Raw genomic sequence first — 72,089 nt, 5'->3', positions numbered from 1 at the left:
CTAATCATCAAGGGAAAGGCGAATCAAAACCACAATAGCACAATGAGATATCATTTCAGATCCCGAACACTGTTAGGACGGCTACTTTCGAAAAAACAGAAAATAAGTGTTGGTGAGGAAACACCTGCACACTGTTGATGGGATTATAAAACGGGCAGCCACTATGGAAAATAGTAGGGAGGTTCCTAAAAAACTGAAATTAGAATTCCCATATGATCCAATCATCTCCTACTGCATATATATCCAAAAGAATTGAAAGCAGGATCTTGAAAAGATATCTGCTCTCCTTTGTTCATGCAGCATTGTTCACAACAGCCAAGATGTAGAGGTGATTCAAATGTCCATCAGTGAATGAATAGATAAAGAAATGTGGTATATACATACAATGGAATCTTAGCCTAAAAAGGAAAGAATTCCTGTCATATGCTATAGCATGGATGAACCTTGAGGACCTTATGGTAAGTGAAATGAGACAATCACAAAAAATGAGTACTGGATGATCCTACTTATGTGAGGTATCTGAAGTAATCAAACTCATGGAAATAAAAGTAGAATAGTGGTTACCAGGGGCTGGGGGAGGGGAAAACACCATGTTGTTCAATGGGTACAGAGTTTCAGTCATGTATGCTGGAAACATTCTAGAGATCTGTTGTACAACAATGTGCATATCATTAACATTACTGAACTGTACACTAAAAAATGTTAAGAGGGCCAGGCACGGTGGCTCACCCCTGTAATCCCAGCACTTTGGGAGGCCAAGGCAGGAGGATCGCTTCAGCCCAGGAGTTGGAGACCAGTCTGGGCAACACAGCAAGACTTCATTTCTACTAAAAATAAAATAAGTAAATAAAAAATAGCCAAGCATGGTGGCAAATGCCTGTAGTTCCAGCTACTTGAGAGGCTAAGTTCGGAGGATCCCTTGAGCCCAGTAGTTCAGGTTACCGTGAGCTATGATCTCACCACTGCACTTCAGCCTGGGCAACAGAGCAAGACTCTCAGAAGAAAACACAAAATGTTAAGAAGATAAAGTTATGTTATGTGTTTTTACCACATTAAGTAACAATAACAAAAAAGAATGAGCATCTGGCCTAATTCTGACCAGTAAAATTGGAAGGGAAGTCAGTTGGGGGCTAGGAAATCATTGCTTGCTCTTAAGAAAGTGATTTTAGAAATGATTGTCTGGAACTGTTACATCTATTTTCCTACCAATCCAAGGATGAACACACAAGAGACTCACAGGAACGAACCAGACTACTGACTTGCTGCCCCGAAGCTGCAATACTTCTGAGAAGTAGATCTCTTTATTAATCTCGCTGAGTGTTTTGTTACCTGCAGCACAGAAACACTTTCCCTGAAAAACAAATAAAACTCTTAAAGCATAATTCTTATTCTTTAGGTATTCTGGTAAGTGATCTGAATTATATGTCTATTTTAAAAAATAAACCTACGTTAGACCTAGGATTAATTAATGAATTGTGATTACTTATTTTAAAGTGGGGGACTGTTATTTTAAAAATATAGGGAGAACATTTAAAGTCAGGTTTATTGAGGTATAATTTATATTCAGCAACCTCCCTCCTTTAAATATACAGTTTGATTTTGGCAAATGCATACTTCTTTATGGATAAGTCTTTATGTTCATTCACCAAGTAAATAATTATGAAGAAACTATCGTTAACTGCAGTTTTAATTTAAGAAAAGTTCTCTCCAAATGGGGTAAACTCTTTTAAAACAGGTGGCACCACTTTAATTTTTAAAGGAGCTGTGAAGCCATCTGTAGGCATAGAGATAAGAGTTCTATTTAGATCAGTATTTTTTGTTTTTTGGAGACAGAGTCTTGCTCTGTTGCCCAGGGTGGAGTGCAGTGGCTGAGATTACAGGCACCAGCCAGCATGCCGGGGCAATTTTTGTATTTTTAGTAGAGACAGGGTTTCACCATGTTGGCCAGGCTGGTCTTGAACTCCTAACCTCAAGTGATCCGCCCACCCTGGCCTCCCAAAGTGCTGGGATTACAGGCGTGAGCCACCGCACACAGCTTAGGTTGGTATCTTGAGTGCCAGAAAGTGCTCTGTGCACAACCATATTTTTTTGTTTATCATTTTTATTTGCAATAACCCAGAACTGTCCTGTTTTTTGTGCTGAAAGTCTCCAGTCCCAGGAAACCCTGCAGTCCTGGGCAAACCAGGATGGTTGGTCACCCTAGCAAGATTTCTCAACCTAGGAACTATTGACATTCTTTGTTGTGGGGAACTGTTATGTGCATTGTAGGATGATTGCATCATTTGTGACCTCTACCCACTAGGTGCCAGTAACATCCTCCACTCCCAGTTGTCACAATCAAAAGTGTCTCCAGATAGTGTCAAATGTCCCTGGGGGGCAAAATCACCCAGGGGGGCAAAATCACCAAAATCAGCCATCTGCCCTAGATGTAAGTGCCCTCAAAACTCACACATTTGAAATTCGTAATCTTATTTTCTGTTGCTGTTGTAAAGCGAAAGCAAGTTGATGCTCCTATTTTTATAGCAGATGACTTAAAATGCTGAGGAATTGCTTCCAGACTCTCCCTTTTTGTAGATCCCCCTTCTTCACCCCTCACCTCTGCCCCTTTTACTTAACATTGCAAATGACCTGAGCAATGATTCTAGGTACATCTTTCCTGTAGGTTCTGGGAAACTGTCCTTGTGAGCTGTGTCCAATCTAACTGTCTAGACTTGAAATTCTTTTTCTGTTTGCTACTTCTGATTCTCCCATACATACATAGCCATTTCATACAATGATATTCTTAAGACACATGTATAGGATTGAATGTGCATGTGTTTTAATGGGATGGTATTTTGTGTACTTTTCTGTTTTTGCATTTCTCAACTAACAATACTACCTGGAAATATCTTCAACAAAATAGTACAGCTCTAATTTGTTCTTTTTAATAATGGTGTAATATTGCCTGTTATATATAGTGAATATACTGTATTTTATATACCATTTCCCTATTACCTTTCTTTGCCTCAACATGCTCTGTTGCAATAAACATCTGTGTACTTATATCCTTACCTTCTAGAGTTCTTTTTCCTGTGGGAGACGTTCCAAGAAGCAGGATTACTGAATCAAAGGATATTTCTAATTCTAACAGATTTGCCACACAGTTTTCTAGAAAAACTATGATGGTTTCCATTTCTATTTATATTATTGTTTAAATGACAATGACACAAAACCCCTTTTTATGTATCCCCAATAGAAATAAGTGTTATTGCTCCATTTAATGTTTGCCAGTCTGATGAGAGTAAATTCATGTCTCATTGGTAGTTTAATTTGTATTTCCCCAACTAGTGGAGCCTGTACATTGTTTAATGATGGTAGCCTATTTCCATTTTCTTCTCTGTGAAATTTTCTGCTTCTGCTCTTTGACATTTTTCTACAAGAAATTTGTTCTTACAATTTGTAAAAGCTTATCTATATTTACCCTGCATGCATATTGCCACCACTCTGTCACTTTTTTTAGATTTAATTTTTCCTTCTCTTGTTTTGATGACATTTGTATTTTCTGGCATCTTTTGGTCCATTCTTTCATTTCTTGATCTTCCTTTGCTCCTTTTCCTGTTTTACTTGTAGACAGCATGTACCTGGGTTTTGTTTCAGTTGATTCTGAAAGTGAGTGTTTCGTGAACGTACTTATAGGAGTATTATATACCGACCATATTCTTGATATTCCTTCCATAGAACTATATTATTCATTTTTACTTGGTTGTTCACAATTTCCTTCCCACTGATTAATTTGTAAGTCCCACGATATTTTTCAATTTTCAGCACTTAGACGGCTGTTTCTCAAAAACATGGTGCCCAATCTTTCTCCCTTCTGAATGCTTAATTTCCTCACTCTTTCTTCCCAATAAGATAAGATCTTTAAAATATTTTTTCATCCTTGCTCCTCTCCTAGCCTCCTCTCATTGCCTTTGAAATGCTTTTACTTTGTTCTTATCCTCAACCCCCTGCTCCTAGGAATTGCTAAGCACCTTTAGTGCTTTTAGTTCAGGACTGTCATTTGAGTATCTCTGGCATTATGTCTCTTCTATTTCGATGTTCCTTATATTTACTTATTTTCCATAGCCCCAGACATTTTGTCATTATTAATTTAAATGTAAATACATTTACCTTTCAAAGTTAATTGCTCATTACTCTTCTCCTCTTTTCTTCATAGACCCTTATTTTGAGTAATCAGTTCACATTCATTTATTGTTGGGTATCTTTCCTTGAGTTTTTCCTTAAATCAGACATATTTTCTGAATTCATGCATATGCACAAATCTATGGTTGGTTTAGGAGAATTGGGCTGCAGGTCTTTTCTCTCGCTCATCCGTGGATGCTGCTCTATCTTCTACTATTGCAGATGAGACATTCGTTGCCAATCTAATAGGCAACTTGTGTCTTCTTCTGTCTGAAGCTTGTAAGGTTTTCCCTTTATCCTTGGAGTTCAGGAATTTCTAGGATGTTACTTTGGAGTTTATTGTGTGTGTATATATGTGTTTATCTTCGAATTCTCTAATATTTTTTCCTCATGAATTGTATCTTTTTTTCTCTGTGCTTAGAAAGGTTTCTTCCACTTGATTTTCCAGGCCACTATTTGTCATCTCCTAGTGTTCCTTATCCTTCCTGTAGAGCTTTCAATTCAATGCTCATGGACACTTATTTCCCAAAGTAAAAGAAATTTCATATTGAAAATAAATAGATTATCAAGAAGTCATAATAGTCATTAGCTTTTATGCCAAAATAGCACAGTCTCAAACTTTATGAAAAGTGATAGAAATATGAGGAAAAATGGATTAATCTGCAATCTTTCTGGAGGACTTTTACACATCTCTTTTAGATACCAAAAGATCAATTAGGCAGAAAACAAGAATACAGAAGACGAATATGGCACAATTAGTAAGTAGGATCTAACATACATATACAACTGTGCACCCAACAAAAAAGCAAATGCACATTCTTTCATATAGAATATCTCTGAAAATTGACCATGCAGTAGACCACAAAGGAAGTTGCTCACAAATCCTGGAAAACAAATACATATGTACATGACATACTTTGTTCACTGAACACTGAACATACCTGTTGAATTCCACATTAGAATTGAAAAAGATTCAATAACAACAAAATTTTTAAGTGTTCTACAGATAGCTGAAAAATTTTAAATATGGGTTTAAATAACTTTTTCATTAAACAAGGCATATAAAACTAAACTATAAAAATTTGGAAATAGGCTGGGCATGGTGGCTCACGCTTATAATCCCAGCAATTTAGGAAGTCAATGTGGGCAGATAACCTGAAGTCAGGAGTTCAAGACCAACCTGGCCAACATAGTGAAACCCCGTCTTTACTAAATATACAAAAATTAAACAGGTGTGGTGGCGGGCACCTGCAATCCCAGCTACTTGGAAGGCTGAGGCAGCGAGAATTGCGTGAACCCGGGAGGCAGAGGTTGCAGTGAGCCAAGATCACACCACTGCACTCTAGCCTGGGTTACAGAGTGAGACTCTGTCTTGAAAAAAAAAAATTGGAAATAAGATAATGAAAGTAGTATATTATTATGCATCCAAAGTAGTATTCAGTGGAAAATTTACATTTTTCTTTTCTTTTCTTTCTATTTTTTTTTTTTTTGAGACAGAGTTTCGCTTGTCACCCAAGCTGGACTGCAAAGGTGCAATCTTGGCTAACTGCAAACTCCTCCTCCCAGGTTCCAGCAATTCTCCTGCCTCAGCCTCCCGGGTAGGGTAGCTGGGATTATAGGCATGTGCCACCATGCCCAGTTAATTTTTGTATTTTTAGTAGAGAAAGGATTTCACCATATTGGCCAGACTGGTCACGAACTCCTGACCTCAGGTGATCCACCCGCCTTGGCCTCCCAAAGTGCTGGAATTTCAGGCATAAGCCAACATGCCCAGCCTACATTTTTCTTAAATGTTTGCTTTAGAAAAGAAAGATTGAGTATAAATGAGCAAAGAAGCTGGAGAAATAAACAACATAATAAACCCAAATAAACTAGAATGAAGGGATTTAAGAAATAAATATTGAAGAAAAATAAAACAAAAAAAATCAATTTGAGCTTATTAACAAAATTCAAAGCTAGTTCTTTAAGATATCTAATACTACAGAAATATCTTTGGCCTGATGTATGGAGAAGAGAGCAAAAGGAACAAAGAAAGGATACAGGAAATTTAAAAGTATGTTTTAATACAATACAATCTATGGTAGAATGCATAATTGTTCACAATACTTTGCATCTCCCTATATTCATGCCCTTTGTTATGTAAATTTGCAGTTCCTCCTGGTAATGGTAAAATATATCCACCTTCATTCATGATATTGTGCTGGACAATTGATCCAAAAAGGATCTGACATTTTCAGATGTGGAACCAAGACCAGCCGAGCCCAGCCAAGCCCAGCATAGATCTGCCAATGCCCAACTGTCTTGCAGATGTATAAACTGGATTAAATGTTGCTTTACACTTAGTTTGGGGTGGTTTACTACACAGCATTATTGCGGCTACACTGACTAGCACACTATGTTACCAATACATTGGAAAAAACAGAATATACACATAATTTTTCTAGAAAAATATTCTGGCAAAATAGACCCAGGACGAAGTAGAAAATCTGAACAACGAAGTTAACATAAAAGAAAAATTAATGATATTGCCAAGTTCTGCCACTACCAAATGATATGTTCTACTATGTCTTCAAAAAGACAGATTAGTCTTGTCCTGTATAAACTATTACAGAACAGGAAAAATGGTGAGAAATGATCCAATTCATTTTTTTTTTAAAAGGTAGTATAACATTGGTAGCAATCCCAGACTAGAACAGGAAGAGAAAAGAAAATCATTGATCAAGCTTAATGTACCTACACCCAGAAATCCCAAATAGTAACAAATCAAATCCAGCAGTGAACTGAAAGAACGACCATGACAAGTGCAAGGATGACACTTTTCTCTGGCAGATGATGCCATGAACAAAATTAAACAAAAATGCCAAACTGTGAAAAATATTTTCAATATATATAATAGTGTCTAGAATATATTTTTAAAAACTTGTATAAACCATTGACAGAGAAACTAACCTAATAAAATGTGTACAACATCTAAGTAGGGATTTTCACAGTGTAGGGACTATAAATGGACAATAATACAAAATATTTAATCTTATTAGAAATCAAAGAAACACTAGTTCAAAAAATTAGTTATTTCATGCCATCAGATTAGTCAAAAATAATAAATCGGGTAATACCAAGTGTTGGAGAGATGTGGGGAAACAATTTTTTTTTTGAGGCAGAGTCTCGCTCTGTCACCCAGGCTGGAGTGCAGTGGCATAATCTTGACTCACTGCAACCTCCGCTACCTGGGTTCAAGCAGTTCTCCTGCCTCAGCCTCCTGAGTAGCTGGGATTACAGGCGCCCACCACCACACCCGGCTAATTTTTGTATTTTTGGTAGAGATGTGCTTTTGCCATGTTGACCAGGCTGGCCTCAGGTGATCTGCCTGCCTCGCCTCCTAAAGTGCTGGAATTACAGGCGTGAGCCACTGCGCTTGGCTTACAACTTCCATTTGACACTGCTTAGATTATAGTTTGTTACAACCTCTTTGTAAAGCAATTTGCCCATATTTGATAAAGCTGAAAATGAGTGTACTTTATGAAGTAACGGTTTGTCTATAAGTTTATACTGGGAATAAGTTTAAGTTATACTGGGAGGTGGGGGAAGAAAAGATAATTAGTGGGGCCCTGAGGTCTTGAAGGAAAACTGGGCCTCAATTATGTGTCATAGAAATATAAATCCCATAAGAATATTTTTTAGCTGGTCCACTTTGTGGGAGGCCCATGTCTTGTTTTGTGATCACACACATACCTAGAAGCCACAGAGGAAGACGTTCATTAAAGTATTGTTTATATAAGCAAAAATCAAAAACAATCTAATGCTAACTATTAAGAGTATGATTAGATAAATGGTATTAAATGCACTGTACATTTATTTAGTGGAATATTAGGCAACCACTAGTACATGGTTATGAAACCTAGGTAGTACCATAAGAACTTGTTAGAATACTTAAAAGCAAAAAAAGCAGTATACAAAATAATATTCATACTATGATTACACTTGTGTGAAAAATACATGCATAGGCAGAAAAAAATTGAAAAGAAATATGTCAAAAACATAATGACTGAGTGAAGTTCATGCAATTAAGAGTTTTTGGTTGTTTTGTTTTAACTTCCTAAATAAACTATAATGTAGCAATATTAGCTTGCATTTCAAAGAAAAATTTAAAAATCTTATGGAGATGTGAATAGAAGACCCATGAACCTTACAAGAATTATAGGGAGAAAAACTACTTACAATTAATTTTTACAGGTGAAAAAATACTAACCTTAACATTTATTAAGAGAGAAGTCAAGATAATACATAAGATGTGAACCACGAATTGCACCCCATCTCTAACAGTTATAATATTATCAGGAAATTACAAAAAATAAGATGCTCTACCTAATTTGGTTAACGATATCTATGAAATTGTAATGTACTTTATATTCTAATCTACTGAATACAACTTAGTCCACTTCAAAGTGTACACACATTATTAGAGCCTAAGGTACCACTACTAGCAGCCAAAAGAAAAATAAAAAACATCACATAGAACCCCTTCTTTACTAAAAACACACAAAAAGTTAGCCAGGCGTGGTGGTGGGTGCCTGTAATTCCAGCTACTCAGGAGACTGAGGTAGGAAAATCTCTTGAATCTGGGAAATGAAGGCTGCAGTGAGCCGATGAGTCAAGAGCGCCTCACTGCACTCCAGCCTGGGCAACAGAGTGGGACTCCCTGTCAAAACAAAACAAAACAAAACAAACAAACAAAAGGACGTAAATTGCACATAGTGTTGGTTTTATGAATGTTACCTTTCTTCAAGAGTACAGTCATTTAATCTGAAATAACATTGCTCCATGGAATCAAATACTTAGATCTTTTACAAAATGAAGCAGTTGTTACCAGTTTAAAAAAAAACCACGTGACAACATCCCTGGTAAATTGAAGTCTTCCTTTCAAAAGTGAAAGTTCCATAAGTGACCTAGTAATTGGGATTATTTGTTGCCTAAACTACTCCCATCCATCCATCCATCCATCCATCCATCCATCCATCCATCTATCCATCCATGCACTAATTAATTAAAACAAATACACACTGGCTGTCTTTTCCATGTCAGACACAGTGCTGGGCTGTTAAAAAGTTAAATTCCATGAGGGATAGTTCTTTGGAATCATGTACAGTTTTCACTTCTTGTTTCCCCTGAAGTACATAAAAGTGAGTTGTGTTTACCATAGACTTTGAAGAACTTCAAGTCTAATCCTTTTTTTTTTTTTTCTTTGAGATGAATTCTGCTCTGTTGCGCAGGCTGGAGTGCAGTGGCATGATCTTGGCTCACTGCAACCTCTGCCTCCTAGATTCAAGCCATGCTCATGCCTCAGCTTCCTGAGTAGCTGGGATTACAGGCACACACCACCATGTCCAGCTCTTTTTTTTTTTTTTCTGTATTTTTACTAGGGACCGGATTTCGCCGTGTTGTCCAGGCTGGCCTTGAACTCTAGCCTCAAGTGATCTGCCCTCCTGGGCCTCCCAAAATGCTGGGATTACAGGCGTGAGCCACTGTGGCTGGCCCAAGTCTAATCTTTTTCATCCAAGATACCATGTTTCCAAAAATTGGGCACCAATTCACTTTCCCACTTTTTTCCTTCCAACAAATCTGGGTAATTCCCTTGGGATTGTTAGCCTGTTCTTGTCTGCATTTTTTGTTTGTTCATTAGTTCATCTGTTTATTAACGTTTTGAGTACCTATTATGAAGCTAATATAAAACTTGGTGCTCTGGGATGATATGAACAAAATGCAAAAATTTGTGCTTGGCCGGGCGTGGTGGCTCATGCCTGTAATTCTAGCACTTTGGGAGGCCAAGGCGGGCAGATCACGAGGTCAGGAGATCGAGACCATCCTGGCTAACACGGTGAAACCCCGTCTCTGGCTAAAAAATTAGCCAGGCGTGGTGGTGGGCGCCTATAGTTCCAGCTACTCGGGAGGCTGAGGCAGGAGAACGGTGTGAACCCGGGAGGGTTGTAAAAATTTCTCCGAAATTATGTGATGATTTTGTTTGCCAGATGCATGGAATGAGTTACTTTAAATTTCACACAAAATTCTAAAGTAGACTCTTATGAATAAAACATTGTAATGCATACGTGCTACTTTAACTACTTGTATCTGTGTAATGCTTTACAGTATTTAAATGTTTTATATACATTTTACTGCTGGATATTTTAAAATTTGTTAGTCATGTTTGTAATCTTTGTTTTGCAGATGATTATACTCAGGTTATTTAAGTCAAAGTAACTTGCCCCTGCTTTCACTAATAGCCAAGTTAGATTTGAATTTAGGTCTTCTCAAACCAAATCTCTTGTTTTCTAATAATATTATATAGCGTACTAAATTTCCACATTAATTTAATTATAAAACACGAAAGCAATTAGATTCTGCTTAAGTGGTAACTGACATAAACATCATAAGAAGTAATAGGTTGTTATTAAAAAACAAGTTATTAGCAAAAGGCAAAATTTACAAAAATTAGAAGAAGTCATGAATACACTGTGATTATATCAGGGCTAATTTCATTACCTCACACAAAAACAGTTAATTTACAAAGACAGGTTGCTAAAACCTCAGGTTGTGTTTTTTTTTTTTTTTTTTGACAAATTGAAATTTTTAATGTAGACCTCTGCAAGACACTACAGAAAAAATATATAATGAACATTAAAAAATTTAATTCTCAGAAAAGGATGAAAAGCACTGATTTATAAGAAAAGATAAAGGAGGTGTTAAACTCAGGAAAATTAAAATGGCAGTAAATTGAATGGAAGAGAACAAGTGATCTTAAGGAGTGATCTAGTGCTGTGTCTCACATGAATATGGAAAATATATCACCAACTTGTAGTTTCTATTACTCTATGTTTGTTATTCATTTTTTTCTAAGTTATGTAGCTTTTTTTTTAGTTTCAAAATGTGTAGTATTTTATGTTTGGTGATTTTACAGCTAATGTTGCATTTCACTTAAGTTTGGTCAGTGGTATACTCTCAATATCCACAAGGTGTCATTATAACATTATATTTGGTTTGAAACCTTGCTTGCATTTTTCACTCATTCATTTTCCCATTTACAGTAAGCTTCAACTTGGACATTTCACAGGGGGTGCCACTGGAGGATGCTAGTTGCTCTGAGGGAAATTGCCAAGGCTAGTGGGGTTTTGAAAAAAGTGAAGGCTGGACCAATGAAGCTACTATGGGCAACGCTGACCAGAACTGGAACAATTGGAAGGAATGTTGTTTTCCTCTTTTCTCACCTTTCACTCCCATTTTGTAACCCTAGTAACAAAACGCAATAGGCAGTTAGTGAGCAAGGGAGTCTGGGAAAGATATTCCGCAGAGTCCCAGCAGAGTTGAGATATAGTAAGTAAATAAGCAGCAGGAATATGTCAAGCAACAATACCCCATGTAAGTAGAAGAGGATGGTGGTTGGAATCCTTTCATTATTTAAAAGGAGAGTAAAAATGTTGATTCTCTTTAAACTTCAAAAAAGTTAAATATGCATATTACAATCTCTGGGGTACCTACTATAAAGACCAAAATAAACTTTCAAAGCAGAAACAGGAAGAAAAAATGGAATGAGGGCAAATAGTCCATTAATGTAAGAAAAGGCAAGAAAGGGGGAAAATTATTATTATAAAGCAACATAAAATGAACAAAATGAGATATGTGAAATAAATCCAAATACATTAGTAATCACAATCAATTTAAATGGTTTGAACTTTCCAGTCAAAATAGATTTGATTTAACAAAACAGCATAGTACAGGCATACAAAGACATACAAACCAATGGAACAAGATAGAGAACCTAGAATTAAATCCACACATTTACAGTTAGTTGATTTTCAACAAAGATGCCAAGAATATATAATGGGGAAAGGATAGTCTCTGTGTGAAATGATATGTAACCTTTAGTATCTTCTATCCTTGATGCACATGCTATTTAGAAATCTGGAAAGCAGTTGGAAATGGAATCATTTGTGTCAAGTATAAACATTGATATGATCTTTAGCTTAATTAAAACCACAGGAACGGATCTGAAAAAATAATAAAATTTCCAAGCAGATATTTGGAAAGTCTATCCTGAGATAGCTGATTGACTAGACATCCTGGAAGCAGCAATGCCTTTCTGTAGCTATCTCTCAGAAGCTAATGCTTTTATGTTAGTCATATATACAATTTCCTCCCACCGGCTATTTATGACTTTTTATTTTTATTTTCTAATGGAAAAAATTATTCAACTACATAAACATAGTCAGCATTAAAAATTATTTTAAATCATATATGAAGAATTTCATTTGTATATTTCTAATATTTGGGCAACCTGTTAGTATAGATTTTAATTCCTTTGTACCTTTCTCCCCCTAAATCAGAGAAACAACTTATTTTATCCTGTATTTCAAAGCAGATCAATGACTGAATTCTGTAAAGACTTCAGAATTACGTTATGTGTGTATTTGTTTATGTATGTATACTCTTATGTTTACACACATGCATATATCTACATTTATTGATTTATTCAACAAATATTTACTAAGCACGGACTATGTGTAGAACAGTCTCAGAGATACAGGGAGGGCATAGAATAGACAAGACAAAGTTATTGTTCACTGTGTGTACCTTCATTTATTTTGTATATTCTTCCATATATTTTTAGGTACCCTGTTAACTCTTTAGGCCCCTTTATAGCTCTAAATATTTCCATCTATTATACATACCTGTGTAGTTTGTTTTTCTATTCCTGTCATGAAGACATCCTATCATTTGGTACTTTTTAAAAAACAATTGATTTACACAAAATAATTGTATATATTTGTGTACATAAGGTACAAATATGTACATAAATATGTGCACATATTCACACATTTGGTACAATGTGATGTTTTGATACACATATATATTGTGTGATGATCAAATCAGGGTAATTAGTATATCCATCATCCCAAATATTTATCATTTTCTTGTAGTGAGAACATTCAAAATGTTCTTTCTAGCTATTTTGAAATATTCAATACATTATTGTTAACTGTATTCACTCTACTGTGCAATAAGACAACAGAACTCATCCTTCCTGTCTAATTGTAACTTTATACCCATTGATCAATCCTCCCTATTCCCCCTCCACTTTCTCCCTTCCCCAGTGGATGGTAACCACTGGTCTATTCACTCCTTTTATGAGATGACCTTTTTAGATTCTACTTATAAGTGAGATCATGCAGTATTTGTCTTTCAATGTCTGGTTTATTTCAAGTAACATAATATCTTTCATGTTGTCTTATACGACAGGATTTTATTCTTTTTTATAGATGAACAGTATTCCATTATGTTTATAAACCACATTTTCTTTATCCATTCATCCATGGATTAACACATAAATTGATTTTATATTTTGACTATTGTGAACAGTGCTGCAATGAACGTGGAAATGCAGATATCTCTTTGTTGTGTACTATTTGCCTTCTACTCCTAATATGGTAGCTCTATTTTTATTTTTTTGAAGAACCTCCATACTGTTTTCCATAATGGCCATAATAATTTACATTTCCACCAAAGGTCACAAGGGTTTTCTTTTCTCCACATCCTCTCCAAAACTTGTTATCTTTTGTTTTTGATAATAGCCATTCTAACAGACATGAAGTGATATCTTGTGGTTTTAGTTTGCATTTCACCTATGATTAGTAATTTGAACATCTTTTCCTATGCTTTCTGCCATGTGTATGCCTTTGTTTGAGAAATGTCTATTAGGGTCTTTTGTCCATTTTTAAATCATATTATTTGTTTCTTTTTCTATTGAGTCATTCGAATTTTTTAGATATTCTGGATATTAACCCCTTGTCATAGGTATAGTTTGCAAACATTTTTCTCCCATTCTGTAGATTATCTCTTCTCTCTTGATTGTTCCCTCTGTCCATTTTTTATATTGTTGCCAGCGTTTTTGGAGTCATATCCAGCAAATTATTTCCCAGGCCATTGTACTGCAATGTTTCTCCAAATTTTTCTTCCAGTAGTTTCATAATGTCAGGTCTCTTGTTTAAGTCTTTAATCCATTTGGAGGTGATTTTTGTACATGGTGAATGATAGGGGTCTACTTTCAATCTTCGATATATGGATATCTAATTTTCCCAGCACCATTTATTGAAGAGACTGTTCTTTTCCCCTATATGGGCATCTTTGTTGAAAATAAGCTGGCTGCAGTTACATGAATTTATTTCTGTGGTCTTTATTCCTTTTCATTGGTCTGTATGTCTGTTTTTAATCCCTATACCATGCTGTTTTGGTTGTGTTGTGTTTTGGTTGTGATAGGGTGATCCCTATGCCATACTGTTTTGTTGTGATGCCACCAGATCATTTTTTTTTTTTTCTGCTAAAGAAAAATTTGGTGTATTTTGTTGTTCCATACACATTGTAATAATTTTTTTTCTATTTCTGTGAAGAATGTCGTTGATATTTTGATAGGAGCTATATTGATTCTGTAGATCCCTTTGGGAAGTATGGACATTTTAACAATATTAACTATTCCAATCCATGAACATGGGATGTCTTTCCATTTATTTGTGTTCTGTTCAACTTCTTTTACTTAAGTTTTATAGTTTTCAGTGAAGAGTTCTTTCAGCTTCTTTTAAAATTTATTTCTAAGTCCTTTTTTGTATTAATAGTTAAATAAATGGGATTGTTTTCTTGATTTCCTTTTAAGATAGTTTATTATTGGTATATAGAAATGCTACTAATTTTGGTATGTTGATTTTGTATCCTACAATTTCATTGAATTTGTTTAAGAGTTCTAATGGTTTCTGGTGGAGTCTTTAGGGTTGTCTACAAATACAGTCATGTCATCTGCAAATGAGGACAGTTTGAATTCTTATTTTCCAATTTGGATACCCTTTATTTGCTTCTCTTGACTGATTGCTATGGCTAAGACTTCCAATACTATGTTGAATAGAAGTGGTAAAAATCAGCCTCCCTGTCTTTTTCTAGATCTTAGGGAAAAAGCTTTCAATGTCTTTTTCTAGATCTTAGGGAAAAAGCTTTCAATGTTTTCTCATTTAGTATCATGTTAACTGTGGGTTTATCATACATGGTCGTTGTTGTATAGTATGTACCTTCGAATCCTAAGTTGTTGATTTTTTTAAAATCAAGAAGTGATGTTTGATTTCATTTAATGCTTTTTCTGCATTTACTGAAATGATTATATGGTTTTGGTCTTTCATTCTGTTGATGTGATATATGTCACATTTATTGACTTGCATATATTGAACCATATTTGCATCGCTGGGATAAATTCCACTTGACCATCGTAGATAATCTTTTTAATGTGCTGTTAAATTCAGTTTGCAAGTATTTTGTTGAGGAGTTTTGCATCTATGTTCATCAGAGATATAGTGTTCTTTTTGTGTTGTGTTTTCCTCTGATTTTGGTATCAGGGTAATTCTGGCCTTGTAGAATGAATTAGGAATTATGTCCTCTCTTTCAATTTTCTTGAGTAGTCTGAGGATAATTTGGTATTAATTCCTCCTTAAATGATTGGTAGATTTCAGCAACAAAAAAAGCCATCAGCTCGTGGGTTTTTCTTTGTTGGGAGATGTTTTACAACTTATTCAATTTCCTCACTTTTTATTGATCTACTCAGATTTTCTGTTTCTTCATTATTCAATCTTGATATGTTCTATGTGTCCACAAACTTATCCAGTTACTTATCTATGTTATCCAGTTTGTTGGTGTATAATTGTTCACCAACAATTGATCTTTTGTGTTTCTGTGGTATCAGTTGTTATGCCCCATTTTTCATCTATGAATTTATTTATTTGAGTCTTCCCAATTTGTTTCTTAGTCTAGCTCAAGGTTTGTATATTTCATTTATCTTTCTATAAAACCAACTCTTGGTTCCATTGATCTTTTGTATTTTTAAGTTTCTAGCTCATTAATTTCTGCTCTGGTCTTTATTATTTCCTTTCTTCTATGAACTTGGGGTTTATTTTCTTCTTGCTTTTTTTTTTTAGTTCCCTAAGGTACATCATTAGGTTGTTTGTGATCTTTCTTCTTTTTTGATGTAGGAACTTATTGGTATAAACTTCCCACTTAGAACTTCTTTTGCTGTATCTCAAAGGCTCTGGTTTTCGTTTCTGTTTGTCTCAAAAATTATTTATTTATCTATTTATTATTTTTTTATTTTGTTGAGATGGGGGTTCAGTATATTGCCCAGGTTGGTTTTGAGTTCCTGGCCTCGAGCAATTCTCTCATTTAGGCTCCTAAAACATTGGTATCACAGGTGTGAGCCACCATGCCCTGTCCTGTCTCAAGAAATTTTTAGATTTTAATTTTTCCACTGAACCATTGATTGTTCACAAGCACGTTATTTAATTTTCATGCACTTGTGAATTTTCTGAATTTGCTCCTGTTGTTGATTTTTGGGTTTATAACATTGTGGTCAGAAAACATATTCAAAATTATTTTGATCTTAAATTTACTAAGGGTTGTTTTGTGGCCTGATGCATGATCTGTTCTGGAGAGTGCTCCACATGCTATTGGGAAACATGTTTATTCCACAGCTGTTGGGAGGAATGTTCTGTGAATCTCTATTAGGCCCATTTGGTCTAAAGTGAGGTTTAGATCTGGTGTTTATTTATTTTATGTCTGGATAATCTGTCCATTAGTGAGAGTGGGCTGCTGAAGGTTCCTACTGTTATTGCATTGCAGTCTATCTCTCCATTTAGATCTAAAAAATAATTGTTTTATATATTTGGGTGTTCCAGTGTTATATGCATATATATCTACAATTATTATTTACTCTCATTAAATTGACATCTTTATCATTATATAATGACCATCTTTGTGTCTTTTTGCAGTTTTGACTTAAAGTCTATTTTATCTAATGTGAGCATAACTACTTTTGCTCTCGTTTGTTTCCATTTGCATGGAATATCATTTTCAATTCCTTCCCTTTCAGTCTTTGTGTGTCCTTATAGGAAAAGTGGGTTCTCTACAGGCTGCATGTAGTTGGATCTTGTTATTTATTAATTGACTTGTGGTGGGGATAGGGAAGGAGGATTAAAATAATAGAAATTTATTTTCTTACAATTCTGAAGACTAGAAATCAAAGATCAGGGTATCTTTGGGATTGCTTTCATTCTGAAGCCTCTCTCCTTGGTTTGCAGATGGCTGCCTTCTTGCTGTGTCCTCTTATGATTTTTCCTTTGTTGAAAACATCCCTGGTGCCTGGACTTGTTTTTTTTTATACATTGGACCACAATATATCTTTTAAAAAAATTTTGATGGGTACTAGTAGGTGTATATATTTATGGGGTACATGAGATACTTTGGTACAGGCATGCAATGCATAATAATCACATCATGGTAAATGGGGTATCCATCATCTCAAGAATTTATCCATTGTGTTACAAATAATCCAATTATACTATTTTAGTTATTTTAAAATGTACAATTAAATTATTATTGACTATAGCTACCTTGTTGTGCTATGAAATACTAGGTCTTATTCATTCTTTCTAAGTACTTTTTGAACCCATTAAGCATCCCTACTCTTCTACCCCCCACCCCCTACTACCCTTCTCAGCTTCTAGTAACCATCCTTCTACTCTCTATCTCCATGAGTCCAATTGCTTTAATTTTTATCTCACACAAATAAGTGGAACAAGTGATGTTTGTCTTTCGGTGCCTAGCTTATTTCACTTAACATAATGACCTCTAGTTCCATCCATGTTGTTTAAAATGACAGGATCAGGCTGGGCGCAGTAGTTTATGTCTAAAATCCCAGCACTTTGGGAGGTCAAGGTAGGCAGATTCCTTGAACCCAAGAGTTCTAGACCTGCCTGGGCAACATGGTAAAGCCTTGTATCTATAAAAAAATACAAAAATTGGCCAGGCACAGTGGCTCACACCTGCAATCCCAACACTTTGGGAGGCTGAGGCAGGCAGATCATGAGGTCAAGAGATTGAGACCATCCTGACCAACATGGTGAAATACCATCTCTACTAAAAGTACAAAAATTATCGGGGCGAGGTGGCATGCGCCTCTAGTCCCAGCTACTCGGGTGGCTGAGGCAGGAGAATCTCTTAAACCTGGAAGGCGGAGGTTTCAGTGAGCCTAGATCGTGCCACTGCTCTCCAGCCTGGCGGCAGAGCGAGACCCCATCCCCGCCACAAAAAAAAATCTGGATGTGGTGGTGTATACCTGTAGCCCCAGCAACTAGGGAGACTGAGGTGGGAGGATCCCTTGGGCCCGGGAGGTGGGGGATGCAGTGAGCCATGAGCATGCCACTGTACTCCAGCCTGGGTGACAGCACAAGACCCTGTCTCAAAAAAAAAAAAAAAAAAAAAAAGACAGGATCTCATTCATTTTTATGGCTACATGGTCCCCCATTATGTAAAAGTACCACATTTTCTTTTCCTTATCCATTCATCCATTCATCTTTAGATGGATACTTAGGTTGCTTCCAAATCTTGGTTATTGTGAACATTGTTGCAACAAACATAGGAGTACAGATGTCTCTTCAATATACTGATTTCCTTTTTTGGGGGTGTATACCCAGCAGTGAGATTACTAGATCATATGGTAGCTCTATTTTTAGTTTTTTGAGGAATCTCCAAAAAAAATTGGTTGTACTAATTAATATTTCCACCAAAAGTGTAGAGGGGTTTCCTTTTCACTACATCCTTGCCAGCATTTGTTATTGCCTGTCTTTTGGATAAAAGCCATTTTAACTGGGGTAAGATGATATCTCATTGTGGTTTTGATTCACATTTCTCTGATAACCGATGATGTTGAACAGTTTTTCATATGCCTGTTTGCCATTTGTATGTCTTATTTTGAGAAATAGCTATTCAAGTCTTTTGCCCATTTTTAAATCACATTATTAGAGTTTTTCCTATAGAGTTAGAGCTATTTATGTATTCTGATTACTAATGCCTTATCAGGTGGGCAGTTTGCAAATACTTTCTCCCATTCTGTGGGTTGTGTCTTCCCTTTGCTGATGGTTTCTGTTGCTGTGCAGAAGTTTTTTTTTTACTTGATATGATCCCATTTATCCATTTCTGCTTGTGTTTGTGGGGTATTGCTCAAGACATTTTTTCCTGGAGAGTTCCCCCAGTGTTTGCTTGTAATAGTTTAGTAGATTGAGGTCTTATATTTAAGTCTTTAATCCAGTTTGATTTGATTTTTGTATATGGCAAGAGATAGGGGTCTCGTTTCATTCTTCTGCATATGAATATCCAGGTTTCCAAGCACCATTTATTAAAGAGGCTATCTCTTCTCCAATGTATGTTCTTGGCACCTTTGTTGAAAGTATGTTTACTGTAGATGTATGAATTTGCTTCTGGATTCTCTATTCTGTTCTGTTGGCCTATGTGTCTATTTTTATGCCAGATGCCAGCACTATGCTGTTTTGGTTACTGTAGCTCTGAGGCATAATCTGAAGTCATGTAATATGATTCCTCTGGTTTTGTTCTTTTTGCTTGGGACAGCTTTGACTATTCTGTGTCTTTCATATTTCCATATAAATTTTACATTTTTTTCTATTTCTGTAAATAATGTCATTGGTATTTTGATAAGGATTGCGTTGAATGTGTAGATTGCTTTGGGTAGTATGAACATTTTAACAGTATTGATTTTTCTAATCCATGAACATGGAATATCTTTAGTTTTTTGGTGTCCTCCTCAATTTCTTTAATCAGCATTACATCGTTTTCATTGTAGAGATTGTTCACTTCTTTGATTGTTAATTCCTAGGTATTTAATTTTATTTGTGGCTATTGTAAATGGGGTTACGTTTTTATTTCTTTTTCAGATTGTTCACTGTTTGCATATAGAATGCTACAGATTTTTATATATTGATTTTGTATCTTGCAATGTACTGAATTTGTTTGTAAGTTCTAATATAATCTAATAGTTTTTTGGTATTAGAGCTTATAAACAAAGGTAGAGTCTTTTTGTTTTTCTGAATATAAGATTATATCATCTGCAAACAAGTATAATTTGACTTTTTCCTTTCTAATTTGGATGCCCTTTATTTCTTTATTTTGCTCAATTGCTCTAGCTCAGGCTTCCAGTACTATGTTGAAAAATGCCACTGTGTATGTTTTAAATGAAGAATTTAATCCATCTCATTTAATGTTATTATTTTTAAACTTTTATTATTTATTTATTTACTTAAGAGGCAGAGTCTCATTCTGTCACGCAGACTGCAGTGCAGTGGTATAATCCTGGCTCACTACAGTCTTGATCTTTCAGATTCAAGTGATCTTCCTATGAGAGCTTTCCAAGTAGCTGGGACTACAGGTACACAACATCAGGCCTGGGTAATTTTTTAATTTTTTGTAGAGACAGGGCCTTTCTATGTTGCCCAGGCCATTCTCAAACTCCTGGGCTCAAGCAATCCTCCTGCCTTGACCTCCCAAATTTTTGGGATTACAGGCATAAGCCACCATGCCTGCTCAAGATGATTATTGATATATCACAACTTACTCTTGCCATTTTGTTGTTTTCTAGATCCTTTAAAAAATTATTAGTTATATATTTATTTTTGAGATGGGGTCTCTGTTGCCCAGGCTGGAGGGCAATGACATGATCTCAGCTCACTGTGATTTCTGCCTCCTGAGCTCAAGCAATTCTCCTGCCTCAGCCTCCTGAGTGGCTGGGACTACAGGTGTGCACCATCGTACCCTGCTAATATTTGTATTTTTTTAAGAGACAGGGTTTTGCCATGTTGCCCAGGCTGGTCTCAAACCCCTGAGCTCAAGTGATCCACCCATTTTGGTCTTCCAAAGCACTGAGATTACAGATGTGAGCCACAGCTTAACTTTGGTTGGATACAAATACTCCATCTTTTCCTCTCCCTACAATTTATATTTTTGTTGCCTCAATTTAGATATTTTTGTATTGTAACTTTCTTAACAACTCATTATAGATATAATTATTGTTGGCCATTTTGACTTTTAATGTTCATACTGAAGATTTCAAAATTATATAGTTATACAGTTATGTAATATTCTAAACTTATTATGAATTTACCTCTTCCAATGAAGTTTATACTTTTTTCATATGTTTTCATGTTATTAGTTATTATTTTTTCATTTCTGCTCAAAGCACTCCTTTAAGCATTTTTTGTAAGGTCAGTCTTGTGGTGACAAATTCCCTTAGCTTTTGCTTGTCTGAGAAAGAATTTATTTCTTCTTCATTTCGAAAGGATGGTTTGCTGGGCATAGTATTCCTGGTGAAAGTATTTTTTCTTTTATGACTTTGAATATAACATTACATACATTGCATTCTCTTTTAGCCTGCAGTTTCTGCTAAGAAATCTGCTGATAGTCTAATGGGGCTTCCCTTATATGTTGATATTTTTCTCTTGCTGCTTTTAGAAATCTTTCTTTGTCTTTGACTTTTGACAGATTATAATGTGCCTCAGAGAAGACCCCTTTGAGTTGAATCTGTATGAAATTCTCTGAGTTTAATGGAACTGGATGTCCACAACTCTCCCAATACTTGGGAGGTTTTCAGCTATTATTTTGTTTAAAAATTTTTTTCTGTGACTTTATCTCTTCCCTGTCTTTATCTCTCTTATTGTAAATATTTGTTTATTTAATTGCATCCCATAAGTCCTCTAGGCCTTCTTAGTTCTTTTCCATTCTTCTCTCCCCATGTTTCCTCTGACTATGTTATTTCAAAAGAGATGTCTTCAAATTCAGAAATATTCTTCTGTTTGATGTAGTCTGAGGTTGAAGCTCTCTGTTATATTTTTATCTCATTCACTGAATTCTTCAGTTCTAGGATTTCTGTTTGGTTCTTTTTATGATATTTGTCTCTTGTTGAATTTCTCATTCAGGCCATCAATTGTTTTTCTGATTTCATTATCTATCTGTATTCCCTTGTGTCTCTCTGTTTCCTTAGAATTGTTATTTGAATTCCTTTTTAGGCAATCTATATGTTTCCATTTCTTTAGGGCCAGTTACTAGAGCATTATTGTGCTCCTTTGGTGATGTTAAGTTTCCTTGCTTTTTCATATTTCTTGTGCTCCTGTGTTGATATATGTGCATCTGGTAAAATAGTTGCCTCTTCCAATTTTATAGAGTGGCATTTGTATTTCATAGACAGACTTTCACCTACAGATGTGTCTTAGGGTATCAGTTGGGTAGGATGTGTATTGGCTTTTGTTCTGGGTGGGCACAGTAGGGGTCTCCATGCAGTTTCTTCAGCTATAGTCAACTTTGGTAATGCTTCTGAGTGCCTTGGTGGCCTAGGCTGCAGGAGTTTTTGTGCTTAGGCTGCCACATTGGGGTGGGTCTCCTCTGGGAGCAACATGCCTGCCTGGTGAGTGAAGGGCTTGGTCCGTCAACTCAGGGTGGAGTCTTTCTGGGAGAACAGTACTTGGCTGGTGAGTGGACTGGTCGCATGTGAGGAGCGGTCTGCTGATTTGTGGTGGAACTTCCTTAGGAGCAGCATGCCTGCCTGATGAGTGTGCTGGCAGTATGTGTGGATAGGTTTGCTGACTTACAGTAGCTCTCCCTTAGAAGTGGAGTACCTGGGTGGTGACTGTGGGCCTGACTCACAGCTTGAGGCAGGACCCATTTGGAATCAACATGCCTAGACTGTGAGCTTGCCAGTGACACACAGAGGCCATTTTATCAGCTCTGGACAGGACTTCTATAGAAGCAACATGCCCAGCTGGTGATCATGCCAGGGTACATGGTGACCACTTTGCTGACTCAGAGGAGGGCCTCCCTATAAGCAGTGCACTTTTCTGGTGAGCACTCTGCTGGTGCATGGGGGCTGATTTGCCAACTCAGGGTGGGGCTCCCTGGATGCAGCATGCTTGGCTGGTGAGTGTGCAGATGGTCTGTGGGGGCCTGGTTCACTGGCTTGTGGCAGGACACCCCTGAATTGGTGTATCTGGCTGGTGAGTGCATTGGGATATGCAAGGACCAGTCCACTGGCTCGATACAGGGCTCTCTTGGAAGTAGTATGCCTGGCCAGTAATTGTGTTGACTGTGCATATGGCTGATCCAGAGTAGGTTTCTTTGCTGGGTAGGATCATCTATTACTTTGGGGGCAGTAAGCTGCATGGGCTCTGGGGCCAGGTTGCTGGACCTAGGTTCTAAGAGGCTGGAGTCAGGATGCTACAGTCACTAGGATGTGAAAGGCAGAGATTGCCTCCTAGGCAACTTGTTCCCAGGATTTGGGGATCTATAGCAATTTGGTGGGGGAATGGTGCACTTCTTTACGTGAAGGTGGTGTAATGGCATTTTAGTCTCAGAGATGAAAAGATGCAACTCCTGGAGCAACGTGCACTCTATCTGTTGTTCTGGTTTCAAGGTGGGTAATACATAGCTGCAGATTGGGTTGTGAGGGTCAGAGTGCACACAATGTGGGCTTCTTTTCTGGGGGCAGTGCATCTATATGAATACCAGGCCCCTCCCCAAACTGGGCTCAAGGACTGTGAGGACTGAAGATTTCTCTGGAAGCAAAGACTGCAAGTGTTCATCACATTAATGGGGGGTGCTACAGGCCTCCTACATACCTTTATCCAGCAAGTGCCTTCTTGTTCCTAGATAATTCCAGCTGAGATCATGTGGTGGAGGCAGGATGTTTCTGTCTCTTCCGTATGTGGCCCTCCCTAAAGGTCTCCTTGCTCCACAGGTTTTCTCTCTTCCCTGCTGTACTGCAGTGCTCTCCCTCAAACACCCCAGCCCAGTGTAATTTTCATTCATTGCTTAGGTCGTTTTTGTAGGGTGTACCAGCATTATGCTCCTCTAGTCAGCTATCCTGCTCTGCCTACTGGTGCTTTTTAAATTTTTTTGATTTTTGGATTGAAAACAAAATTTTAATTATTTCAGTAATTAAATACCTAGAATATATCTTCTTTTTCTTGTTTTTTTTTGGTAACCGTTTTACTGAGATATAATTCATAGACCATGAGATTCATCCCCTTAAAGTATATAATTAATTGAGTTTTAGCATATTTACAGATCTGTGCAACATTTCCGCTACTTGATTTCAAAACATTTTCATCACCTCAAAAAAGAAACCAAATCCATTACAGTCACTCTCTGTATCCCCTTCAACTCTGTCCCTGGCAACCACTAATCCACTTTCTATCCCTATATAGATTTGCTTATTCTGGAAATTTCATGTAAATGGAATGGTACAATATGCGGCTTTTCACGTCTGACTTCTTTCACTTAGCATAATGTTTTCAAGGTTCAGCCATGTTGTATCCTATATCAGTACTTCATTTCTTTTAATGGAAGAAAAATATTCCATTTTGTGGATATACTACATTTTGTTTATCCATTTATCAATACGTAGACATTTGGGTTGTTTTCACCTTTTGATCATCATAAATAATACTGCTATGTATATTCATTTAAGAGTTTTGTGTAGACATATGTTTTCAATTGTAGGAGTAGAATTGCTGGATTATATGGAAACTCTATATTTAACCATTTGAGGAACTGCCAAACTATTTTCCAAAGCAACTGCACCATTTTATATTCCAGCAATAAATGAGAGTTCCAATGTGTCTACATCTAATGAAGAGAAACTCTGTTCACTGGTCTACTTGTTGCCTAACTTCTCTACCTCTCAAAAGTATCCCCGACTAGGCATGACTTAGCCTCACTGTGTGTTTAGACATTTACAAAAAGATGGTTTTTTCCTTTTAGGTTTGCAAAGTTTGTTTCTTCACAAACATTTTTTCCTGTGCTCTCTGCTCCTTCTTTTAATCACTTTAATCACTAAAAGACTGGTCTATAGAATGCCTTTATACTTTCCATTTATTCAACTTTCCCCCTGAGACTTTCTTTTAAGGAATCCCATTTCATCCCGCTTGACTACTTCACAATGAAATCCCAGGATCCTGAAGAGAATCTTTCATGAGGTTGTACATTTTGCTGAAACTAATCCTATCTCATACCTCTCTCTCCTCCACTTTTCCACTGTGCCTTCAAGAACTTACATCTTATGCCCCTCCTATGCAATTTGTTCTCTGTAATCTCCCTTGATCTTTTTGTTCATTGTATCTTGATGGTCGCCTAAGACCACAGCTTTTTCTGCCACGCTTTTGGATGGCGGCTGTTTTTTCTCAAATATTCCACATGACTAAACCTGGAGGTTGGATAGGTATCCTCTTCAGTCCACACTATCACTTCTAGACCATTTACTTTCATCATTCCTAACACTCCTAGGCTTTAGCCTAGGCATAACATCTGCCTCCCCTCCTCTTTCAATCATCTACATCCCCACTGCCAGGTACTACACAGCTGTTTGCTGTCCTTCATAATAAGTTTTCTCAAATTTGTTCATACTCACTGTCACAATTTTCTCTCCTCTCATTCTCTCTTGAACCCATAGCAATCAAGCTTTCATCCCCATTATTCCACTGAAAGAGGTGTTACTAGAATCACCTGTGTGTTCCATGTTGCCAAATTCAGTGGTCAACTTTCAGTCTTTATCTTATTGGGCATATTGGAAGCCCTCATTCCTTCCTGCTTGACTGTCTTCATATGACCTGTAGGTCACCACTCTTTCCAGGTTCCCTTACTTCCTCACTGGTCACTTCTTCTCATCTCCTTTGCTAGATCTTTCTCATGTTTCTACTCTTTAAGGTTAGGCTGCTCTGTGTCTCAATCATTAGCTCTGATTTTTTCTCTATCTATACTCATGTCTCTGGTGATTTGTTCAATCCTGTGGCTTCAAATACAGATCTGTGTATTGAGGACTCCCAAATTTACATCTCCAGCCTGGTTCTCATGCATATATATCCACCTATGTACTTGACATTTCCACCCATATATCTAATAGACTTCTTACATTTGACCTGTCCAAAATGGAATTTTCTCTCTTCACAACTGTTTCCTCAAAACCTGGGATCATGTTTTACAATTTATACTGCTACAACACCAATCCAAAGTATTGCATTTTCATTCCTGGATCATTGTCTTCTAATTTCCCCATTCTTTCTCCTCTTGCCCCTACACAGTCTATTCTATATTCAGCGAAGTGAGCAATCCTTTTGAAATATGTCACTCCCAGCCCAGCTAACATGGTGAAACCTCGTCTCTACTAAAAATACAAAAATTAGCCAAGCATGGTGGCACACGCCTGTAATCCCAGATACTTGGGAGGCTGAGGCAGGAGAATTGCCTGAGCCTGGGAGGCGGAGGTCACAGTGAGCCTAGATCGTGTCACTACAATCCAGCCTGGCAGACAGATCAAGACCTGTCTCACACACACACAAATACAGACATACACATACACATACACACACACACAATTAGCTGGGCATGATGGAATGTTCCTGTAGTACCAGTTACCAGGAAGGCTGAGATGGGAGGATTATTTGAACCCGTGAGGCAGAGGTTGCAGTGAGCCGAGATTGTGTCACTGTACTTCAGCTTGGGCAACAGAGTGAGATCTTGTCCAAAAAAAAAACAAAAATAAAAAACAAACAACAACAACAACAACAACAAACAGAAAAGAAAAGAAAAGAAACATGTTACTCCTCCATTAAAAACCTTACAATGACTTTCCCTTTGTAGAGACAAAAAAAGTCCAAGTCCTTGCCCTAATCTAACGGGGTTCAAAGGCTGAGTGGCCCTGTCACTACCTGTTTTTCTTCATGCTCATTCTATTCCCGCCATGCTTGCCTCTTGGCTCTATTGTGAGCACCAAACTCTATCCTGCCTTGGAGGTCCTTGCACTTGCTCTTCCATCAGGTATCCATATGGTTCACTTTCTTAATTCTTTTTTTTTTTCTTTTAAGATGGAGTTTTGCTCTTGTCACCCAGGCTGGAGTGCAGTGGTGCGATCTCAGTTCACTGCAACCTCCGTCTCATGGGTTCAAGCAATTCTCCTGCCTCAGCCTCCCGAAGTAGCTGGGATTACAGTCACCTGCCACCACACCCAGCTAATTTTTTTTGTATTTTTAGTTGAGATGGGGTTTCACCCTGTTGGCCAGGCTGGTCTTGAACTCCTGACCTCAGGTGATCCACCTGCCTTGGCCTCCCAAAGTGCTGGGATTACAGGCGTAAGCCACTGCGTCTGGCCACTTTCTTCATTCTTTCAGGCCTCTTTGCTCGAATGTTATCATTTTAGAGATACTTTCCTGGAAACCCCACCTAAACAGTAGCTTATCCATTCTGTTCAATTAATTTGTTTTACTATTTACTTCATAAAGCTTACCACCTGACGTTTATTTATTTTTTATTGTTTATTATCTGTCTCCTCCAGTTAGAATAAAAGCACCATGAATGCAGGAATTTTGCCAACTTCTGGCACAGAGCTGGCTTTCAAAATCTATTTGGTGAATGAATGAATGAATTGCATTTTCTTCCTAAATTTCACAATTGTGAGTTCTTGTGTACTTATTGATTTAACAGATATTTATAAACATTCTCCTTATTTCATATACAGAATAGTCAAACTTGAATTTCCAGTTATAAATTCCATTACTTGGGAGTTGAAATTTTCTCAGGTAAATAGAAAACAGTAATTACTAGTAATCTAGAGCTCTTCATCATACTCTTGTGACAGTATCATAACATACATTTAAAAAATTGATGAAGTGGCTTATTAGAGTCCCACTTCCATTATTCTATAGTTTTAAAATTGTGTAAATTGTGTCATGCCCGAGGCTTGAAAGCCCTTTAAAAAATGCACAATAACCTCTGGTGAAATAATGTCCAGTGTAGTGAGCTCACTCTCGAAATGATTCATTTTATTCCTTCTTCAGACTGCAGTAGCCCTTATGAAGTACGTTTCATATGAGTCCAGGTTTGGTGAAAAATGGCTCCCTACAACTTTTACCTGTTGATCCTAGTCAACTGCTTCCCCTTACTTCCCTCCACATACTATGACAACTAATCAAATATAATATTTTAAGATCATTTACCATGGTTGCTTTAAACCTTGTCTTCCTTTTAAATTGTAGATACTCTACACTCTATAGCTCAGTATCAATTACTGTCTTAATCATAACTTTTTTTTCCTGAGAGCTTATACTAAAGGACACTCATCTGGGGTTACGGCATTAAGTGTCTCTTGAGATATTGCAATACAACACTGAAAAAACCTTAACTTGCTCCCTCTCCATTATTAATAGGCTCCTTCTTAATACAGGTCATGGATTATATCCAGGGATAAGAAGGTTGGAGAATACCTGGTCTACCTATGTTTTTCTATCTTATTGATTAATAAGTGTGTTGTCTTTCTAGCATACAGATACATTAGCCTTGCTGAAACTGAGAGATAACATCAGCAATTAGAATTTGATGTAAAATAATTATTTGTCTGGCCCATGACTATAGCTATTACATTTCATAGAATTTTAGGGCTAGGGAACATCTTAAAGATAAATTAATCTAATCCACATATTTCACATATGTGAGTAACCTCAAGGAAGTCATTCCGATTAAGCTGCTCTTTCATGCTTTTTTTGCTGTTGTTACTCAATTCTGTGCCCTTTGCTTACCAGCAAGAGTGCATTCATATTACTTTCTAGTGATTAGAGGTGAACATAAGACATAAAGTCATCTGGACTAAGTCCCTAATTTACAGATGATGAGATCTGAAAAGATTAAATGATTTGCCCAAATTCAAAAGGTTTTGTCCAAAACCTGGCCTGGCCCCAGGTTTCCTACTGGATTTGTATTCTAGTACACTTTCTATTACTCTGGGGTTTAGATTAAAGTCTCAAATTATTGAAAAATATAATTACCAATAATCTGGAATCTTCCATTCTATTTCTTGAAAAGTGACATGAAATACTTTTAAAAAGATTTGACAGAGTTTTTCTTTGAGCCAACTTCTACCTTTTAAATGTGTTTTGAATTTTAAATATATATAAAATAGAAAGGATAGTATAATAAATGCTCATATGACAGATTCAGTAATCATAATTTTATCTCACTTATCTCCTCTGTCCCTTTTTTCTTTATTTTTTACTGAAATATTTTAAATCCAAAACATTGTGTTATTCTACTGTGACATATTTCAGTAAGCTAAAAAGTAGACTCAAAAAATTGTGAAACTATCATCACCTGTAATGAACAATTCCTTGCTATAATATAATACATTCAATGCTTACGCTTTCTTGAATGTCTCAAAAGTAACTTTTTACTTCTGTTTTTTTCAATTAAGGAACCCACACAAGGTCCACATACTGCATTTTGTTACATCTCTTTTAATCTAGAGCTGTTCTATATCAATGTTGTCGATTTATTGAAAAAAATTGGGTTACTTATTCTGTAGAATGTCACAAACTCTGGATCAATCTATATGTTTCCTCTTGGTTACATTTAACTTGTTACTCCAACCCTTATATCCCCAATTATCCCTGATAATTGAAGGAGTTAGCATTGAAGGTTAGATGAGATTCAGGTTCAACTTATTGGCACACACTTGTGGTGCTGTGTGCTTCATTAAATGTACATAGTGTTACTGTCCAGTCATTCTACTTTTGTGATGCTAACAGGATACAATTTCCTAACAGTTTGTCATGTAGTAATTTCATCTACTGATAAAAGCTGCCTGTATCATTTTGTCAGGAAATGCAAAGTGACAATTTTCTAATTTTCACTTTCTTTTCACTTTTATTAACTGGCATTTTTCTGTAGAGAACTTTTCACTGTCAACTAGGACTATTCAGTCACTCTGCAGTACAGAAAATGCAGGATGAATGCTTAATTCTTTTCTTTCTACTGCCAACTTCTAAGGTAAGGAAATGTTTAAATACTTATAATGGTGACCAACTAAATTTGTGTGTGTGTGTTTTGCATTTTAGTGATGAAATGAACAGATGGATTATAACAAATTAATTGCAACCATTATTCTTTTCATTATTCTCATATTTGGCCAGTGGATTCCTCCTGCATATTTATTTGCTCCTATGGCCTTTGGACATGTCCTGCCAGCTTTTTATTTTATTTTATTTTTTTAAGAATGGAGTCTTGCGCTGTTGCCCAGACTGGAGTGCATTGTTGTAATCATAGCTCACTGTAACCTTGAACTCTTGAGTTCAAGCAATCCTCCCACCTCAGCCTCCTGAGCAGCTATGACTACCAGCACATGCCACCATGTATGACTATTTTAATTTTTGTAGAGACATGGTTTCACTATGTTGCTCAGTCTAGTTTCGAACCTCTGGCCTCAAGCAATCCTCCTGCCCCAGCCTCCCAAAGCATTAAGATTACAGGCGTGAACCACCATACTCTGCCTCACATTAGTCGTTGATTACCCTCCTTGCTTTCTGGTACAACAATTTGTCACAGACCCATTTCATGTGTTTTCTGCCCCAAATCTGGAATCAGAATTCTGCCATAGAACTCTGGTTGCTTTTTGTGGGAAATGCTAATCAGAGACCGAAATGTGGGCAACAGGAGCAATCTTGTTTTTGGGTGGTCATTGTCCTCCAGATCTTTGCAATTATAGCGCTAAGGAACATAATGTTGAAAAGAAAAGCAAAATCTGGAAATAATACTGATATTTCCAATCAAAATTTGACATTATAGAATTTTCATTTAACTTAACTTGAAACTCTTTTCTCTTATACTAACAATTTTGGTTCTTAACAACATTGACAACATAACCTATTTGATTTATCTTCATGCACAGATGTATGTATGTATTTGTTTGTATACAAACTGGTTTCGAATTAATAATATTAATATTGCTAGTAGTTTCTCAATTAAGTTTGAGATTCATCTTAAGCTCTGTTTATAATTGGAACTCTTTCTACTTAAGATGTACACTCGAAATACTCAAAAGTCATTTCAAACAAATCTATTGTCTGTATATAATATAATTAATTTGATATATTAATAGGTTCAACTGTTTTCATTTGTTTTTAGTTTAGCAAACTGTAGTCTCCAAAACAGTTGCTTCAGTATCACCTGAAAACTTGTTAAAAGTATAAATTTTCAGGTCCTCGATTTTCTTCTAGATCAGAAACTTTGGGAATCAGTTCCTAAAGACAATTTTTATGTACACTAAAGTTTGAGAACCACTGATCTAGTAATCCATTTTTTATTAGTTTTTCTTTTTACAAATAAAACACATTCATGTATATATTAATAATCACTTTTCTTACAAGTGGTATCATGCTATGTATACTGCTCTGCATCTTGCAGATTGGAAAATATTGCGTGTTGCATCTTGGAAAATCTTGCATCTTGCCATTGGAAAAATATATTTTGTATAAATCATTTTGTACTTTTAACCAGAATATTTTGGAGTAGATTCCTAGAAGTCAGATTGCTATACAGATTGCTTGTACATTTTTTCCCCTAGACATTATCAAATTTCTTTGCCTAACAGTTGTACCACTTTGCATTCCCATCAGCTGTTTTCTACAACCTTGCTGATAGAGTATGTTATCAGATTTTTGGATGTTTGCCAATCTGATAGATGAGAAATTGTAGCTTGTTGCACTTTTTACTTGCATTTCTCTTGGTGAGAGTGAGGTTGAACATTAGTTCATGCATTTAGTGCCATTTCTTCTTTGAACTGCCTGCTTATATATTTTGCCATTTTTCTATCAGATTTTAGTTTTTTCTCAATTTGTAAGAAGTCTTGATATATTAAGAATATTAGCCATTTAATTGCAAATACATTTTTTTTCAGTTCATCATTCGTCTTTTGACTTTGCTGAGTCAAAGACTAAGCCTTCACATCCAACTCATTTTTATTCTAATTGTTACTTTTGGCCTGGTGCTGTGGCTTACGCCTGTAATCCAAGCACTTTGGGAGGCTGAGGTAGGTGGATCAGTTGAGCTCAGGAGTTCGAGACCAGCCTGGCCAGCATGACTAAACCCCATTTCTACAAAATATACAAAAATTAGCTGGGCATGGTGGTGCACACCTGTAATCCCAGCTACTCAGGAGGCTGAGGCAGGAGAATCACTTGAGCCCGGGAGGTGGAGGTTGTAGTGAGCCAAGACTGTGCCACTGCACTCCAGTCTGGGTGACAGGGAGACACCTTGTCTCAAAACAAAAAAAAAAATTGTAATAATGCTTTTAATCTTCTCATTTTTTAGATATTGTTTGTTGATTTCCTATGAGAATCAACACTTAAAATAACTACCTACTGCTTTCTGTTTTTCCCCTACCACTCAATTTTATTAAGTAGTTTTGTTACAGGAAAGGGGTCCTGATTCGGACCCCAAGAGAGGGTTCTTGGATCTCGTGCAAGAAAGAATTCAGGGCAAGTTTATTAGGAAAGTAAAGGAATAAAAGAATGGCTACTCCATAGGCAGAGTAACCCTGGAGGGTTGCTGGTTGCCCTTTTTTATGGTTATTTCTTGATGATACACTGAACAAGGAGTGGGTTATTCATGTCTCCCCTTTTTAGACCATATAGGGTAACTTCCTGATGTTGCCACTGGATTGGTAAACTGTCATGATGCTGGTGGGAGTGTAGCAATGAGAATGACTCTCTCTCTCGTGGCCATCTTGGTTTTGGTGGGTTTTAGCTGACTTCTTTACTGCCTGTTTATCAGCAAGTTCTTCATGACCTGTATCTTGTGCCAACCTCCTATTTCATCCTGTGACTTAGAATGCCTTAACCATCTGGGAATGCAGCCCACGTGTCTTAACCTTGTTTTATCCAGCCTCTAATCAAGATGAAGTTGCTCTGGTTCAAACAATTCTGACAGTTTTGCCTTCATTTTAATCTTTGTATTCTTAAGTATACTCAAAATACTATTTGGTTTATCAGCTTCAAGTGATATCCTTAGTTCATATGGTTTTTTTTTTTTCCACCAAGTATCTTAAAAGATATAGGTGGGAAGCTAATATCTGATATCTACTCTACTTTTCATGTGCCCGTTTTCTTCCTTTCTCCATTTTCCTTACTATTCTCCATTTTCCATTACTTACTATTCTTCGTCTTCAATTCTCCATTTTCCATTACTTACTATTCTCTATTTTCCATTCTCCATTTTCCTTACTATTCTCCATTTTCCATTACTTATTATTCTCTATCTTCCATTCTCCATTTTCCTTACTATTCTCCATTTTCCATTACTTACTATTCTCCATCTTCTATTCTCCATTTTCCTTACTATTCTCCATTTTTCATTACTTACTATTCTCCATCTTCTGTTCTCCATTTTCCTTACTCTGCACTTGTGGCATCTATTTGTGTATTTCTTTAAGTATAGTTCTGATTTCTCATTGTTTGCTCTTTTACCCTCCAAATTCTTCTTGGCATCTGTTAATTCTTATTTTCTTTTCTTCTATAAACTTGTGGCACAACTCTAAGGAATGCTACAATTTTTTCTAATTCTGTAAGTCAGAATAACTTTTTGTGGAGGTACTGTGCACCTAGCCAATATCACATTCAATTTAAGTTAATTTTTGTGTCTTTTTTTCTCTCATCCTTTTCTCAAATCAGGGTCCAGAAATTGATTAGGGCTAGAAGGTGGGGAAGGGGTCTGGTCTGTGCCTGTGGTGGTTGACATCTTTATTCTGGCTCTTCTGGCCACATGATACTGCTGTTAAGAGTTGGGTCGATTTAGTCACTTAGCTTTTCGTGGCCTTTGAAGTGTTTCTCAGAGAACTTTACTGTATTGACTGAAGATTTTTACTAAAAGCTTTGTGTCTTACTGAAGTAGTGAAGCCTCTCTCAGCATTTGGGATACTTCATTCTACAATCCTTGTTCCTCTGCCTCACATTCAGGGTGGCGGAGGGATTAAATCTGTACCTTTTTCTCAGATTCAGCCATTTTCAACTTTTGCCCCAAGCATCTTTTCTTCACTATCTCTTTACCACATTTAGTCCTTCTCTGAGAATAGCAGCTTCATAATGTTCAGTGAAACAGAAATACATTTTTTTTTTCTTTTATATATATCTTTAGACCTTAAGAATCACATATTTTCTTCTCTTTCGTAGGTAGGGGATTGGAACTTGGAAAAAGAGATATGCTTCCCTAACACACTCTGTGATGTACATTTGTCATTTGTTTATGCTTAACGTCTTAGGACATAACAATTGGCGAAACTATCTGTTGAGGATTATATTTGAGTGAAAAGGTTAATAAATGTCATAATTATTATCTAATGTTATTAACAAAAGTTATTTATTTTGCTGCTTTTTTGCTTGTGATGCTGTGTCAGGTTCTCCAAGAAGCAGATACCAAGATAAGATGGGAGATTTATTGGAGGAAATGACTTAAAGGATAAACGAGGAGGGAGCCTTCATATTGCAATGCTAGCCTTAACACATGCAAAAGATGAAGGTGAGGGAAACATTGGAGAGGAGGAGATCCAAGTCCTAGTGCAGATGTGAAAAAGTCTTGGCTGGCCCAATGGGAATAGCCAAGCAAATGCTGCCCATTAGAGGAAGCTTGTATGAGGCAATGATCCATTAGAGGATGCTCATATGAGGCAATGATGGCTTTGTTCTAGTATCTCTGTTATGCATGGTCATTGGCTGTGAGCAGCCCAAGGGCAGTGTGGATCATGTGAATAACGTGGTGCTTATCAATAATGTGGGCCAGTTGAAGGCTGTTTATTTATTATGTTTCCTTGCAGCAGGGTCTCTCGAAGGAACATCTGAGTAGGTCATCTTCCGTGACTGCCACTGAAGTCTACTTGCTATTTTTAGCTAGTTTTATAAAAACTATTTTTATTGTAAAATTATTTTATATTAAAGCAGTTTTAACAGTCTTCTTCATATGGGGAAGAATTCCAACAGAGATGAAATAATGGACAACTTTTTGTTGTTGAATATTCCTAAAATGTTTACTAAGACTTTAAATATTATTTTAATGAGAGAACATGAAAGAAGGGGAAAATGTTGTGTATCATTCTTTAGAATTCCAATAATCACAGTCAGCCTAAGTGTACCACTAGATAATTCTGTTTCTTTAGTCTTTGTCATGTTTTTTAAAGGCAAAGTACTCATGACTGACTGAAAAGTCCAAAATTGTAATTGGATATACCTGTTTTGGATCAGTCCTTTTGACCCCCCACTTTTTTTTGGATCTACAACCAACTTGTTTTCAACTTAATCACCTGATTTCAAAAGGATCGGAAAAAACCCTAGCCTGAAAATCAGGTAATCTGTGGTCTAATTCTGCTTTGTTGCAATGTAGCTATGTGACCTTGCAGAAATTACTTCACCCTCTTGGGTTCAGTTTCCACATCTGTGAAATGAATTTATACGATTCGATAATCTCTAGGTTTCATGTAGTCTAAAAAACACTATAGTTGGAGTAGGAGGTTATGGATAAAGTTTCTGTATTTCTTATCAAAAACTAAAATAAATACATGGAGGCCATGTTTAGGAAATATGTGTGGAGCATATATTTTGGAAAATGGAATAAACATTTAAAACAATTTTCTATGCTGAAGGATAGGTTAATTTCTATGAGATAAACTTTAATAAGAATAGGGTGAGTTTTTTTTTTTTAAATAAGCCTTTTATTTTAAAACAATTTTGGAGTTATAGTATTTTAAAATATTTTTAGATTTATAGCATTATTGCAAAGACAGTGCAGATAGTGCAAGATAGTTTTGCTTTGCACTTAGGTTTAAAAATATTAATGGTAATCAGTATAGGGTGGATGGTTTGGTGGTGGAAGCGGGCAGAGATGGGGTAGAGGGGCAGACTATGGAGAGACTGGAATTAATACTTTATGTGAAAAGGCATTAGGCATATTATTTGATGTGATCCTGAAATTATGTGACTATAAAAAAATTACAGTGAATGTGTACACTTTATAGAGACTCACAAGTTAGAATAACAGAAGCGACAATCACATTATATTCTAAACCTGCACCTCATCTGGAATTATATTTTTGATGCTTACTTGCTATTTTTAGCCAATTTTATAAAAACTATTTTTATTTAAAATTTATTTTATATTAAAGTATTTTAAGTCTTCTTCATATGGGGAAAAATTCCAATAGAGATGAAATAATGGACAACTTTTGTTGTTGAATATTCCTAAAATTCAAGAATTTAAATACTATTTTAATTACAGAATGTGAAAGAAAGGAAAAAATGTCCTGTTTTTGGCTTAAGGAACTGTGTTTCAAAAGGAACATCGAAATGTTTGTAGATCTGAACAAGAGGCACCAGAAAGATGAAAGATTTAGAAATGTTTATATACGAGAAAAGAATGAACGTGCTGATGAGGTTTAGCATGAGTAAGATAAGATTTAGCAGGGATATGCAATCAATTACTTAAAAAATTTTTTTGTTTATAATTTTTTAATTAAAAATTTTTAATTGACACATGATAATTATACATATTTATGGGGTACATAGTGACATGGCAATACATATATAGTGATCAGATTAGGATAATTAGCATATCCATCATCTTAAGAATGTATCATTTCTTTCTGTTGAGATCATATCTTCCTTCTAGCTATCTGAAATATATATTATTAACTATAGTCATCCTACAGAGCTATAGAACACTACAACTTAATCCTCCTATATAGCTGTAATTTTGTATCTTTTAACAAATTTTTTCCTATCCCCCATTACCTTTTAAATTAAATTTATTTTAATAATTAGGTAACCTACTCATGTAATTGAAAAACCAAAATGATATGAAAAGGTCTACGGTGCTTCTACTCCTGTCACTACTCCTCTGTTCTCCCATCTTGTTTGGTATGGATCTTTTGAATCCTTCTGAGAGTTTCTTTAGGCAATTAAAAGCAAATACACATATGCAAAAGGAATCATACTATATATGTTATTTTGTACCTTTTTAAAACTTTCACAGTATATGTTGGACATCTTTCCATATATGTAAAAGAAGCTGCCTTGGTTTGTTTTAAACAGCTGTATAGAATTCCATTCTGTGAAAGCATCATTGTTTCTTTGACCAGTCCCAAAGATGAATTATTGAGTCACTGCCCATATTCTACTTTTACAATGTCATTCATGAAAAACAAGAAAAACAAATAGCAATGCTTATTTTTCATCTCGAATGCCTGTAGGCATATCTATAGCATAAATTCTCAGGAGTGAGACTCCTGGATCAAAACTTAACTCCGTGTTTTTATTTTGAAAGATATCACCTAATTGCTCTGCACAGGAATGGTCCTAATTTACATATCCAAGAGTAATGTATGTGAACCTACGTTTCCACAGCCTCACCCACAGAATGTGTGCTCAAACTTTTGGATTTTTACCCATCTACTAGGTGAGAAATGGTATTGATGCAGTTACAATTTTCACACGTCTCATTATGAATGAAGTAGAATATCTTTTTATATGTTGAAGAGTCTTGTTTCTCCTGTGAACTTTGTTCATACTCTTTGTATAATTTCCAACTGGATGGTGTAGTAGTTGTAGTTGGCACTGCCAACTACAAGTTCCTCTTGGCAGCCACCTCTACAAGCTGAAAGCTGGTTGTATGAATGCTGGTACCACTTTGCCTGTGGGTCTTTTTCCCCCAGACATGGTGGCATGCACAGCAAGTGTGTAGGAAAAGCCAGAGTGCCAGAAAGTTAATGTCTTGGAAGCATCTGTATTCCAATGTTAAGCAAGGATTTGGTAGATGAAAAGCACAGTTTCCTTTACCCTTGATGGGAATAACTCTTAGTTATGTCTGACACTGTCTTCCAGAGTTTCCCAGCAAAATTGAGCTCCAGTTGCCCAGATGGGTAACCAGCGGGAAAATTCATACTTTATTCCTTCCCTGCTCTGTCTACTTTACTACTCCATTCCTAGTACTTAATAATTTGATGATTTTTAACTTCCAGTATAAACTCTTTTACAAGAAGTCTTGCCTCAGGATCAGTTTCTAGAAGTGCCAAGCCAAGCCAGGTTGTTAGGCCTACGTTTGAGTGCTGTGCAAAGTGTAGTCTGCCCGTGGTGCTGGCTTGTGAGCTGTTTGTTACCAGTCTGTAATAAATTCAGAAATTGGGGTGAAAAGCTTAGAAACTTTTATGGCAATTTGATGTTGCCATCATATTTAAGCATGTGATTTTGTGTTTTACAGACATATGCATTGATTTGTAATGAACTGGAAAAAAATGAAACAAAAATTACTGGCCCTCATCTCTGATAGTTGGTGAGGCACTGCTTTAAATGACCACACTAAGAAAAATGGGTAGGAGTACAACTAGGAAAACTTTGGTTATCTACAGAGAGAACTCCCTGATAATTTCCTGGAGTGCTTAAAATGAAAGATTTCTTCTTGCTGATGGTCAATACTCTATCATGAGAAGAGTTAAGCATGCTTAGAAGGCTAGCTATAAGAGACTCTATAGAAAATTCCTGCATTTGGTAGCAGATCTCTTCTGCTTTTGTATTTTCTAAAACTGACAAGTAACAGTTGTACATAGTCATGAGGTACATAGTTAATGTTTATGTATGTACAATGTATAGTGATCAGATCAGTGTAATTAGCATATCCATCATCGCAAACATTTATCATTTCTTTGTGTTGTGAACATTCAGTATTCTCCTGGCTATTTGAAATTATATGTTGTTGTTAACTATAGTCATTCTACAGAGCTATGGAACACTAAAACTTATTTATTTTGCTCTGATGAAATGAGAGCAGGAACTCTGTCATTCTTTTTCATCTCTATCTTAGAATGAAAGAAAGGATTAATAAAAATGAAATGAATACACTGGTTGGGCTCCTTCAGATCTGTTGATTTTCTAAAAATCATAAGGCCAAGTTTAATTCTAGTTTTCTATTTTATCACAATCTGATACTTTTTGATATACAATACTGTGAGTTCCAGTCCAGCAACCTTTCATTTTTACAAAACTGAGAAAAAGCTCATTTTTACAGCTATAGGTAATGGAACTAAGCCTGATGTGTGTGTGTATGTGTGTGTGTGTGTGTGCGTGTGTAACCCTAGATTCTTCAACTAGTATTAAAGTACTAAATGAGAAGTGTTATGAAATTTCTTGCATGGGTTACTGGGTCTCAAGAACAAGTAAGTTCACTCAGTATGCAAAGCAATAAGGTGAAACCAGGGAAAAAGAAAATATTTGCCTTTAAGCTTTGGAGAAGAGCTATCCTCTCCTTGACTGCTCCTTTGAGTCCTCAGGTCTGGGGATTTTACCTACCTCCACCAGAACAAAGCTCCCTTTATAGTTTAGGAAAGCTTATGGCCAGACTAGAGTGGGAAGATTAAAATGGCAATTGCAATGAAATTGAACTTAATGCGGGAACCACAGATCCTGTGTTTCTACAACCTTAGAGGACGAATTGAAATCAACATAGGTACACCTGGAGTATTGAGGACTGGGCAATCAGGAATATTTAAAATGCAAATAAGCTTCTTGTCTTTAAAAATGTTTTTAAGAAGCGTTGCTGTGGTTTGGTTCACTTAGTCTATTTTGTGGATTCAAAGGGACGCTTAGGAGGACAGCATTGTTGTCCCCCATTATATTGTTGTGTTAAAAGGAGATGGCCCTGGAGTCAGACTGCCTAGATCCCAGCTCTGCTTCTTATTAGTTGTGTGAACTTAGTCAAGGTACTGAGATTTCAAATCTCAGTTTCCTCTTCTGAGGATAAGAAGAGAACCTTAGAGAATTGTTATGAGGATTAAATAAGGTAAGGCATGTGAAATCGTTAGCTTAGGTTCTGCTCACAGCATTATGCAATAAATATCATTAAAAGCCTTCCAAAATTCCCTTACAGCAGAAAGCAAGTAGCACTGGATCCTTTTGGCTTTTGCTGGGTAATGGCAAGAGCACTGTCTTGCTCTTCCACATTCCCCTTTTCTCAGTCCCTTTGCTCTCAATTCCTTCATCCTTCACCTCCCTCATATGGGTCTTATCTGAAACTTTAGGACTTTGTCTTGAGCTTGAGGAGAGGTAATGCATATGTTACCAGAAAGGGGGTCCAATCCAGATCCCAAGAGAGAGTTCTTGGATCTTGCACAAGAAAGAATTTGAGGTGAATCCATAAAATGAAAGCAAGTTTATTAACACTGTAAAGGAATAATATGGCTACCTCATAGGGCTGCCTGACTGAGTATAGTTATAGTTATTTATTGATTATATGATAAACAAGGGATGGCTTATTCATGAGATGTTCAGGAAAGGGTCTGACGATTCCCAGAACTGAGGGCTCCTCCTGCTTTTAGAACATATAGGGTAACTTCTGGACGTGGCCATGGAATTTGTAAACTGTCATGGTGCTAGTGGGAGTGTCTTTTAGGCTCCTAATACATTATAATTAGCATATAATGATCAGCTGAGACGACCAGAGATCGCTTTCATTGCCATCTTGGTTTTAGTAGGTTTTGAATGGCTTCTATACTGCATCCTGTTTTATCAGCAAGGTCTTTGTGACCTGTACCTTGTGCTAACTCCTATCTCATCCTGTGACTGCGAACACCTGCTGTCCTGGGAATGTAGCCCAGTAGGTCTCAGTCTTTATTTATTTATTTATTTACTTATTTTTTGAGATGGAGTTTCACTCTTGTCACCCAAGCTGGAGTACGATGGTGCGATCTCGGTTCATTGCAACCTCTGCTTCCTGGATTCGAGAGCTTCTCCTGCCTCAGCCTCTGGAGTAGCTGGGATCACAGGCATGTGCCACCACACTGGCTAATTTTTTGTATTTTTAGTAGAGACAGGGTTTCACCATGTTGGCCAGGCTGGTCTCAAACTCCTGACCTCAGGTGATCCACCTGCCTCGGCCTCCCAAAGTGCTGGGATTACAGGTGTGAGTCACTGTGCCTGGCCAGTCTCAGCCTTATTTTACTCAACCTCTATTGAAGATGGAGTCACCCTGGTTCAAATGCCTCTGATACATTGAAGAATAACTTACACTCTTTTCCCAGATTCTACTGAACAAACCTTGAGAAGAGTGAAATATTTTTCTAGAATGAAACCTAATTCATTATAGAAAATTGAAGTAGGATCCTGTAAGGCTACCTGTGGGTGGTAGGGTGTGTGTGTGTGTGTGTGTGTGTGTGTGTGTGTTGGACAAGTGGTAGTGAAGATGATGGTTGTGGTTGTGATGATGGAGAATGAAAATTGCAACTACTGTGTGTAGTACCTTGACTGCCATTATACTTTAATTTTGGAAAGGAGCTCCAGAAGCTTTTACGCTCTCAGAGGTGAAATGCACAATATATATTTATCATTATCATGGCTCTTTTGTGATCCCTGAACAATAGATGCATGAAGAGCTCCTGAATGAATTTCTAATTGAAATGGCTTTTTCAGTAGGGACTTTCCATTTGCTTCTAGCTTCCTCCAGGTTGTCAGTCTTCTCTTTATTTATAAGTTTTATATTTTTGAAAGCAGGATAACACCCATCAGGGCTGCAGCAGTCCAGTTGTGCAAGGCATTTAATGCCCAGTCACGCAGTCTGAATCCAACCTGAAGTCTGCTTGTCGAGCCATTAGCCTTACTCCTGTGGCGTCTGCCTGGAGAAGGAAAGCCTTTTTTACCTCCTAATTCTCACAAAAGTCCAGCGTGGGATGGTGCAGTCCTCCCCATTTAGCCATCTGATGCTCTCCCCTCTCTAAGGGTAATACTGAAGCACACGCAAGATACTGGACTGTGCCACCCCGCTGAGCTCAAGCTTACATTGCAAGAAGCTGCAAATCTGTTAATGCACTTTCAAACCCATGCACTGCCTTCTCTTTTCCTTATCCCTGAAGGGAAGTATTTTTAGTCCTAGATGCTGGAACTACTGTGATTCAAAACCTTTTAGTAACTTTCTTTGGAATGCTGATGAGTTAAAACCAGAATTAAACAAAACTAGAAAATACTTTTAAAGTAACATTTAGTGAATACACATTTACAAAAGTCATCATCCCTTAACATGGGGAAAGTGCACAAAAATAATATGAAAGTATAAAATTTTTTCTAGAATATTGGAAACATATCAGCAGTAAAGAAGTTTAGTTTAACTTTTGTTTTAATGTAAAATAGTTTGGATCTGTTAAAAGGAATACTGTTCACCCAAAGCACCTATTTTCATCTGTTGTAAACTCATTTTTTCTACCTTAAGTAAACTGGAGGAGTCAGCTGTGTTAATATGGTCAAATTAATTTCATGGTTTTGGGAGGAGGGAGGTTGTGGGAAGGACAGAAGGAGAACTTGGGCTTTCTTTGGTCAGCTGGTGGGGCTTGGAGCTCTTGTGGTTGGGGCCAAAGGTCAGATTTGGCAATGCAGCTGTTATGCCAAAACCACCAGAGTGCTCTTTAGCTTCAGGCTTCATGGATTGCTTTTAAGTACTCAGGTAGAGCATTTTTACTAGGCTAAAAAAGTAGAGTTCATTTTTTTCTATAGGTCAGCATTTTACCTATGAATGGCATTTTCTATTTTCGGTGATGGACTGTGAGCCAGGATAAACACATTACTCCTTTCTTTAACAAAAAAGAGCATGGTTAACTCCAAAGTCTTCTCTAGACCAACCTGAATGATACTTAAACTTTAATTAACCAATGCTCAAGTCAAAGAGCAGTATCCAGCCCCAGCACACCTGACTGTTTTGCATAACATAGATAAGTAGTGACATTTTCCCTGTCTTTTCCACTGATACTGTAGGTTCAGCACCATATAACATGACTCTACTCAATGTCTTCCAGCTTTTTGTATTCTTGCTTGGGTTTATCAAAGGTAAGTTGAAGGAGCATGTGTTCTGTGTACCTTTGCAACTAGTTATAAATAAACACAAATTGAAATAAAAAAGGTTATCTACAATAGTGTGATGAAAGCAACAGCCTCATCCAATGGTAATGAAATTGATAAGGTCACTTTAGAAATGACTTGGCAATATATAGCAAGTGCTAGTAAAAGTTGTTTAATTCTATACTCCCAATCCTTGGCAGGTATTCTGAGGAAATAATTAAAAATATGGAAAACATTATTAGTGCAAAGATACCTGAAATGTTATTTGTTTTAGTAAAAAAATGGATATAGTCTACATGTTTAATAAGGAAAGAGGTTTGAAAAATGCCTATTTGATGTGATATTATGCAGCCATTAAGAAAATATATCACATAAGGCCAGACTAATGCCTGTAATCCCAGTGCTTTGTGAGGCAGAAGCAGGCAGATCACTTGAGGCCAGCAGTTCAAGACCAGCCTGACCAATGTGGTGAAACCCTGTCTGTACTAAAAGTACAAAAATTAGCTAGGCATAGTGGCATATGCCTGTAGTCCCAGCTACTCGGGAGGCTGAGGCACAAGAATCGCTTGAACCTGGGAGAAGGAGGTTGCAGTGAGCTGAGATTGTGCCATTGCACTCCAGCCTGAGCAACAGAGCAAGACTGTCTCAAAAAAATAAAAAATAATAAAAAAAGGAAAACAAAGCCTCTAGAAAAACAAAGCCTTTAAAAAAGGATGTAAAATTGAATATATAAGGTAGACAGAATTATTTTCAAAAAGTTTTATAGAAAAATATCCTGGATTGTTGATGTTGTTTTAATATATTTTAATCATTTTTGTATAATGTCATGTATAATATGTTATAATGAAAGTAAAAAAAAAAAAAAAGGTCTTAGTAGAGCAGGCAGAAAAATGCCAAACTCAGTGCCTATTGGTTATTTTGGTACGTGGGAAGATCATGCATAAGACTCCTTTTAGCTCCATGCTTGAGCTAGGAAAGTTAATCCCCCTGCAGGTCACCTTGGAAAGGGTACTATCAGCACAGAAAAACAGTGAGAACCATCCTAAATTTCAGCAAGGATTTGAGAAAGATCCAAATTTCACATAATGACGAATCTTCACACCTCTCTGCCCTATGACTTTCCGTAATTTTCGATCATCTATGCATTGTTCAAATTTATACCTGCAGATTATTTATTTAATTTTACTGCTTACAATTATAATAGACTAAGACAGATATAGAAGCTACTTATTTATACTAGAAATTAATAGATGACAAATATTGAACAATATTTGGAATATAAAATTTACAAAGCATATTATAATATCTAAATAATACTAAACTTAATATAGTGCAACTTTACAATGTTTATTTAGCTTGCTGTCTAAAATTCTGGTTTATTTGAACATCCAGAACTTTTATCAACCCTTCTTGCTTATGCACAATGCAAGTGAAATCCAAGTGGATAGCCCTCCATTTTTATTCAATCTTTCCTATACCTATTCTTTGTAGAGGAAGAATTACATGCCAACTCTATAGATCTGCATGTATCCAAGACGTGGTTACTTTTAATCAATTGTAAATTTTTCTTGTGTTATAAAAATAGTTCCCCTCAGTAAATATCTGTATTGAGGAAAAGCAAAGTCAAGGTGTCATTTCACTAGAATTCATCATGGTAATATTTATGTTTGCCTTTACTTCCAAAAAAACAACAAAAAAAGTCATTCCCTTTTCACATTTCATGTGACCCACTTCTTCAGATATACCTAATAAAGCCTTTATCAGTGGTCACCATTGTGCTGTTTTTCTTTTCACTTAACTCAGCCCTTGAGCCAGAGAAGGAAGTTGCACATACTTCTACTGGATTTTGCAAGATATTAGGTCATACATGTTGCCCATAGTAAGGAAACTCTTTAGTGTAAAACCACAAAGCTAATTTCAATCTCAGCCCCATGGCCTCCGGGAAAATAAGAGGCAGGGATCTGCACTGATTCTTCACTAACCTGAGATAAAATGGTGTTCTCTTCCAGTATGTCAATTTCTCAAACACAGGCAATGTTTCCTTCAGTCACGGTGTAAGAAAAAAGCTTTCCTAACTATACCCATCATTCTTCTTTAAACATTCAACACTATAGTTCAGAACTCCATGTAAATTGAACTTTGTTTTAAATATTTGATTTTCCATTCAATGCTGATTTCTAGTGTTTTGAGTTCCTTTCCCAGCCCTGGCGGATCCGTGTAAGGGTGTTGTCTACACATGGCATGATTAGGACAAACTTGATCACCAGCACGGTACAAGGAATGATGAGCCCTAACACGTAGGCTGCAGGAAGATACCATTTGAGATTTGAAGGGCTGAGGAATCTCTTCCCACCATACACCAGGGTATGGGCTGTACACAAGATCAGGGTCAAATAACCCAGTTTGGACTATAAACAAGAAACAAAAATATGTAAGTTAACATTATTTACATCTTAAAGTAAAACACTCTAAGCCAGTGATGGATATTTGTCAACAATCACAAACATTTGAGACCTATAATGTTTAGGACACTTTGTTAAGTACTGAAAAAAAGCACTAACCCTTCTTCAGGATGGTAAATACTTCATTTAAAACAAGATCATTGCTTAAAAATGACATAGTAGCTTCACCTTAACCTAGCTGGATGGAAAAGTTTCCCAAGAGTAAACTCTTCCAAGTTAGAGTAAATAATTAGCTTGCCTTGGTTCCCAAAGGTGAAACTCTTTTATTTATCATCTTTTCTAGAGGTCAGAAATGAATATGACACAGTATGACCTCAAGAAGCACCATCTTAGTATATGTTACTGAATAAAACCAGATCCTAGCTCATTTCTATCACAACAAAGAGCAATAGGCAATCTTACTTGTTTCAGCCTACATTTTAAAGCTTATTGTTTATTTCGATCTTAATACCTTGAACAAAAGTGTTAATGAGAATATGTTGACTGAATTTGGTCCCTGGGAGAAATTGCAAGACTTAAGATTCCAATAGTTCTAAAAAATTCTAACCTGATTTTAAAGACTAATGGTCTTTTCTATTATACTCATAATAAGCATGCATCGGAATCATCTTGAAGGCTCATTAAATTTCTGGGCCACATTTTCAGAGTTTCTGATTCAGTAGGCCTGGGCATGGCCTGGGGTTTTGTGTATCTAACAAGTTTCCAGGTGATGCAGATGCTGCTGGTCCTACTCAAAGTGCCATACTTTGAGGACCACTGGTCTACAAGAATGTGTAGTTACTAACCGCCTTTAAAGAGGGGTTGGTTGGTGGTTGACATGTGGAAGAAAACAATTTTCCCTCTTATAGGAGAGCATTAAGTCTTCGGGTGTGATGACATCTATCAAATCTTGCTGTGAAGATTTTAAACTTTATCTCAACATCTGGTTTTCCATATCTATATGTCCATGTTGTAAGGTTAATTTTTAGATGGTGAAATTTTGTCTTGGGGTTTCTTTTCACCTTGTACCTAGTATATCTCCTCACATAAATCGTAATAGTTCTTGGTACTTTTCACCCTATAGTCTTAGCTGTAGATCTGGAGGCAGTCAGGAATCTTGGCAAGCATTAAGAAATCAAACCATTATGGATTCTGCCTTTTGTACCTGGGTTCAACATTTTCTAATTTGAATTTTTAAATGTGATTGCTAGGGAAGTGATGGAGCAAAATGAAAAGTTAGGCATGATCTTGAAGTTCTTACCTGGACAAATCGGAACTCTCTCCAGTTGACTGCATTGCTAACAGATGGCAAAGAAGTGATTCCCAAGAGTACAAACAGAAAAAATCCAAGTATTCCCAGAGCCACATATGAATCACTAAGCCAGGCTGAGGAGGTACTAAATGGATTCTCCTTCTTGAGTATTGCCTAAGAAAAATTATAAGCCATTATAAAACTACATTTTCACAAACTGCCCACACTTTGAAGGGGACTGAAAAATACCTCTGCATGAATTATTTGCTCAAAGCAAATTGTATGGCATTTCTTAAAAATTATTTTAAAATAACTTTAGTGAAAAATGCACTTAGAAATTACATTTTTTTTGGCAGAAAAAAAGTAATTGGTTCTGTTTGGACTTGATTCTAGGAGTTGTGTAGAAAGTTTTGATTTTCCCTGTAAATTCTAAAAGGCAGTAAACACTCATTTAAACCTTCATTACCATCTGCATTTTGATCCCCAAGCAAAACTTGATACTCTCAAACAATTACATCAGGATTCTGTTTTTCTGCTTTATATGTGGATTACTCACACTCTCACAGCAGGTTCTTTCACGTTTGTTCTGTCATGATATAATACATCAGTCTTGCACCACAAGTTGAGAGGAATCAGACACTTGTAGTGTGACTCTTACCCAGGAAACTTACATATATTTGTTAGGAAAATAATGTAGAGAAACCCATAGAAGCAACATTAATGACTAATAATTTTTGAGACTGAAGTAAGATCTATCAAAACTAGCTATTTCTAAACTAGAACTGACTTATAGCACTTCCTCTGGGAGTTTCTTAAAACTCCTTCAGCTGATTCTCACTGAATCTTTTGATTATGCATAAGATAATATTTGATATTTGCTCAGAATTATTTGGTTTTCTAGTTATTGAGGCCAACTTCCCCCAAGTCAAACATTAAGGGAATTATAAGCACTCTTTTGTGAATTTGTTTGCTTTAGTGTGGCACATGTTTGGTTAGCCCCCTTACTTATAAGATGGTTGGTTTTGACTTCCAAAAGGAAGTAACATGCATAAGAATAGAAGCTTGAAAACACATTAGTTAACATTTGACTGCCAACCAGAGGGATTCAAGCAGGTGTCTTTAGGTTTCTTGAGCCATGAAATCTGTCGGTTTGCCAATATCTCTATGAGCCCTGCGAATACAGATCTGGACCCAAGTGAACCTGGAAAGTAAACGTTTATTCATTTTTTTTTTTTTTTCCTGAGATGGAGTCTTGCTTTGTCACCCAGGCTGGAGTGCAGTGGCATGATCTCGGATCACTGCAACCTCCACCTCCTGGGTTCAAGTGAGTCTCCTGCCTCAGCCTCCCGGGTAGCTGGGATTACAGGTGCCCACCACCATGCCCAACTAATTTTTGTATTTTTAGTAGAGATGGGGTTTCACCATGTTGGGGCCAGGATGGTCTTGATCTCTTGACCTCATGATTCACCCGCCTCAGCATCCCAAAGTGCTGGGATTACAGGCGTGAACCACCACACCCAGCAAACTTTTATTCTTAATAGTTGTATGAGATCTAAACTGGATTCATTTTAAAAAACTGACATGACATTTCTAATTCTAGTTACTTTAAAAAAGAAGATGCTTAGAAGAGTGACTTTCTATAATTATGAAATGGAATATGATGTAGCAATAGTCTCTGATTTCAGGAGTAGAGGAAAATACATAAGAAGAGATTTACCTGGGTAACGGTTAGGTTTCCCAACCTCCATCGTACATAATATCGAATAGGAATCACAAGTGTGTAGAGAACATGAAGGAAGGCAAATCCCAGAGCCAGCAAGCCAAGCTGCTTTCGGCAAAGCATCCAGTGGTCCAGCCAGTCTGGGAATCGACGGTATTTTGTGCCTCGGTACAGTTGTAGAATGGCGGCAATAACACCAGGGAGGTAAACCAAAGCAAGCAGTGTAAGTGCTGTTATTGGAAAGACACGATTTGGAATGGAAATAGCCATACGAAATGTATTATCTTTCTTTTCATAAACGTAAGGGTAGATTACGTCTCTTATAACACAATAGAAAAACAAGAAGATACACAGAACAGCAGACAAATAGAAGGGGAACCTCCACATTGGAAATAGTTGCAGGGGGTACTTTTCAATTTCTTTGGCTGCCGTGAGTGATCCTTGATCCATTGGAGTAAGTCCAAGATTACGAACAATATCCATCACTCTTTGCTTGGCTTTGCTGTCATTTCCGCACACAAATACCTGGTTTAAAAACAATCAATTCTGTATTTACTCCTCTTTATTTAATAATTATTTTGAAAGGCTAAAACAGCGCCATGCAGAATGATGACATGTAACAGTGAACCATTTTTAAAATAAGGACGTAGAATTAACGTACCTACCAAGATGCTTTAAACTTGTTTGTGGTGTTTTAGAAAGGTAAGTACCATGGTTTTTAGTTGATGATGGTTTTAGGCACGTCATACTTATATAAGACCTGGTTCTCTGCATAATGAGTACTTTGATCTTTCTTCTGTATTTGTGGTGCTGCATCACTTATGAATGCTTCTAATCTCAGTGCATAAATGGAACCAGTTTCATACAAGGTAATGGAAGTAGAAAAGGATATTTATCAAGTATTAGTTTCTAGTACTGACAAGAAGCCTCCAGAGGCTGACACCATGGGGTTCCATCAAACTAAAATCTGAGGGTGCATACAGTGGGAGATGATGCAACAGTTGACCACCTTACTTGGTCAAGCTCAAGAAAATTATTCACAACACATATTAGCAAAATGTAATATTTAGTGGGTATTTGATCTTGGAATTATATTTTAGAATCTTTGAGGCAAGTGCACATTTAATGATTCATTTTTTAAAGATTGAGTGTAGATTTGTTTAATCTTACCTGCCGACTTGCATCCAGTGCTCCTGACTGGAGAGCCCAGGCTGAGATGGTGTTAAATGCTTTTACCACGTGGGCTCCTGGCACCAACTGAGCAAGGTACTCTGCATTAGACTCTGGATACTGATTGATTTTGAGGTTGTTGCTGATATCTACCAATATTTTTCCATTGAGAACCTCAGTTAATTCTGTGAGAAAATCATAATGCTCTCTGTGGATTGCTATGATTATGATGTCAGACTTCTTGGCTGCTTCTGAATAGCTCAAGACTTCTGCACCATTGGGCAGTAGGTTGTTCTTCTGGGGGTTTCGACTTCCAAAAACAATAGAATAACCACACTGGAGCATTTTCAATCCCAATGATCTTCCAAAATCACCAGTTCCAAAAATACATATAATCTCTTGCTTTTCTGAAGAATTCATAGTAAGAGGAAGTGCATCTATACAAGTTTTCTCCATAACTGAAAAATAATAACACAAATGCCCAACAAAATATAAATGCTCTGTGCATGGAAAATTAAAGAGAGCTATATCCAGGAAGTATAGTAATTGACTTGTTCTAATCTAATTGTCTTAACTATACTTACCCCCAAATTTGGAAGGAGTGAAAATTGTCATATATATTCTCATATGTGTCTTATGTAACAAAATCACTGGTGAAAAGCTTCTGTTTGATAAAAGGATACAGGAAAAAATCTGACCAAAAAATGCACCAATAAATTATAGATGAATTCACTTGTTTAGTGATACAAAAAAAAACCTAAATAAAACATTAGCAAACAGAATCCAGCAGCTTGTTAATAGAAGGTATATGTTGATCATATGGGGATTATTCTACAAAATGTGAAGATCAGCTCTACAAGTTCAATTTTAGAAACTTCATTAATACAACTTAAAAGATTAAAATTTAATCTTATATTAAAAGATTTAAGGAAAATGTCCATCATATCTGTGTATGTTAAAAAGGACATCTGTTAAAATTCAATATTTATTCTTGATTCACAGTGAAAGAGAAATACATAGATATTTTCTTAACATATAAAAGTTATTGATCTTAACCTAAAATTCAGCATTATGCCTAAAAACATGAGTAGAAACATTTCCAACAAAGTCAGGAATCAGACAAATATGTCTGCTATGACCACTTTAGTTATTGTTCTGGAAGTTCTAACTAACATAACTAGATCAGAGAAAGAAATCAGAGGTACAGAAATTCAAGAGGGATTCCAGATGATCAAACAAGAGAAAATCAACCAAAAAAGTAACATACATACAAAAACAATTCAACATCTGGTCTGGGAACTAGATTAAAATCAATATTCTTCATATATTAAAAAAGAAACCAGTAAGAAGATTTAATCCATGAAAGGATCCTACTTATAGCTGCAACAAAATAGAGACAATATGTAACAAGATAGCAAGGTATGTGCAACATCTATATGAAAAATATTTTAAATGCTCTTAAGAATCAGGAGAAGAGAATTTATATAAATGAAAATGTACAGCATGTTCTTAGATGGCAAGGCTCACAAGATATCAGTTTTCCCTAATTTAATCTATAAATTCTGAAAAGTAGGTTAATAAATGGGATGCTAGTCATATTAAATATTAACAGTTTTATAAAGCCAAAATAATTAAATAATGTGGTACTATCAAAGAAATAGATAAAGTTCTGGACAGGAACGATGGCTCATGCCTGTAATCCCAGCACTTTGGGAGGCCAAGGCAGGTGGATCACTTGAGGCCAGGAGTTTGAAACCAGCCTGGCCGACATAGTGAAATCCCATCTCTACTAAAAATACAAATATTAGCCAGGTGTGGTGACACACGCCTGTAATCCCAGCTACTCAGGAGGCCACTGCACTCCAGCCTGGGCAACAGAGACAAAAAAAAAGAAAGAAAGAAAAAGAAAAAAAGAAAAAGAAGAAAGAAAGTAGACACATTTTAATGAATGAGTTTAAAAAAAATTCAGAAATGGACCCAAACACGTATGATAAATAGCATCTCAGGTCAATGAGAAAACAGATTATTTAATAGTTAATGTTGTAATGACCCAATAGGTTCACCTTGCCTGTTATCTAGACAGAGCTGATTTATTCAAATGAAAGAACATTTCAGCTCTTTAGGAGAGTCCCAAAATTTCCTTTATTTTAATGTCATAATCTCCAAGGTTATCAGAAACTTGCATTCAGGAGCACCTGTCAAAGTTTTATAGCTGATTATAAAACCATCTCCTAAAGAGGACCAAATCAAGATAACAATTGTCTGCAGATGACAGAAACATTTTAGGGAAGCCACAGTCAAAGAAATTGATAAGGAAACTTGTTACCTCTGTGGCACACAAAAATTCAACGTAACAATTGTAGTTATTACTGATAACATATACTGAAGCATATTAGAATTATAGAAATCTTATACAATGTTATAACACATACTAATAACATGTTTATATGACTATAACTCAAAGAAAGTTAAACACCATTTTATATTTGACAATGTTTCTTGAATGATTTCTAATACATTAAATAAGCCCAATATATCTTTTTGAACTTTAGGAGATCTAATTTTTTTTTTAACTTAGAATTTGATCTTGGAAGGTTTGTCAAATATCAAAGGTTTAAAACACTGGATATCACAAAATAGAGTCCCATGTCACCAGAAGTTATTCATTTATTCAAAATGACAACTCAGGGCTGGGCATAGTGGTGCACACCTATAGTCCTAGCTACACTGAGACTGAGACATGAGAATTGCTTGAACTTGGGAGGTGGAGGTTGCAGTGAGCCGAGATCGCACCACTGCACCCCACCCAGGGTGACAGAGCGAGAGTCTGTCCCCTGCCCCCAGAAAATTGCTGGCAGCAATTCCTTCAGAGCCCTCCACACATATAAACACACACACACACACACACACACACACACACACACACACACACACACACAATGTAAGACGAACAGAAGGCCTTGAAGACACAGATTCCAGACCCAGTCTCAAGCCAAGAGTAGTCCTCCAAACAAGTTCCTTATTCTCCGTCCAATTAGATACCCCCTAATGGGGCTACAGACAGACACTCTGTAATGGGGCTACAGCTACACACACCTTGTAATGGAGCTACAGGCAGATACCTTGTGATGGGGCTATAGATAGACACTCCAGGAGGTTACTAAGAGACAGCAGCACCTCCAGAGAGGCCAATAAATCAGGAGAAGGAAGGGGCTGTTGGTAGCTGACTGGAATACTCACCAAATCAGACACCTCGCATGGAGGCTACAGCTACAGACACCCAGTGATGGGGCTACAGTTATGGGATATCTCCCTAGCATTATTTCTCCACTACCATTGAATCCATGCATATTGGGTCAGCAGCACCCCACTGGCAGAGAGTGCCAGAGTCAGCCCCTAGTCCAAGAGAACTAGGCAGCCACTTGGGCTGGCCTCCGGATCCATCATCAGAGGTGGGCTACAGAGCAGGTAACCACAAAGGCAATCCTGGTCGAGCCCCCAAATTTGTAACCGCCCAGTGGGTTCACCTTGCCTGCTGCCTAGATGGAGCCGATTTATCATGACAGGGGGATTGCAGTGGAGAAGGAGTAATACAGGCAGAGCTGGCTGTACAGGAGACGCAAGTATTATTATTACACAAATCAGTTTCCTGGAGCAAGAAGATCAGAGTTCTTAAAGATAATTTAAATTAAAGTAGGAGCTCGGGCGTGGAGAGTTGCTGATTGGTCAGGTTGGAGATGGACTCATAAAGGGGATCGCAGAACTGGTTGAGCCAGATCACCAATTTGGGTGATGTCAGCTGATCCATCCAGTGCAGGGTCTGCAAAATATCTGAAGCACTGATCTTAGGTTTTACAATAGTAATGCTATCCACAGGAGCAATTTGGAGAAGGTCAGACTCTTGCAGCCAGAGGCTGCATGACCCCTAAAATGTACTAACTAATCATGTAATTAATTTGTTAGTCCCATAAAGGCAGACTGGTCCCCAGGCAAGAAGTGGGTCTTTTTGGGAAAAGGGACATTATCAATTTTGTTTCAGACTCAAACCATAAACTAAATTCCTTCCTAAGGTTAGTTCTGCCTACACCCAGGAATGAACAAAGACAGCTTAAAGGTTAGAAGCAACATGGAGTCAGTTAGGTCTGATCTATGTCAATGTCATAATTTCTTCAGTTATAATTTTTGCAAAGGTGGTTTCAATGTTGGGGCAACTCAACAGTTACCTGAAAGAAAAAAATAAATTTATACCTTATACTCCACCCCAAGGTAAATTCAAAATAAATGAAAGATTTATTTTTAAAAAAATGAAACTAGAACAGAACTAGAAGAAACCATGGAACATTCTTTCTTAATCTTAGAGGTGAAGGTCTTTTCCTACATCATTAAACCATTAACAAATAGTTGGACAAATGTGATTGCATAAAAATAAATAGCTTCTGCAGTGCAAAACCCACAAAGCAATGTCAGAATGAAGATAATCAACAAACTGGAAAAAATATTTTCAACTCATATAAATCAAAGAGAAAAAACAATTGCCCATTAGAAAATTTGGCAAAGTACATGAGCTGATAGTTTGTCCTAAGGAAATATATAAAAGACTTTTAAACACAGTAAAAGATTATTAATATTACCCAAAACTAAAAAAAAAAAGCATGTTAAAACTAAACTGAAATACTGTTATGAATCGTGTGACTGTTTGTAAAATTTAAATAAAAAACCAGTTTCTATGATCTGCAATAATCTAGGTTGCTTTCTATACTTTTGAAGAACATTTTTTCTGCAGTGTTGAGTCTTTCTCAAAAATCTTTCTTTCCCAATATTTAGTTTAAGCTTTCAGTTGATCTTTTATATTTTTGGTGCATGCATGTGCGTGTGTGTGTGTGTGTGTGTGTGTGTGTGTCTATTGTTCGATGATGTATCTTCAGTGCTCAGAAAAGGACTAACTACCACAGTCTAGGAATGTATAAATATTCGTTGAACAACATTAGAAGGGTAGGATGAAGGGGCTGGAAGTAGAAAAGTTTACTCTGTGTCCTAGGCACAGTGTGAGATAAATAAAGAGGGAGATGCTGAATGATTAAAGAGTAACCAATGGAGAAGAGTAAGAAGGAAAGAAGCGGAAGAGATGTTGTAAGGACATTATTTCTTTCACCCAAACGGGTTGAAAGTAAAACTCTGTGAATTTGATGCAGAATTTTCAAAGCACACATAATCACTACTCAATTCTCCTATGGTGGATTTCGTGCAGATTGCACAGCGTATGTGGGGTTTGCACCTTTTTCCTGGCTTTTCAGAAATTTGCTCTTTCCATTTTAACCTATCAAAAACACCTATATTTTTACCTGAGCTTATCTGAAGTTGCATGCCTCTACCACAAGCAGAGCATTTAGGTCTTTGTAGGGAAGTAGAAGTTATGGGAGAAAGGGACAAGAAAGACAGGACATTCCTGCGCTCCCACAGAAACTCTGAATAATCTAATTAAATACAACATCTGAATCATTTTATAAATGAACTGGTGACTGATATCCTGAATGGGTGTCGTCAAAGGTCATGACCACATGTGGGAAAGTACTTGTAGATGATCAGGGACCTTTGTATAAAAGTGCAGCTGTGCCTTTGGAAATTTCTTACTAGCATCTGCACATGCAGACTAGTTTAGCAATTTACCTTCTATTGGTTGGTTGCCAATCAGTTAACACCTAGTTTTATAAATCAAACCTTCAAACTGCTGAACAATGCCTTCATTATTCTACTGTAGAACTGGTTTGTGTCACAAAAGAATGTCTGACTGCCTATCCCCTCACTTAAAAAAATTATTTTATCCTAATATTTTTATTCTGTCTTTCATACTGGATGAACATTTGCAAGCAAAATGTAGATTTGATGCAGTTGCCAGTATCCTGTAATGAGATGGATTTTGTCAATTGAAATATTCTCATTTGGATTATCTTAATCATTGCAAAGAGAGAGTGATTCCAGACTATTTTGACCGTTTGGTCACTACATTCATTTATTCTAATCTTTCATGAAGTTTTTTAATGAAGATATTGACTACATGGCCCAATGTTTTGCTTCGCCTCTTACCAGCAATGTCATCTTGAGCAAGTTACTCAAACTCTTTGTGTCTCAGTTTCATCATCTGTAAACTGAGGGATTGCTAGTACCTACTTCAGGGATACTGTGAGTGAAGAGAGCAAAAATCAGCTAATGACCACGAACAGGTACTAGAGACAAAAAACTCCATATCTGAGGAATTTAGAAGTATCATGAAGGGAGCAAAGACCTCCTGGTGACCATTAAATAGGCCATCAGAGGCTAAACTCCATAGCGAGGAAATTTAGAAGTAAAGTTCTTTAGTATCTAAATAGGCACCTGGTTCCAGGCCTCTTTCAAAAAAATTTCTAAGTAACTAAAATTTCTATACATCTCCAGAACGCTATGCTGGAACTCACTGTGCAACCCTTGCTGACAGTAAGGCACCAAAATGACTATAAATGTCATCATTTATCATGACCTATCTGGCTAATATGGTCCAAATTACCCTCAAGCTTCTGTCTTAAGGTTCATAAATGCTCCTAAGGAGAATCCCCCATGGTCTGCTCAGTTCTATCTCGCTAAGGCGCCCTGCTGCACTCTTCTGCAGTGTTCTTTCTTTCCACTAAAATTTTCCTTTTTCAAACCTATACTGTTGTCATTAAATTCTTCTTACCAACCCACAAGTCGACCACTTTCAGATGCTAGGGCTCTCACACCTTGCCCAGCAGTGAAAATTAGATGAATTCCTGTATATCAAGACAGTTCTTGAGACCTAATAAGTGCTTAAGAAAATGACTATTTTAAATAGATTGACAATCTATTAGTTACTGAATCAAGTATCTAATTAACATAGCCTTTATATAAACTTTACAAATTAAGGGTTAATTATGCTTATATAAATGTGATTTTTATAAATATATAAAAATATTTGAACTAGAGTGCAGTGATTCTTAAGAATCTCCTACTCGTCTCGCTTATTTCTTATAAATAAAACTCTATATAAAATGACTTTTGAGGATCACTTGAGGTCAGGAGTTCGAGACCAGCCTAGCCAACATGGTGACACCCTGCCTCTACTAAAAATACAAAAAAAATTGAGGTGGAGGTTTTAGTGAGCCGAGATTGCACCGCTGTACTCCAGCCTGGGCAACACAGCGAGACTCCATCTCAAAAAGAAAAAAGAAAAAAAAAAAGAAAAGAAATAGATATATGTATACATACTCTCAACCACAAGGGAGATCAAGTTGAGGGTGTATTTTGCGTTAAGTACTATATAAAAGATGCTGCTACACCCATTTCAGGCATCTTGACACTCAAAAGCTGTGTGTAAATATGCATTCATGGAGGTTCCTTGTTCAAAGACTTAAAAAAAGTTTTCTAGTCCTACTTTACTCTTATATCTAGGATAGAAATAATAAAGAAAATAATAAAAAAGATAGTAAACAGGAAGAAGAGTTATTAAGGGAACGGTGGGTTAAAATAGTTAAAACATAACATGGGAGTTTCCTCTCCTTACTTCAGTCTCATGGGCTCTCCACAAACCTCAGTTATGTAACAGGAAATACAACAGAAATATTTTTGAGTTTGGAAAATCCGCAGGACTGGTTTTGCCTCTTATGGAATCATCTCCCAGAGGTGATATCCAAGATGGGTAAAGTGATCTCACAAGGGTGTTTACATAGACTAGGAATTAGCAATCAGTGACACAGATATGAAGGTGGCAAAGATGACGACAAAGCCATGGTAGAAGCTGACTCTGAGAAACCGAGTGTGTGTGTTGTGTGTATGTGTGTGTGTGTGTGTGTGTGTCATATGGGGGACCAGGTGTCGGTCAGGAGGAGTCCTGTTTATCATCTCTCTCTTTGCAGATCCCACCCCACAGGCCTTGGAAACCTGAGGCAGTATTCTTCTGGGATGTTTCCAACTAGGCTTCCCATGAGGATGTTAGGGCCAGCCTGGCTGGTGAATTTTACTTCTCTCACCTCTCAGAGGTAAGAGGTTTGAGAGGCTCAGGCCTCTTCCAGCTTTTGAGGATGCCAGCATAGTAGAAACATAAAAAGGTCCAAAGAGAATTACAAAAAATAATCTATTTGAAGTTCTTATACTTAAGTCAATGCTTACTAAAAAAAATAAATCAATCAAACTTTTGTTTGAAATAATTATATATTCCAAGGAAGTTATAAAGATACCACAGGAGGTCCCTGTGCATCTTTCACCCAGTTTCCTCCAGTTTTATGTCACTGGAGTACAATATCCAAACCAGGACACTGACATTGGAGCCATATGCATGTATATTTCCATGTTATTTTATCTCGTGTGTATGCTCATGTACCCATCACTTCAATGAGGTTACAGACTAGACCATACCCCATGCTGCCCTCCTCACTATCAACCGAACCCCTGGAGGTCATTAATCTGTTCATTATCACTACAATTTGGTCATTTTGAGAATGAATAAAATCACACAGTAATATAAGCCTTTTGAGACTGGCATTTTTTCACTCAGCATAACATCCTTAAGATCCATCAATGATTTTTCCTTTTATTGCTGAGTGGTATTCCACAGTATAGATATACTACAGTTTAACTCTTCATCTAAGGTAGGACATTTTGGTTGTTTCCAGTTTTGGCTATTACAAATAAAGCTTCTATGAGTATTCACGTACAGGTTTTTGTATGAAAATAAGTTTTTGTTTCTCTGTGCTAAAGACCCCGGGATACAAATTCTGGGTCACATGGTGTTTGTTTAGCATTATAAGGCTTGGCTATACTGACTTTGAATGTGAACTAATTTACTTCTAACCAGGTATTTATGAGTCACGATTTTTTATTTTAGCCATTCTGGTATCTCATTGTGGTTTTACTTTGCATTTGTCTAATGGTTAATGATGTTGCGTATATTTTAATGTGTTTATTTACTCTCCATGTGTCCTCTTTGGTGAGATGTCTCTTCATGTATTTTGCTTATTTTCTAATTGAACTGTTTGGGTTTATTTACTGTTGAGTTTGACAATCTTTATATATTCTACATATGAGTCTCTTGTCAGATATGAGATTTGCAAGCATTTTCTGCCAGTCTATAGCTTGTTTTTTTAATATCTTAATACATTCAAAGTCATAAAACAAATATTTTTTAATTTGATTATGTCCAATTTATTTATTTATTTTTCTTTTATGGATTGCGCTTTCAGTATCTTACCCAAAAACTCTTCACAAAGCCCTAGTCCTGAATATTTTCTTCTAAAAGTTTTACTTGTAAGTCTATGATCCATTTTAAGTAATTTTCATACAAAGTGTAAGGTTTAGGACAAGTTTTATTTTTTGACCTATGAATACATAACTACTCTCCTACCATTTGTTGAAAAGATTATCCTTATTTTTTGCTGAATTGCTTTCACATTTTTGTGAAACATCAGTTAAACATAGAGGTGTGGTTCTATTTCTGCATTCTCTATTCTGTTCCATTGATCTATGTGTCTATCCCTCTACCAATACCACACAATGTTGATGGCTGTAGCTTTATAATAAGTCTTAAAATTGGGTACAGTGATTCTTCCCACTATGTTCTTTTTCAAAACTATTATAGCTACTCTAGTTCCTTTTAATTCCTATACATTTTAGAATAACCTTGTCATAAATTTTTTAAAATGTACTTTAAATGCTTAAATTTAAAAAAAAAATGCTTAAAAATATTCCAAAACTTCAATGTAAATTAGTTCATGTTTTAGGAGAAAAATATACATGACTGTGCTAAAAAATTAATTCATACAAAAGCATAATAGCAGCGTGTAGGTACAGGTTAAGCATCCCTAACCCAAAAATATAAACTCAGAAATGCTCCAAAATGCAAACTTTCAGACATGATACCACCATTGGAAAATTTCACACCTGACTTTATGTGACTGGTTGCAGTCAAAAGCAGTCAAAATTTTGTTTTATGCATAAGCCTATTAAACAGTTTGTATAAAATTTACATTTAGGCTATGTGTATAAGGTGTATATGAAACATAAATTTTGTGTTTAGACTTGGGTCTCATTCTCAAGATATCTCATTATGTATATGCAAGTATCTTAAAATGCAAAAAAAAAAAAAAAAAAAAAATCTGAAATCCAAAACATTTCTGGTTCCAAGCATTTCAGTTGTGGGATACTCAACCTGTACATAATAAATGGGCACAAATTTAAAGTTATATGATGGACTATATGCATAGATCTCATTTAAATAATACGTAAAAATCAATTTTGAAGGTCTTTGTGTGTAAGCAGCCTGGGGCCAAATGGTCCCTTTGTCCTTCCCATTCCCTGGAATAGATCCTGTTTCTTGTTTCTTTTAGTAATAAGAACAAAGTCAGCAACCTAACCATATCTCTTCTAAATGGTGGTACTTTCTTGTCTTACACTTGGAAAATGGGCCAATTGTTTCCCCCTGAAATTTCATAAAGATAAAAATATATAGATACCTATGCATATAATGCCATTTGTAGACAAAGAAAGGGCAAGAAAATCTTCCCCTTTCTTTGGTACAGATAGGCCTGGAAGGGAAAATTAGCCTCCATGAATCCCTCTTATTTCTTTTATTTTTAAAAAACACACAAAGTATACAAATGAAGATAGATTTCTTTATGTAAAGACTCAACCATTGTTTATGGACATCATTAGGAGTCTAACTTGTTTCTTAGCTCACACAATTTTACAAAAATATACAAATTTAAAATGCAAAAAAGTTTTATATGAAAAATTTGGAGGTAATAATTATAAAAACAACTGTAAAGACAACAGTCTTTCATCAGTTTCAGTCATCACAACATAATTTTTAGTAACAGAAAATAGTATGCTGGGATCCATCATTAGATAAGTTGGCATAGAAGAACCTATCTACAAAGCTTGGTTTGGAAGGATTCAGAAAGAGAGAGGACATGGTAGTGGTACAGACAGACAGCTGTTTTCTCAGCACCCTTTCTCAGCACCAGTGATCTTTAATCATTGAAGCAACTTCTTAGTTGCTTATGAAAATACAAATACCTCTGCAAAGGGCTACACTAAGGCTTATGAAAATGCAAAGGGTTACACTAGAAACCAGTGGTTCTCAACCCTGGTGCATATGAGAATCAGGTAGAGAGCCTGATGACCCAGACTCTTGAAGAATCTGAATCAACTGGTCTAGGGTAGAGCCTGGGCATTTTTCTTAAGTTCTCCCAGGTGATTCAAACGTACAGCCAAGCTTGAGAACCACTGCCTTAAAACTTTTATCAGCTTTTATGTTAGCTTTCATTTAATGGCCTGCTACAGTCGTTCTTCTTCCTGGTAACACATTAGAATCAGCTGGGGAGCTGTTAAAATGCTAGGAAACCACCTCCTGAGATTCTGAATCAACTGATCTGAGGTAGAGCCTAGGCATCTGTATTTTAAAAACCAAACTAAAACAAACTTAAGTGATTCTAACGAGCACCCGTTTTGGAGAACCACTGGAGGTGGAAAAAGGTAAAGTTATCTTTCTCTTTTCCTGTTTATTTTGGAGAGGTGTGGTAGGGAGAGGAAAGATAAGAGGAAGAACAGGATGTTGATGTTGTAAGGAGTTGCAGAAACTTCACCTTCCTTACAATTTTTTCCTCTAAGTCTTCTTTGACTGAGAAGCTAGAATTCCTCTCTTTTTGAGAACGAGAGGCAAAATGAGTTTGAGTGTGCAGGCCTTGGAAAAGAGAGAGTTCAAAGTATGCCAGATTCAAGACTTGTCAAACTGTAGGTAAGGTTTGTTCCGTAACTCTCTCAAGGAAACCTTAAAGAGTTGTCTTCCAAGAGCCATGAAATCATAATTTGATCAGATCTACTTATACATCTACTCAGTACCCCTAGCAGCAACTATCACATAGTACAGCATAATGTGATAACGTGTCATTAATCAGTTGGGTGAAACCATTAATAAAATCATTCTGCCTGTTTCTCTTTTTGAGAATTCAGCTTTGAATTCTGAAATAATCATTCATCCAAACATCTGAATTCCTCAGACGCTATCCCCTCTGGGCACATACAACCACTAGTGTAGCACACAAATCAGAGATCTGGCTTGGCACCTTCCACAGTTGGAATGCAAATAACACCTTCAAACTGTATGAGATGTGACAGGATTTTTTATTTTAATTTAACGGCTGTAAATAGGAGGGTTTTTAAAAAGTCCTTCCTTCTGTTTTATTATTCTTTCTGAATTTCAACCCAAAAGCCCTTGATGACTTGATGACATATTTGTAATGAGCCGAAACCCATCAATCAAATGTTCCCTTTCATCACAAGGCAAAAGGGCAGGAGGGGGTTCTGCAACTATGTCAGTCTTGTTGTGATTCACAGCATTTGCTTTAATATATCCCAGGGACAATTAGAAAGCAAAAAGTATTAAAAAAATAAAAACCTTCCATGAACACACAAACGTATCCAATTATTCACTAGGCTATTTCTGTATTTAGTGAGATCAAGGCTCTCTAGGGATAACAAACATTCACATTCAAGTACATGTTCTTTTATTGGCAGGTATGTATTACTGTAGCAAAATCAGACGACCTTGGTTTAAAAAGATCACCGATTACAGTTTATTTAAAAAAATGCCCATAATAAATGGCTTTTTCTAACATTTTTGGACAATTCAATCTTTAAGCCATATATAAGTCATTTGAAAATATAAATGTATATTTTAAAATTTAGCTTTGTTGGTAGAAGTAGTGCCGTTTGCAAGGGCAATTTCTTCCTGGTGATATTTATGTATAAATTTCAAATTATTTATTTTAATATACACATTAACACATTCCTTCATCAAATGTTTATTGATCACCTATTGTGTAGCACATACTGTTCTATAGGTTGAGGGTAAAGAGGTGAAGAATACAGATCTCACATAGAGTTTGAAAATGTTATCTCCTTACAAAGTGCTAAGCCTGATCTCTGAATTTGTGTGCTTCAAAAACTGTGTGTGTGTATATTATTATAAGAAAGTTGGACAACGCACACATAAAAATACGATGATTTCAGATGGTAGTAAGTGTTCAGAAGAATTCTGAGTAGAGTGATGGAATAGAAAATGCTGGGAGGAGAGAGAGAGGGAGACTAGTTTTGAGAATTGTTTAGCATAAGTCTCTCCAAGGAGGTGCCAGTCAAGTGAGGGTTGCCAGATTTAGCAAATAAAAATACATAATGCCAATTACACTCAAATGTCAGATAAACAAGGAATACTTTTCTAGCATAAGTATATCCTCTGCAATATATGGGACACATTTGTACTAAAAACACAAATGTGTTTTAATATGAAATTCAAGTTTGAGTGGGCATGATGTATTTTATCTGGCAACCTTAAATCAAGCTGAGATCTGACAGGCAAGAAGGAGTTTGCAGGTGAGTTTTCCAGGCAGAGAGGAAAGTGAGTGCATATGTATGAACTAACTGTGGTAGCAAAGGGCAACCCTTACAAAAATACAGATGCCCCTCAATTTGTGATGGCATTACCTCCCAATAAACCCATCATAAGTTGAAAACATTGTGACAGAAATGCAATTTATACACCTAAACTGCCAACATTTTAGCTTGGCCAAATCTACCTTAAATATGTTCAGACTACTTAATTAGCCTACAGTTGGGCAAAATCATCTAACCTGAAGCCTATTTTATAAGAAAGTGTTGATTACCTCATGTAACTTATTGAATACTGTATTGAAAGTGAAAAAGAGAATGATTGTTTGGGTACTCAAAGTATGGCTTCTCCTGAGTGCATATTGCTTCTGTGCCATTGTCAAGTCAAAAAATCTTAAGTTGAACCATTAACTTACGTAAGTTGGGGACAATTTGTACTCAATTTAAAATAGCCTAATTTGCAACTAGGTTAGTAAAGAAGCTATTACTGACATTTAAAAATAATTTCATAGCTGGGTCATATGAAGTGAAAGATTATGAAATGCTTTTATATATCTGTAGCTCTTTTTAACTGAGTGAGAATTAGAGAATGTGGTCAGAGGAACAGGGTCCACTGGAAAGAAACTTCAAGCTTGTGTATTAGTATCTCTTCTTAATTGAATATCAACCAGAACTAAGATAAACCATTCTGATATTAAAATATAATTTGATTGGAAATTTTAATTATAATTACATCAAACTGGTTCTTGGAAACACACACACACACATACACACACACACACCTTTTACTCCAGGGGGAGAGGAACTTGAGTTAAAGAGAGTAAAAGCTTGCCCAAACTAATTTTCAGAACCTACATCTAATTTCTTAGACATGTGCGCTTCTCATAAGTTCATATTGCTGCCCATTATCTTATTATCACATCAGTTTAAGTAAAAATTACAGCAATCCTGTAGCATGATAAATCATCAACTTGTGATTTCCAAAATAAGTTCTAGTAACTACTTAAGTTACTAATGGCTATAGATTAATATAAATATATCATTTAAAGCTCTTTTTCTACATAAATAAACTACTTCAGGTTGGTTGCTAAAAAACTGATTATTTCAATTGTTTTGTGAGAAAATGTTTTGTATCCCATAGCAACTGAATTTGCTGATTAGTTTTTATGCTAGACAATAGAATGGCACACAAAAACACAGTAATCTTAACTTGCACAGTTTCCTAAAGCCACAACAGCATAATTAAAGGCAATCTTTACATTAATGTTCTATGGACATATATCTTACATGAATTACTAACAACTAGCTATGAACTAACTATGTCATATGCGGCAACTAAAGTAATATTTTACTAACACTCTATAAATTATGAGGAAAGCGAGGTAATAGAGATCTATGTTAACTATTTTAATTGTATTTTAGGAGAAAATTATTTATCTTAAATTTAGGTTCTTTGTTGAAATTCTAGTTCAATTAAAAATCTCATTAATACATATTGCCACATTTTGATCTCAGCAGTATCTGTCAAGATAAATTAAGATTCTTTTATAATTCTCTGGCCCAGAATTTCATCAGGTAGGTTCATTATCTGCTGTTCAAGCTGGTTAGTTTATCTGATTAAAGCCCAGGACTCATGACAACAAGGTCAGGGATTCAGTTGTGTCTCTGGGTTAATTTACCTTGACTTCCATTTACATTTTAAATCCTGAACAAGTTCTTACAAATCTGTGGGTCACCAAAGATTAGGCATCCGGTCAGACCAGGACCAGTGGATTGCCACTATCAGAAAAACAGCTCTATCTCATGGCTTTGGTGGCATTTGGCTTGTACGCACTACATAAGCATTTGCTTAATCTGATGATCTGCATCAACTCCCCTAATATTTAGTGTTCATTAGTGAGTTTTGCTTTTCTAGGTCTATTGTGGTCAGAGATATTTGGGAAATAAATTGTAATTTCAATTTTGAATTAACTTTGTTCAAATAAAATTTCTTAAGAATGGGCATTTATCTTTACATTAAGGCTAATAGGAGTTATCTAAATACTGCTAACTGCCAGTTAGTTTGGAGACAGCAGTTTTGTTGTGGATCTTGACCCCAGCCCCAGTCCTTGCTGTTGGAGGAGCTCCATTCTGCTTTAAGGTATCTCCCAACCATTTTTAGAAATCTCCAGGGTCGGTCTGCAATGCTTATGAATATAGCCTACTTCATCTTCTTTTGGGTAACTTCTAATGTGGCACTGAGAGGCAAGGACTCCCCAGGGCCCCAGTGCCTCTGATGTTTGCTGAGACCCATCAGATGGAGCTGCTGGGCATAATCTGGCCTTGCAGCTGCTCCATTTCTGACCCCAGGGGAGAAAGTGCTCTTGAAATTCTCTCCTCTGACCTTTTGTAATATTCTGATATACAAACTTGAGAGCAGTGCTAGTTGATAAATATTTAAAAATAAACAGCTCTTTCTTTTTAGTTTCAAGGTTTTTATTTTATTTTAGTTTTTGAGACATACTCTTGCTCTGTCACCAAGGCTGGAGTGCAGTGGTGTGATGGTGTGATCTCAGCTCACTGCAACCTCTGCCTCCCGGGTTCAAGCGATTCTCATGCCTCAGCTTCCTGAGTAAGTGGGATTATAGGCGCGTGCCACCATATCCAGCTCATTTTTTTTTTTTTTTTTTGTATTTTTAGTAGAGATGGGGTTTCACCATGTTGGCCAGGCTGGTTTTGAACTCCTGGCCTCAAGTGATCAGCCCCTCCCTCCACGTCCCCTATGCCCCCTTCCCCACCTTCGGCCTCCCAAAGTGCTAGAATTACAGGTATGAGCCACTGTGCCTGGCCTAGTTTTCAGGTTTTTAATCTCAGCCTTTCAGTGGTGTGGCTGTGGCCAGCTTGCCAGCTAGGAGCTTGAAATCAGTCATAGAGTTTTTACCTTATGATAATCACCAAATGCTACAAATCAGGACTTTTTTTTTCCTTACAGAGCCATTTACCAACATACCACTGGCTCTTCCCCTGCCTCTTATACCCTTCTCCCCAAGACTCTGGAATGTGACCACAAAAATGGGAAAATAATTGGGCTGATATTACAAAATATTACAAATAAATTTGTAACTACAATACAGTATAGCAACATAATAGGGACACTAAATCAGGAAATACCAAGGTTCCTGCAGTTTCTTCTGCTTTAAATAAAACATTATAATAATTTCAACTATTCACTTTATATGTGCTATATAGTTCAAATAAATAAATGAGATAATACCATTTTCCCAGTCCTGGCTGAATCTTAGGCATCAATCTATTTCCTTAGGGCCTCCCCTTCTTACAAGGTTCCTAAGTTTTTTTATGAAAACAGAATCCATATGGTTTCCCTACCCCAACAAAGGTTCCAGACCCTCTCTACCTCACACATGGCATCAACAAAATTTTAGCTATAAACCTGATACCTTTAGAATCTTGGTTCCCTAAGGGAGATAGATACAGGGACCCATCTGTGTACCACCACCCCCAGCACATATTTTACAGTTATTGAGACACACCTAAAAAATAAGGTAAGTGCAGTTTAGGATCTCAACTATGAAAACCAGAGGCAACTGGCACACTTTCATTATTAACTGCAATGAACCATTTACCAACCTGCTAATTGCTTTCTCCTCAATCTCCTCCCATTTCTTGTACCACTTATGTCAGGGAATTGAATAGGATGAAGAAATCACTTTAGTACTTTGGTACTGGAGAAGAGCATATCATTCTTAGACAGGGTCTTGCTTTGTCGCCCAGGCAGGAGTGCAGTGGCATGATTATGGCTGCTCATGCAGCCTTGACCTCCCAGGCTCAAGAGATCTTCCCCCCTCTGCCTCCCGTGTAGCTGATACTACATGTATGCACTACTATACTTAGCTAACGTTTTAATTTTTATTTTTTGTAGAGATGGGGTCTAACCATTGCCCAGGCTCATCTTGAATTCCTGGTCTCAAGTGATTCTCCCACCTCAGCCTCCTAAAGTGCTGAGATTATAGGCATGAGCCACTGCACCTGGCCCCATATCACATTTTTTTCTTTTTTCCAGACAGCTGGAGTGCAGTGGTGCCATCCTCTGCCTCCTGGGTTCAAACTATTCTCCCACCTCAGCCTCCCAGGTAGCTGGGACTACAGGTGTGCACCACCACGCCCAGCTAATTTTTGTATTTTTGGTGGAGACGTGGTTTCACCATGTTGGCCAGGCTGGTCTTGAACTCCTGAGCTCAGGCAATATGCTCACCTCAGCCTCCCACAGTGCTAGGATTACAGGCGTGAGCCACTGTGTTTGGCCCCATATCACTCTTTAAAATAAATTAGAATACAAAACATTACAAATAAATTTGTAACTACAATACAGTATAGCAACATAATAGGGACACTAAATCAGGAAATACCAAGGTTCCTGCAGTTTCTTTTGCTTTAAATAAAACGTTATAGTAACTTCAACTGTTCACTTTATATGTGCTATACAGTTCAAAGCAACCTCATGCCTCTCCCTGAATGGTAGGAAGTTAAAATGTGGACTTTGCCACTGCACTTTGACCCTGTTAATTAACATTGTGCAGGTAGCATCCATACTCATTATGTACTATGTCCATAAGGTAAGCATATTCCAAAAGTAAAAATCAGTGTTATTAGCAAAGCCTTGTTTTCAACAGAGATTTATTGAACAGCCATGCTAAGAGGGATAAAGTGAGAAACGAGATGGACCCTGTCCTCGAGGAGCTTTGGTCTTGGGAAACATGAAGCATATAATCAAATTGTTGCAATGCATAGTATAAGGGCCAGAGCAGAGGAATGTGCAGAGAGGATGGGAGCCTACAGGCGAGGAGGGACTTGAATCTGTCAGGAAGCAGAACAAGGAAATTTTCCAAAGTCTGTGCAAAAGTTTTGCAGCCACAATTTAACTTGAGCTCAAAACTGTTTTCATACCCTGTAAAAAGAGCAGGTATAGATGGAAGATGAACAATCAGCGATGACCGTTTATTATCCCTTCCTATTTCTGCGCTCCACGGTGCTGATGCCATCAGCTCTCTGAGCCCTGGCTCTGTTCCTAATGCATTTTTTTTTTCTTTAATATTGGCTGCTGGCCAGGCACGGTCACTCACTCCTGTAATCCCAGCATTTTGGGAGGCCAAGACAGGCAGATCACTTGAGGTCAGGAGTTCAAGACCAGACTGGCAAAAATGGCGAAACCCCATCTCTACTAAAAATGCAAAAATTAGGTGGGCTTAGTGGTGCATGCCTGTAATTCTAGCTACTCAGGAGGCTGACGCAGGAGAATTGCTTCAGCCCAGGAGACGGAGGTTGCAGTGAGCCGACATCGCGCTACTGTACTCCAGCCTGAGTGAAGGAGTGAGACTGTTTCCAAAAAAAAAAAAAAAAAAAAAAAAAAAAAAAAAAAATTTGGGTGCTGAGGCCAAAGTGACTAGCTTGTATTCTACTAATAACCTTCCAAGACCTGTGCTGTATAGTTCTATTAAATTATCTTTTAGCCTTCTTTTTATTTAGAATTATAGACCCTAACTTTTCAAAATTACTCTTTGCACATATTTTCCTTCTTTTTAAGATGAAAAGGGAACTTTATCCTGATGCTAGGATTGATCATATAATCTACATTAAAAAAAAAAAAAAAAGTCTGGCCGTGCACGGTGGCTCACACCTGTAATCCTAGCACTTTGGGAGGCCAAGGTGGATGGATCACCTGAGGTCCGGAGTTCAAGACCAGCCTGGCCAACACGGCGAAACCCCGTCTCAACAAAACATACAAAAATTAGCTGGGCATGGTGGTGGGCACCTATAATCCCAGCTACTCAGGAGGCTGAGGCAGGAGAATTGCTTGAACCCAGGGAGCGGAGGTTGCAGTGAGCCAAGATCCTGCCACTATACTCCAGCCTGGGTGACAGAGTGAGACTCAGTCACAAAAAAAAGTCCTCCCAAAATAGAAATATGTGACTGCCAAAGTACAGTACAGTAAGACCTCTCCACACATGACTGAATAAACTCTTCAGAACATTGTGGAGAAGAATTTAGATTGGGCTGTCAATGTCCTGCCTAGTTAATTGGAGTGTACACGCTTCCTTCAGTAGAATAGCGTGTTCTTTTGCAGGGATATGTTTCTGAAAGAGGATATTTGAACAGCACAAGGATCCACTGTTTTCTATTCCTTAATGATTTGGGAGGAACAAATTGTTCATGTATGTAGGCCAAGTATGTTTTCTTAGCATGCTTTGTTTTATGCATTAATTATTCCTTAGTTATTTATTTAGTTTGATTTCTTCCAGGACTGATTTCTTTTCAACAAAAGGACAAATGCTAATTCAAATCACTTCAGAAATGACCTAAAAGTCATTAGAAATATCTTGAGTGGAGTTAACACAGCATATATAACTGTTCAGGAAGTTTTCATAATTCACCAATAAACCATTCTTTTTAAATCTATAAAGAACAAACAGGTAACTTCAGAAGTCTTATCTCTGTAAACCTTACATTATCATTACCTGGCATAAACTTACAACAAACAAACGAACAATCAAAACCCCACCCAGAGAACGTCATTATCCCCATCCTCTTCTGCATTGTTATAGTATGAATTCTTGGTAGATGTAGCTGCAGGCAATAGCAAATAACCTTCTCAGAGGACAACCCGGAGAAAACTTAGCTACAAAGTGCCCTAGCAAAGTGCCCAATCTTCAGGTATTGAAGGACTACTGTGTTGCTGCTGGTGTGTGTGTGTGTGTGTGTGTGTGTGTTGCTAGCAACTTATCAGTTTTCCCAAGATTTTCCAAAAAAAAAGATGATTTTTAAGTAGCATTTGATAAACATGTCTAAATTAATTATGAAGAGAACTAGATGGTAAAGATCCTAAAACAGTGGAATGTGTTTCTGAGAGTGACAACAGAATCAGCTACCTAGCCTTTAAAAGGAGAATTTATATCCTTTTAATAACAGAATAATAGTAGGGTGATTCAGGGGAAGTCCTTTAAGAGACAAAGTAATGCAGAGTGACCACTCCAAGTTTCTTCGAATATAAAATTCCATAACTTATTTTTCTTAAAATTGTTCACACATAGTGCAAGGCCTAAGGTTTTTAATTTAACAAGCTGAAAAAGTCTATTTAGTTCCTTCTAAACAACAGTTAGCAAGCTTTAGTAAGACAGAAGTCTGGAAATTGTTCTTCAGCCAGGGGCCAGGCCTTGTACACCTGATTTCTGAACAATGTGAACTTCAACAAGGTGAACAATGTGAACCTCAGTGGAACCGTAAAATGTTACCAAATAGAAAAAGTGCTATGACCCAATTTCTCTGTACACATGTACTATTTACTTTACAACCTTGGAGCCTGATAAATAGGAAGTGTCTCATCCTGTTTTCTGGGTTGGCAGTGTTTGCCATGCAGGTAGAATACATGTAGGTCGAATCTCATATTGTGCTAAATCACAGCATTCTGAAAAACTTGGGACCTTGTAAAAGGCCATATCTCAGAAAAGTTACTGCTTCAAATAAATATGCCATTTTATAAAATTATACCTACTGTATCAGAAAAAAATGTTCTCTCATGTGAGTGACATTTAGATGACTGCCGTTTGTAGGGAATAGGGCATTCTCACATAGCAAGGCTGAAGAATGGTTTTGTAAGCTGAGAGTATTTTCTGAATGATAAATGTGATAGAACTTGAAGATGCTCCTGTGGGAAGAGACTCTCCCCCCACAACTGGAGAGTTTCCTTATAAAAGTGGAACCTGCATTATTATGAAAAAAGTAACCACTGAATTATAGTTGTAGCATTAAGGAGATTTTCCATGTATTTCAAACTTGCAGGCATCTTTAGTCACAGCTTTTCACCTTGTTAGAGTTGAACTTTCTGGATCATCTGGCCCAATAGCCAGCCTTTTATTTTACATCTGTGGAAACTGAGGCTGAGATATTGAGCTTCTAGTTATTATAGAACTAGGACTAGTATTCTCCCTTCCCTCTCCCATTCTCCATCCAATTCACTTTCTCAGCTCACTGAAACCTCTGCCTGCTGGGTTCAAGCGCTTCTCCTGTCTCAGCCTCCTGAGTAGCTGGGATTACAGGCACCTGCCACCACGCCTGGCTAAGTTTTGTATTTCTAGTAGAGACTGGGTTGCACCATGTTGGCCAGGCTGGTCTGGCACTCCTGACCTCAAGTGATCTACTGGCCTCGGCCTCCCAAAGTGTTGGGATTACAGGTTTGAGCCACCGTGCCCAGCCTCAGTATACCAACCTTTTAAAGAAATTTCCTAAATAACCATCTAGAGGTGGGAAAAAAGAATAATAAAATTCTGTCTCTGGACAAACAAACAGAACTGAGGCTTTATTTACTCTTCACAATAAATTACATTCTGAACAATCTTCCTCCAGAAAAGTAACCTTTAAATTGCATGAGGAAATTTAAATCAAGATCAAAGGTGGAAGTGGTTGCAGGTATCAGGACAAATTTTTAGCTACTGGTCAAGAAGCAGCTTCGGATCTGAGACCTTGGAGATTGCTAAAGCCACGTTCTTCCAGCCTGCTTTTTGATGGGCGCCCCAAGAGTGCGCCAATCCAGAAGTAAGATGCAGAGAAGAATCTAATCCCCTAACTTTCCCCCTGTGGGCTTCTCTGCACCCTGTGGTAGGGGTGAGCGTTAAACTCCAGGAAGTTAGAAGCTTGCCGAATCGCGGAGCAGCCTCAGGTGACTTTCCCCGAAAGGGATGCCAGGGCGCGGCGGGGAGTTTGCAAGCACCTGTTCCTCAGTGCTAGTGGGCTGGGGAGTGGGGTCCTAGGAGCAGGGACTGGAGGTGAGCTGAGGCAGACAAGGGACGGGAGCCTTGTGGCGAAAAGTGACCCACCTGTGGGGGAGGCGCTTCCGAGGAGGAAGCGTCCAGCGCAGCCGGTGCGCGCCGCGGGCCGGGCGGGTAGAGAGAAGTTTCGCGGAGCCTGCAGCTCAGTGCTGGGGCTTGTGGCTCTGGCTGCTATAAGAAGCCAGAGAAGGGCGGGACGGTCCGCGAAATTTCGCAAGAGAAGCGGAGAGGAACTTGTTTCCTGGAAGAGTTCAAGCTGAGAATCCCAGCAGCTGGAAGGACCGGAACTTCTATACTGCGGTGCTGCTGATGGTGCCGCTGACCCCAGGAAGCGGGGATTTTAAGGGTTTCACCCGAGACTTGGCATCTGTGCATCCCAGGGTGATTGAGGTTTGAAGAGGTCTAGGAATCCCCCTTTCCTAAAGGAGCAAGAAGGATCTCTTTGAGTAGCTGAGAAAACAGCACCTGGACTAGGCTTCTAGGCAATTCTTTTGCCATCTTAGTTTATAGAAA

The 72,089-nt window shown here is 37.1% G+C and overlaps 1 protein-coding gene across 1 annotated transcript; it reads right to left on the bottom strand.

Annotated features, from left to right (window-relative positions):
- Positions 1 to 39,884: 39,884 nt before the first annotated feature.
- On the bottom strand, positions 39,885 to 71,808 carry STEAP4 (STEAP4 metalloreductase). Its single transcript, XM_007982261.3, has 5 exons — positions 71,625 to 71,808; positions 49,330 to 49,787; positions 48,157 to 48,684; positions 46,449 to 46,613; positions 39,885 to 45,154 (listed from the first exon to the last, which is right to left on the bottom strand). Exons 2-5 carry the CDS (start codon positions 49,783 to 49,785, stop codon positions 44,924 to 44,926), a joined length of 1,380 nt encoding a protein of 459 aa, XP_007980452.1. The 5' UTR covers positions 49,786 to 49,787; positions 71,625 to 71,808; the 3' UTR covers positions 39,885 to 44,923.
- Between the last annotated feature and the right edge of the window lie 281 nt (positions 71,809 to 72,089).

This window comes from Chlorocebus sabaeus, chromosome 21 (assembly GCF_047675955.1).
Source record: "Chlorocebus sabaeus isolate Y175 chromosome 21, mChlSab1.0.hap1, whole genome shotgun sequence".
Lineage (NCBI taxonomy): Eukaryota > Metazoa > Chordata > Mammalia > Primates > Cercopithecidae > Chlorocebus > Chlorocebus sabaeus.
The sequence above is the reverse complement of the archived record's forward strand: the minus strand, read 5'-3'. Positions and strand labels throughout refer to the sequence as shown.

Excerpts from the sequence above, each read along its gene's own strand:
- STEAP4 (XM_007982261.3), bottom strand. The coding sequence starts at position 49,785 with ATGGAGAAAACTTGTATAGATGCACTTCCTCTTACTATGAATTCTTCA. Across the intron at positions 46,614-48,156 it reads GAAACCTAACCGTTACCCAG|GCAATACTCAAGAAGGAGAA; the intron begins GTAAATCTCTTC and ends AATTTTTCTTAG. Across the intron at positions 45,155-46,448 it reads GAGAGTTCCGATTTGTCCAG|TCCAAACTGGGTTATTTGAC; the intron begins GTAAGAACTTCA and ends TCTTGTTTATAG.